We start from the raw sequence: 69,402 nt of genomic DNA on the forward strand, positions 1-69,402 counted from the left end.
CCAAAGAGCGTTTTTCACAAAACAAGTCACTGTGAGGACACATCAACTGTGTGGACACATAAACATGAACCTGGACTTAGGTACATCAAAACTACGGAAGCACACAGGACGCTGATGCCGGCTATGAAGACACGGGCACAGAATTGTGCAGATGGAAAAGCACAAAAGCAGGCCCTTCTACACCCACTCAAACAACCCGAGGACCAAAATTCTGACTAGCCGAATCAGGTCGCCTCTCAGGCACTCACGCCCCGGGAGGGGCTGCAGGGGGCGGGGCCTCACGGGTCGAGGCGGGGTCAAGGGTCAGAATGCGGAGGCGCGCCCAAGATGGCGGCCTCCATGTGCGACGTGTTCTCTTTCTGCGTGGGCGTGGCGGGCCAGGCCCGGAGCGCCGTGGAAGTCCGTTTTGTGAGCAGCGCCAAGGTGAGGTCGGAGAGGGTCCCGCCTGGAGCCCCAACCCCGTCCGGTCTTGGAGACAGCCTCGGGCACCCATGCTCAGAGCCTAGAGGCTCTTAATGTAGCATGGACACTGCAGCCCGGCCTCAGCTCGCGGCCCGGAGCTCCCTGTCTGTCCCCGTACCCAAGCTCGTGGAGCGTTCACATGATGGACCCCGGACTCTGGAGTCCCGGTGCGCGCCCTCCGCCTAGCGGAACCTGGTCCTTTACCCGGCGGCCCTGCTGAGGCTGCTCCGGGCAGGCCCACGGGGCGGTGGGGGGAAGGGGTGTGGGCTCTGGGACTCCTAGCTTAGGCAGGGAGCATTGCTGCCGGCGGTTGGCAGGGACGCGCTGGGCAGAGACAACTGAGAAATATAAAAACTTGGATCCTCTGGACCTTTCTGAGTGAAATATGGGTGGGAGAATAAGGAGAGAGGCCAGGACTCTTTACAGAGGGTCTTGGAGTGCTGGGAAACTTGGACCAAACCCAAAGGCCTTGGGATTATTTGATGAATTTAATCACGAATGACATGATGTGGTCGTTTTGGTTGTCATGTTTTAGAAGTTCGTTGTAGAAGAAAGAAAATAGAAGATGCATGTAAGGAAAGTAAAGACAATAATTATTCATAATCCAATACTTGTGCAAATATGTATATATTAAAACCACATTTTTAGAAACTGCTTTTATGATGCAGCAGTGACTCTTTTAACATCAATAAACCTATTTCTACATATTAATTTTTAAGAGTGGAGCCTGTTCCACTGTAAGGCCAAGTTCACTCAAACAAATCCTGATTTATGGGCACTTTATGTTGTATCTTATTCACCCTTGGGATCAAAGGTCTTGGAGTTAATTTCTGTGCAGACATCCTTTTATTCTCTCCAACACTATTTTCTTTCTCAGTTATCTTTGCCAGTTGATATGTACAAAATGGTATTGCTTTGTTCTCATTTACATTTCTTTGGGTAATACTGAGGTTGAATAATTAATAACATGTAGTGGCTGAATGTATCCTTGGCCCTTGCCCAAGATATTAGCCCTCTAGTCATCTGTCTCCTGCTGTCAGCGTCTTCATATTGATCCAGCTTCCCAGCCCAAGCTTCCCTTGACCTCATTCTGAAGCATCTGGAGCATTCTTTTTGGGAAATCAGCTCCCCTGCATCCTTAGTCTCCTTCATTGCTCACATCTTCTACTCCACCTGGAGCCTCTAGTGCTACTGGGTGGCCCACAGTTTAATGGCGTCTTAGTGTCTCATTGTATCACTCCTAGTTTACCACAGTTTAATGGCGTCTTAGTGTCTCATTGTATCACTCCTAGTTTACAGCAGTATTCACTCTGTGTGTGTGTGTGTGTGTATATGTACTGGGGAGTGAACCAAGCAGTGCTTTACCACTGAGCTACATCACCAGCCCTTCTTATTTTTTATGTTGAGACAAGATGTCCCTAAGTTTCTGAGTCTGGCCTTGAACTCAGAATCCTCTTGTCTCAACCTTTCAAGTTGCTGGGATTACAGGCATGTGCCACTATGCCCAGCTCACTATTATCTTCATTAGCCCTTCCCGCTGTTGCTCATCCTCCTCGTTTCTTCACTTCTTTCTTATTTAATCTCTTCAGCCACTTTTCTTGCCTAGTTGTCCTGTCCCAGCCTTTTATCAAGACCCCTTGCTGGTTACCCTCTCTAGGCCTTTACCTAATCTGCTGGAGAAAATCACATACCTACATACCTACTTGGATTTGATAACAAGATGGATTGTCCTGGGTTTTTGCATCTGTAATCATTAGTAGGATTGGTTTATGATTTTGTTCTTCTTGCCATCTTCCTCTGGTTACCACATGAGGGTTTTGCTTGGTTTAGGATAAGATGAGATTCCTTGTTCTTTGAAAGTTTCAGAGAACTGTTTAATGAAACCATGTATGTAGATGAGGGGGTCTGTTTGTGGGGGTAATTTTCTATTATTTTATTGCTTCTATAAATATTGGCAGGAATGATTGTCAAGAATGTACAAACTGTTATGCCAGGGACATGACCAGTTGGGACAGAAGCCTTATCAGGTCCAGGTGACGCCAACTGGAATGCCATGCTGGTGTACACTAGTAGGTCTCAGCACTGCTTGTTTATCTAGGCTTCCTTTTTTTTTTTTTTTTTAAATTCAGTTTTGGTCATTTGTATTTTTGTGGAAAATCATTTAATCAGGATTTTAAAATTTACTCTATGGTCTTAAGAATTTTACATAGTCTTTTCTTAAAACTTCTTTTTCAAATTACAAATCTGTTTGTATTATTTCTCCTCTTCAGGTTCATTGTTCTTCATACTCCTTCATATTATGAAGTAGAACTGTTTTTCTTGAGACACTTTCATCTGTTTTGGGAATGAGTAGCATTATAAAGGAACAACTTGATTCTTTTTCCTTTGTTTTGATTTCTAAATATCTTCTGCATTTGGTCCTCCAGACAAAAGGAAAGGGAGATCTGTATTTATCCAAAATTGAGATTTGAAATTGTCAGAGATAATGTTGTTCTTCTTTATCATCATCATCATCATTATGATTATCAGGCAGTGCTGGGGTTCATATCTAGGGCCTTGTGCTTACTAGACAAGTGCTTTGCCACTGAGCTGCATCCCCAGCCCCTGTTCATGTTGCTTTTCCCTGTAGATGAAGCTAAGTTTTCATTTTGCTAGATTGGGTGTCAGGCTATAAGGTATTGGGGTGGGGTTTCCAGGAAGACAGTCAAGCATGCATTCATGCTTTGTCCCTGGTTGTTTCACCTGTCCCAGTCTACCTTGAGAGCTCCCAATGGTGTTCCAAGGGTTGAGACTTGTGGCTCATGGGTTGCCCAGGGTCTGTCCTGTTCTACACATTTTTGCTGCTCTGAGTTTGGCGGAATCTCTGTCTTACCAGAACACCAGTGCTAAAAGGACATGGGAAACTATTCAAGAGGCCACAGTGACAGGATATCTTACTGCTGTGTCAAACACTTTTTCCCTTTCCCTTTGTGGTGGCAGTTCAGTGTTGGCAGAGTACCACTCTCTTCTCTTAGTGAATAGCCAGAGTAATACGGACCAGCATGACCACTAACTGTCTGGGTTCTGAAGCCACCTCCTGAGTCCTTGTACACATTTGGGAGATGGCAGTTCACAGGTTGCTTTCTTGTCTTCCATCATGAGTTATATAGTGTTGTATACCTAATGTATACAGTGTGACAGACCAGCACTTCTCAGACTTCAGCATCCTAGGAATCATCAGAACATCTTAAGATACAGATTCTGATTCAGTAGGTCGGGGTTGGGGCCTAGGATTCTGCATTTCTAACAGTGTCCCAGGCAGTGCTCATGGTGACAATCAAGCACCTCACATTGAAAAATAAGGAGTAATAGCTCATCAGGGACATTCCCCTTTGTTATATTATTGCGTCGTGGAAACCATATGGTAGATATTATTACAGTTACTTCTCGTGTGGGAAACAGATGCAAAGATGTGAAGCAATTGGCTCAAAAGTTCACATCAAATTAATACTAGAGCTGGTGCTAGGATTAGCTTATTGCTTTCAGTGTATTCCCTGAGCAGGTACCTGGCACTGTGCTAGATACCCTGGGTACCCAGCTGACTAAGGAAAAGAGCAGTTGTCTCTCAAACTGAGTTTCCTTCTTCTAGGATGTGAAGTTCTCTGTAATCCCAAGCAGCAGCACCTCTGCTGGGATCTGGAGGGATCTGGGAGACCAAGAAGCCTGCCTTGCCATTACCAGCTCCTAGTGTAGGAGGCTTCAACCTGCTAGAGCCTTGGCCTTGCTTTGGCAATTCTAAAAATTCTCCTGTCCTGAGTAGCCTAAGATGGCTGCTGTGGTGACTCCCTCTCAGGCAAGACCTTCTGCTCTAAATGGACTGAAAGAGGTGTAACTGAAAGTAGGTCCCAGCTGCCTTTCCAGAGGAAGCAGTTGTGGAGGCTATTGACCACTCTCCCTGAGGCTTCTGCCAAGAGGAGCATGTGAGGGTAGGGCCAGATGGCCTTCTGGGAGCCCTTGGAACTATGTCTCTTGTCTCTTCTAATGACCATCCTGTTTCTTCTCTGCGCTTTTAGGGAAAGGGACTGTTTGCTACACAGCTGATTCGGAAGGGAGAGACCGTCTTCGTAGAAAGGCCCCTGGTGGCTGCACAGTTTCTCTGGAATGCACTTTATCGGTACCGAGGTGAGCACATCTCAGCTATTCCTTATGGCTGTTGAACCTGGTCACTGTTATACATGGAAGAGCTCTGCATACATTCATACTGGCTGATGTCTCTGGGACTGTGGATGTTGGGAGAAAATGCTGTCTTCCTCTGGGGAACTGTACCTGACCAGAACCATACCTCTGCCCACTCTCAGGAGTTTGGGGCTGTGTACCAGCAGTAGCAGGCTCCTCAGCCCTGGGAGAGGGCTGTCACTTAGGCAGAAATCAGTCTGGACCCATTGTATAAGGGTCTGTATGTTATGCTGAAGGGCTCTATGCCAAAGTGGACCACCGACCAAGATGCAGCTGTATGACTCTTGTTCAACAGGCTGAATTAGAGGTCAGAGCAAGTAGGATGCCTTAGCTTTTCTGGCCACACACTTCACACTTTTCTTAAACTGAAAACAAGCATGAAAAGAGGGCCAGTTGGCTCCAGAGTGTAGGAAAAACCCAGCCTAGGGCTGGCAGGAGGAGCCCCACAGACTGAGTCTGATGGATAAGTTGGGAAAGTTGGAAGGAGGGGCTGGGGGGTTCTTGAGCGGGAAGAAGGGATCATCCACCTTTGGATACATGAAATTCATTCATTTTATTCATTCCATTCATTATTCACTAATTCATTCCCCAAACTTTATGGAGTACCTACTGTACGCCAGGCGCTCTTCTAGCCAGAGAATATTGCTGTACAAAGGACAGATGTGGCACCCTCCTCTTGGGATACTTACATTCCTATGTCTGGCTTTACCCCAGCCTGTGACCACTGCCTACGGGCACTGGAGAAGGCAGAGGAGAATGCCCAGAGGCTGACTGGGAAGCCAGGCCAGGTTCTGCCTCATCCAGAGCTATGCACTGTGCGCAAGGATCTCCACCAGAACTGTCCCCACTGCCAGGTAAGCCATCCCGAGGAGTGCACCTGAAGTGGGGGAGGGAGTGGGAGGCCTTAGTTGAAGTCCTCACTGGGGAGACAAAAGCCCAGATAGACCTGGTCATAGCCCTTGAGAACCACATGTAGGTTAAGACATTAGAACAGTTTGGTAATTATTTCAGTTTCATGCTCTTTGTTCCAATTTCATTGTCCAGAAAATGGACTTAATGGATGATTGCCTTTTTCTTGGGGGCCTCGCTCTTTCCATTCTGTGGTTTTACAAGCTTATGTTAGGTGCCCTCCTGCATGCCCTCAGAGCACCCTCTATATTTTTTCATCTTTTAATATCCTCTGAGCTCCTGCCCAGAGGCTGCTTGTGGAAGGAATGCAGTTGGAGGTGAGTACCCAAGGGGATGTCTGTGCCTCCATTCCTTACTCCACGGCCAGATCCTAGGGTGCTGACCTCCTCCCCACCTAATAGGTAATGTACTGCAGTGTGGAATGTCAGCTGGCAGCTGCGGAACAATACCACCGGGTCCTGTGCCCAGGTCCCTCCCAGGATGACCCCCTGCATCCTCTCAATAAGCTGCAGGAAGCATGGAGGTAGGCTTCTTCTTTCTTTCCTTTATCCCTCCCTTCTTACCTGCCTGCTTAGGTTCAGTAGATGTTGCCAGATTTCTTTAGTTACCATTCCCCAGATTCTTCCTCCACTTAGACAAAAGACATAGCACCCAACTCCCTGCCTTGAATCTTGCCTGCTAGTCCTGCCATTCTCAGCCTTTACATGCTCCCAGAAAGAGCCCCATTAATCCCATAGGGATGCAAAGTCTGCTTAATCCTGCCAATGACTTTCTCTCTTTGGTAATTGATGGAATCGATAGGGAGATTCCTCTGTAGTGGTCAGATTGAGTTTTGCAGAACTCAGTTACTGGAGAATAAGCTTCTTTTCCTCTTCTCTTTTCTTAAAATTAATTTTGAGACAGGATCTTGCTGAGTTGCCTAGGCTGTCCTTGAATTTGTTATCCTCCTGCCTCATTGTCCCAAGTTGCTGGAATTTTAGTATGTGCCATTGCACCTGACTTAAGGAGGAAATTTCTAGTCTGAACTTTTTTTTTTTTTTTTGGACTGAACCCAGGGGTGCTTAACCACAGAGCTACATCCCCAGCCCTATTTATTTATTTATTTATCTATCTATCTATCTATTTATTTATTTATTTATTTGTCTGGGAGGTACCAGGGATCGAACTAAGGGGCGCTCAACCACTGAGCCACATCCCCAGCTCTATTTTATATTTCATTTAGAAACAAGGTCTCACTGATTTGCTTAGCATCTTGCTTTTGCTGAGGTTGGATTTGAACTCACTATTCTCTTGCCTCACCCTCCCAAGCCGCTGGGATTATGGGTGTGCATCACCTTGCCTGGCTATTTATTTAATTTTAAATTTTGGCTTTGGAACTGGGGATTGAACCAGGGGTTTAACCACTGGGCCACATCTCTAGTCTTAGTTTTAAATTTTGAGACAGGGTCACACTAAGTTGCTTAGGGCCTCCCTCAATTGCTGAGGCTGGCCTCAGAATTGCAGTCCTCCTGCTTCAGTCTTCTGAGATGCTGGGATTATAGGTGTGCACTGCCACGTTCAGCTCTAGCCTGAACATTTTTTTCTCTTTCCCCAGGAGTATTCACTACCCCCCTGAAACTGCAAGCATCATGCTAATGGCCCGGATGGTGGCCACAGTAAAGCAGGTGAGCTCCCTGACCCTTCCAGGGAAACTGACTTGCCCCATTTCAACTCTGGGCCTCAGCCTTCCCATAACCTCAATATCCTAGCTTGATAGTTACTCCTGACCTCTTAAAGGAGAGCTGCTTGCTGTGTAAAGCTAGCTGTATGAGTATATTAAACATACATTGGGCATAGGGAGCTGGAGCTTGTTTTGCCTATTGTCTTTGACCTATGAGGAGATGGCTTGTGTGGTAACAATTCATGCATTGATTTATAAAGCATCACTTTTTTAGGATTGTGTCTCTTACATAAAGTGAGAGAAGCCACTCTAACTCCCTTCCGTGGATACCATCATTCTTCAGCATCATTCTCCTATTTTCCAAGTGTTTTGCACTGGCTGGCCTGGTTCCTGAAGGGGAGATAGCTGGGTGTGGGTAGGGTAGGGATGAAATTTCAAGCACAGGCAGGGACCCTAGAAGCCTATGCATGGTCATCATTCTCTGATGGCAAGTGTTTAAAAACATTGACTGTCCATTTCACATAGGCAGTAAGGAGGTGGGTATCTGTGACCATTCTATTTATATTTATAAAATATAAACATATTGGGGCTAGGGTTGAAGCTCAGTAGTAGAGCACTTGCCTAGCACACACGATGCACTGGCTTCAATCCTCAGCTCCACATAAAAAAATAAAATTATAAAAATATATTTAAAAAATATATATAAATGTATTTTATATTTATATAAAATATATAATTTCCAGGCAAGTTAAGCCCAGGCAGAAGGATTTCCCACCACCACCCCATTTCTTTCTTTAGGGTAGGGGCCCCATCTTCCCCAACAGATCAAGGCCCTCAGGTATATTTATCCACTGCAGGCAAAGGACAAGGACCGTTGGATCAGGCTCTTCTCCCAGTTCTGTAACAAAACAGCTAACGAGGAAGAAGAAATTGTCCACAAACTCCTGGGGGACAAATTCAAGGTTAGTCTTCTTTCATGACTTGTCTTCACCCCTCATCCTTCCGAGATAGCCCAGGGAGGAATTGCAGCTACCTGTGGGGAACTCCAGATTTGGTCTTTTTCCAGCTACAGGAAGGGGTTAAAACTTGGGCCTGAAAATCTCATTCAGAGGACTTAAGTTCCTACTGCTCTTTATCTTTGCGACCTAATGTGGACCTAAAATTTGAGAAGTGGGCAACTAGGGTGGTAACAGAGGAAGGAGGGGTTGGATGTCCTGTCCTGAGAATGATCAATATGGGAAAGTGAAAATGAGACCCCTGTCAGAGGTTAGCAGTGGGCAAATCAGGTGTAATGGAGAATATGGAGCTGGGGGTCCTCAAGGTCAGGGAGAACTGTGAAACTGCCAATGTGCTAAGTATCCATTCTCAATCAGAGCACAGATTCCTACTGAAGACAGCAGATTCCCACACAGAGTTGTGAGAGGGTAGAGGCAGCTGTGTGGAAGGGAGGTGCCTGGGGTGGGCCCTCCTACATTGAATTCAGAGGAAGGAAGAGGAGGACCAAGCTGGCCTGAAGGTCAGGTTGGGGGAGCAAAGGTAGATATTCTAAGCCAGGCTGCTTCCGCCTTGTTGGTGCAAGTACTAGAAAACAGTAAGTTTGAGTTCACCACCCTGGGTTGGAGCAGGCCAGTGGACTGCCAGAGCTCTTTGAAGATGAAAGCAGCCCCTTTTTCCTTCCCTCACGTGATCATCTGGGCCCTACCTGGGTGCTAAGGGGAAATCCCCAGAGATGCAAGTCTTTCCTTGCCTCCCCTAAACCAGGGCCAACTGGAATTTCTGCGGAAACTCTTCACAGAAGCCCTTTATGAGGAAGCACTTAGCCAGGTAAGTGTGGGGAGGATGGGACCAATGGCTTCCTGGTTGTTGCAGTTCTCCAAGAGCAACTGAATCAGCTTTTCCTAGAACAGCTGAGCCAAAGCCTACTTACTGGGTCTCCTGGAACCAGGATGGGACTGACTCTCAGAGTCTTTTTTTTTTTTTTTTTTTTTTTTTTGTGGTGCTGGGGATTGAACCCAGGGCCTTGTGCATGTGAGGCAAGCACTCTACCAACTGAGCTATATCCCCAGCCCTCAGAAGTCTTACTGAACAGAGTTCTATCAGGAAGAAAAACAAGTGGCTATAACCTGAGTGCTCATCTCCTCTCTCTCCCACAGTGGTTTACTCCAGATGGATTTCGGTCTCTCTTTGCTCTTGTTGGGACAAATGGCCAAGGAATTGGAACCAGGTTAGAAGAGATTGTCCTAGAGCTATTACATGTGGAAGACTGAGTGAGGAAAGTAGCTATAGCTTCTTTCAACATTGGAGTGGGGCAGGTTGTGACTCTGGCTAGAACATTGAACTGGATGTGGTGGGGGGGAGGGGGGAGAAATGAAGCAGTGGAGTCTGTCTTGGGGGCCTTGATATGTTGGGGAAGACGGGGCACCTACCCTAGAGAAAGAAATGGGATGGGAGATCCTTCTGCCTGGGCTTAACTCTCCTGGAGGTGGAGAGCCCTGTGACCTGGGCCTTCTCTCCAACCACGAGCTGCCTGGCACCCTCAGCTCCCTGAGCCAGTGGGTCCATGCCTGTGATGCTCTGGAGCTGAAGCCTCAGGACCGTGAGCAGCTGGACGCCTTCATTGACCAGCTGTACAAGGACATCGAGGCAGGTTGGTGAGATGGGGCCATGACCTTACCCAACCTTGGAGACCCCTCAGTGAGATGATAGATATAGTCGTTTCCCAGGGACCTCTGAGCTAATGGCAAGGGGTGGTTTATGGGATGCTTCAGAACTGTCCACAGGACATACAGGTGAGAAATGGCCCTGAGATCCATCCAGAGGCTCTTCTGGGAAGAGGGGGAGTGCCGGACAAATAGGGTGATGTTGCAGACAGAAGAGCAAGGCTTGAGCCTCAGAGAAGCAAGTTTAGGTAGGGCCCGGGTGCATTAGTGTGGTAGGTGGCAGGTCACTGGAGCTGGTGCCTGTCCTGTAAGCCTAGTTTTCTTCTCCCTCCTGTAAAATGGGTAGAACACCATCTGCATATTACTATCTTACAGCAACTGGCGAGTTCCTTAACTGTGAAGGATCTGGCCTCTTTGTGCTTCAGAGCTGCTGTGAGTCATGACATTGGAAGGGATGGGCCACCCATTTCTTTCTTTCTTCCTTCTTCCTTCCTTTTATTTTTTGTACTAGGGATTTAAATCCAGGGGTTCTCTACCACTGAGCTATATTCCTGGCCCTTTTTATTTTGAGACAGGGTGTCACTGAGTTGCTGAGGGTCTTGCTAAGTTGATGAGGCTGGCCTCGAACTTGCGATCCTCCTGCCTCAGCCTCCCAAGTGGCTGGGATTACAGGTGTGCGCCACTGTGCCCCACAAGCCCACCCATTTCTGCCAGGTGGTCTCACCACCACACTTTATCTTTCTCAATTGGTCCTTTTCTGGGCTGGTGGGGTTGAGTTTGGGAGTGGGGTTAAGGCTAAGCTTTGGGATTCCCTTGGGCCTTTTTACTCCATTATATTTTTTCAGTCATTTATTTAACTGTATGTTCTCTTTTTGTAAGGGAACTCGGTGCCTTGGGCATACTAATAAAGCACTCTACCACTGAGCTACATCCCCAATCCATTGCTCAAGTTAATAGATGCTAATATATAAAAATTTACAGTGGACCAGGCCATGCCTAAGGCAGGCACAGAGCTCTACTTCATGCAAGGGGAAGTGTGGGCTTTGTACTCTTCTGCCCTGTGGTATAGGGGAGTGTTGGAAGAGTCCAGGAGGTCCGCAAGATCCTAGGCAGAGAGAGGGAGCTCAGGCTAGAAGGCAAGTCTCCTCAGATATGTCGGGGAGGGCCAGGACCAGCTCCCACAACTGTCTTTTTTCTGATCTCAGGCCTCGACTTCCTGGTTTCCTCACAGCACGCCCCTCCTCCTAGACCTCAGGGCCACTCTGTGCCTCCCAAACTGATTATTCAGAGGGCCCAAGTCAGCTGGGACCATATCCAGTAGATGACAAAACTGAGTTAAGTGGTCTGGTGCAGGCATTCCTTCAGAGCCCTGTCCCTCCCCTAGTGAGACATGGGAACACAACTGAGATTGAAGTTGGCCAGTTTTGAGAGACTGGAGCTGGATTGATGGGGCAGTGCATTGTGCCTGTGCACCATGGTCTTCAGGGAAGAAGAGTGGATGTGGAGGCAGGAAACTTGGGGTCTGGTACCTGCTCAGATTGTCGGGGTTCAGAGAACAAGGAAATGCTCTGCAGAATTGAGAGACTTTTTTGTTATTGTTGTCATTAATCTTCATTACTCTCCTTTTGTGACCCAGGCAACCACAGCTGTGTCCCTAATGCAGAGACTTCCTTCCCAGAAAACAACTTCCTTTTGCATGTTACCGCCCTGGAGGATATTAAGCCAGGAGAGGTGAGGGAGGCCAGGGCCATAGGGGTCAGGGTGGGCAGTGGGTTTGGTAAGTTATCTTCAGGGATCTGGAACAGCAGTAACTAGAGCCCCTCAAAGTTCAGGCTGTTGGATGAATCAAGGCCTTACTCTTTTCACGTTATAACCCTACAACACTTCTTCAAAAAATAACTCTAGAGCAGTGTTTGAGGGACAGCTATGTTCCCAGGTTCCTGTCCCAGCCACCTTTTGATGGACAGATCCTAAGAAAGCAGGAGGTAGCTCTTTGTGCCTTGAGCTGTGGTGGCTAGTGTGGGTTTGGGGTCTTGGCTGTGAGCTCAGTGCACAGATCCTGATTGGAATCATCTTCCAGGCCATGTAGCCTCACATCAAGATAACCTCCAATTCCAGCCATAGATGTTGGCCATTTACTGAGTTTCACCATGGTCAGAGGCTAACTTCAGTTTCCTCTCAACCTCAAACATGGGTTGTTGAAATTTCAGAGCACCTGCCCACTGAAGGAATGGTGGAATGGATTAGGGCAGCCCATCCCTTCACTGAAGGGCAGCTCAGTTCTGGCTCCCTGGGATGGGCAGTGGTTGGAGATAGGACAGTTGTTGGGGAAGCCCTTATCCTATTGAATGCAGAGCACAGACCCTCAGACCCCATCTCTCCTCTGCCCCACAGGAAATCTGTATCAGCTATCTAGACTGCTGTCAGCGGGAGCGTAGCCGCCACAGCCGCCACAAGATCCTCAGGTGCCAGCTGGAGACATGGTTGGGTAGCTGGGCTGTGGGTTCCTCTATCCCAGTAGCTGCCTGACTTTTTGCCTTCACCATTCCCCCATCCCTGCAGGGAGAATTATCTGTTTGTCTGTTCCTGCCCCAAATGCCTGGCAGAGGCTGATGAACCCAACGTGACCTCAGAGGAGGAGGAAGAAGAGGAGGAGGAAGGAGAACCAGAAGATGCAGAGCTAGGGGATGAGATGACTGATGTGTGATTTGTTCTGTCCAGAAGTGGCCCTGCCCCAGATCCTGCTGGGATAGGAGGTCCTTCCCCAAGACAAGAGGCTTGGAAGGAACCCCCCCGACTCCCATTGCCTGCTTTCCCCCTTCCAGTGATCGCTGCCTGAGGGTAGGACAGAGACTGGACCCCAGGCCCCATGTCCCCCACTAGACCTCATGCCCTGAACACTGCTGCTGAGTTGGCTCAGGCCCCTTGCTGTCACTGAGCCTTCCAGAACCGGCCTCCCCCGAGGTCACTCCACTGTAGATGTGAGGGGCTGGAATCAGGGTCAGGCCCTAACAGCGTCTCTTCCCCTTGGCCCCTTGGCCTATACTCATCCACTCACCTGAGGCTTTTTCCCTCTCAATTGGCTATTATTTTGAGGGGGTAAAAAGTGGTAAATGAGCACAAATGATGTCACTGAAATGGAAAGGGGAGGTACCCCACTGTCCTTGCTCCACCTGCCACAGCTATAGTTGATAAGACAATGGTTTGCCCACTAGCCCAATAGGGAAAGGCAAGGGTCTGGACCTCTAGAGCATTTTCCCTGAGGCCCACTCCCAGGGAACACTGGGAATCTGCCACCCCTGCCCCTCACACACACATACCCTTCCCACTGTTTGGATATCAGGGGAAGTGGAGATTAACTCCTTTCCAGACCCTAGAATCTCTGTACCTCGTGCCTTTCCTCTCATGTCCTGGCACAGTGCTGGCCCCATGGGGTATGGGGAAAGCCTCTGCCTTCCTTAGGAGGGGTGCATGGATGATCATCACCCTTTCCTCCTGAGGACTCTAGCAGTATGGCTGACAGGTCTATGTTCCTTAATTTAGAATGTTCTAGTCTTCCCTGGGGCCAGTTAAAATGGGTCAGTGAAGGGCTCTCCTGGCCTCAGTCTCCATCTTTAGGGTCTCTACAGAAGAACATTGAAGTCTTCCAGAAATGTAGAGGAGCTAGGTTAGATGCTCAGAGATTAGCTGACTGTCCCCTCCTTTTCCCAAATGAGCACTCTCACTTTTGGGTAAGGTGCTGGAGGAATTACATCCATCATTCCCAATTCCTTCCTGCCTACCTTCTGTGAGGTCCTGTCATATCCCCCAGCTGAGGGATCTCAGGGAGGGCAGGTTCCACCCACAGGACATTTATTGATTGGATCATGGAGTTAGGTTGAACCTGCCTGTCTGGCCCCCTCACCTATTGGGTTCTTACTCCTTCACAGCAGCCAGCAACCCTTTCCCACCCTGCCTGCCCACTGTCCTCAATAAAACATGAGTGGTGACAGGCCTCTACAGGAATGCTTTGTAGATAATAGCTGAGAATAGCTTGCTGAATCCATGTAGATGGATGCCCAGAGGCTCAGGTTAAACTAGGTGGGGGCAGATAGGGAGCTGCATCTCTGGTCTCAGCAACCTGTTGTACAAATATTTCTAAAGTCAGAACATGGGACCCCTAAGGTCCAATCTTGATCCCTAGCACTAGGCTACAAGATGAGTCTTCTTCCCAGGGGGCTGAATTTCACCTCCCTGGGGTTTCTTGAGCTCTTGAACATAAAGCTGTGTTGGGATCCAAGACTAGCAGTCTGAGTGCTGGACCTTGGGCAAGTCCTTGTCTTCTCTGGGCCTTAATTGCATCCCCTCAAAATGATTGTATGGTCCAGTTGTGGTGGCACATGCCTATTATTCCAGCTACTCAGGAGGCTGAGGCAGAAGGATTGCAAGTTTGAGCCTTGGCAACTGTCTCCAAAAAAAAAAAAAAAAAAAAGACTGGGGATGTAGCTCAATGGTAGGATGTGCTCCTGATTTCTATCCCCAGTTCCACAATGAAACAAACAACAACAACAACAACAAAAAAACTGGGACCAGAGATGTGAGTCTGGAGGCCCCTCCCATCCGTGTGTTTTATTCTAGGACACAGGTGCAACCCTGATGAGAGGCTTTATTGCTAAAAAGTCAGTGATGGTTTATTGAGTCCCAAACACCAGTTCCTTAAATCACTCCAGCAACTGCTGTGAAGGTCACTGTGAGGAGACCCTGGGTGGGGGAGGCTGAACCAGGTGGGATGTGACAGGTCATAGCTCTCAGGCTGCCTGCCTTTGGCTTCTTTTGGTCCAGATTCTAGCCAGAAGCCCTGGGGGCTTGGCTCTTTCTTCTTCCTGTAGCATGAGATGTCCTTGGAGTCCTTGAGGATGAGAAAGCCAGTGGTGTGGCTTCCCTCCCTCAGCCTGCCTAAGGCCCAAGCCCTTTTTCTCTACCTGGCTCCACTTGTCCCCAGGTGCTATCCCCAAATTCCAAATAGTAGAATTCCTGGGTCTCCCCTTCCCAGCTCAGAGTTGCTTATGGCTGGAATGTGAGTCCAGCTCTTCTACCAGAAGGTCCAGGGAGGTTGCAGCAGCTCAAAGGTGGGCATACTGGTGACATTGACTGGGATGGAAATGATGGCCCATGGCAGCCCATGTTGTTCCAGGGAGCGACGGATCATGTAGCTAGGAGGGCATGAAGAGAGGAGGTAGTGATCACATTTTCTGAGCATCGCAACATGTCCCACTTTCCCCATCACTCTTGGTTTCTAAAGCCCAAGGAGTCTTTTTGCCCTCCAACTGAGGCACCCCAAGATGAGGTCTATGGGAAGGGGCTGGTAATTACCCTTCACCTCCCAAGTCATGTTACCCAGTTGCTGCTGACAGCCGAAGACAAGGACCCCTCACCCATCTCGGCCGAGTAGGAAGAGAGCAGGGATGTCCACTGTGCGCTGGGTACTGTCCTGGATCATCTCCACATAGAAGCTGTCATTGTCAACTGCATTGTCAGAGATGATCACGGCCCGCCCACCGTGCTCCTGTACCACCCGGGTCTTAGAGAGGAAGGAGCAGCCCCTGGAAGAGGTGAGGTCAGAGGAGAAAGAAGGATCATGTAGAACTTGTTATAAAGACTCCTAAATACAACAACAACAACAAAAAAAAGACTCCTAAATACAAAGCCAAAAGTATGGATAGCCTTGAGCCTTTAAAAGAATTCAAAACTAGCTATTACCACCACCGGCCATGATCTCAGAATCTGCCCTATGCCTGCCCCCTACTTGTGCCATGCCCCTTGACTCCTTACCCCCTCTCCACCAGAGCAATCTGGTCCTGGATGAAGAAGCCGTTGCTGAGTTCCCCACAAGCCTCTGGAGGTTCAGCAGGGACAAGATGAATCTGCTCATACCTTGTGTGCTAAAAAATGTTTAGGCATTTGAACAGGAGAAAGTATAAGAAGACCAGACACATCTGCTTTGGGATTGGGCTTGACGGGCCCATCTTACTGACCCTCATCATAAAGAGTGAAGGAAATGTGGAGTGGTTTCTGTGTTGCTGGGCACTCTAGCCTTGATTCTCACAAAGGCCTATCTGGTTGTCCAACCCCAACCCACCTTGCTTTGAGCTAGGTAGGTAAATTTGGTCATAGACTCAGGAAAGTAGGTGCCCAGAGGTAGAGCTGGCAGAGAAGCTCGGTGCCCTTGTTTTTTCACTATTTCATGACCCCCAAAGAGATGGTTTGTCCCTTCATGGAACCCAGTCTATTGTATGCTTGGGGAAGTAGTTGGAAGCGCTTCTTTTCTGTACTGCAGCTCCTCCAGAGCATAGCTGAACTCTCCTTCCCTGACTCAGTCACCAGAGCTCAGGGAGGCAAAGGGGCAGAGCTGAGGATCAGAGATCAGGTACATCCTTGGACTTACAAAGATACCACCGAAGTCCTTGGCAGGTGTGGCTGTGAAGATATATCGAATGTCCCCAGGACTCAGCACTTGGAAGTACAAATAATCATGGATGCGTAAGCCTAAAGGATAAAGAGTACAGGTGAAAAACCTCCCAGGAACAAGCCGGTTCAGGTTTAGATCACAGTCCCCATGTCTTCAACTGGGATAACTATAGTCTTGGGTCCTTTGGATGGGAGTGTGGGTCCTCACTCCTTAGGAAGAGAATCGATGTGGGGTTAGTAACCTCAGAGATTTATATTTCCTGCTGCTGCTTCTTTAAGTGAGCCAGGAAGACCGAGAGGTCTATGGTTAATTCGCCTTTGCTCTAAAGTGGACCTGGGAAATTCACAGTGGAAATACAGTGTCCTGAACACAAAAATATACCTAAGTGAAATTTGGAAGTTAACTCCAGTTCACTGTCATTCCCTTAGTCCAGTTATGATAGCTCTCCTGAGAGTTTTTTTTAATATTTATTTTTCAGTTTTAGGTGGACACAATATCATTATTTCATTTTTATGTGGTGCTGAGAATCGAACCCGGTGCCTCACGCACACCAGGTGAGCATGCTACCACTTGAGCCACATCCCCAGCCTCGAGAGTTTCTTTTTAAAAAAATATTTTTAGTTATAGATGATCACAATACCTTTATTTTATTTATTTATTTTTATGTGGTGGTGCTGAGGATCGAAAATTGTGCCTCTCACATGTGAGGCAAGTGCTCCACCACTGAACTACAACCCCAGTCTAGTTTCAGCGTTATTTATTTATTTATTGAGAGAGAGAGGGAATTTTTAATATTTTATTTTTTAGTTTTCGGTGGACACAACATCTTTATTTTATTTTTATGTGGTGCTGAGGATTGAACCCAGGCCGCACACGTGCTAGGCGAGCGTGCTACCACTTGAGCCACATCCCCAGCCCTAGTTTCAGTTTCTTAATGGTCTACTGCCTCCATTCTTTCCTTTTTCTTGTCTGAGGCAGGGTCTCACTATGTTGCCCAGGCTGGTTTTCAACTCCTGGGATCAAACCATCCTCCTGTCTCAGTATTCCATCTGCTTCTATTCTGGGTTGCCAAGGTCCATCCACCAAATAAACACCAGGGATTGGTTTGTTTTTTTGTTTTTTTTTTTTTTTTTGAAGGTAACTGGAGGTTGAATCTAGTGGTGCTTTGCCACTGAACTACATTCCTATCCCTTTTTATTTTTTGAGACAGAGTCTTGCTAAGTTACTGAGGGTTTCAATTGTCGAGGCTGGCCTCAAACTTGCCATTCTCCTTCCTTAAGGTCCTAAATCACTGGGATTACAGACATGCACCACCCCTCCTGGTAAAGCCAGGGATCTTAAAACATCTTAAGAATTATCATATCTTCACTCCCAGGGCTTCAGTGCTCTTCAGCAATTTCCTTTGCACTTAAAGTTGACACTGCACTATGGCCTAAAAGACCCTGTATGATCTGACTCTTGGCCACTGCTTCAACCTCATCTCCTTCCCACGCTACACTGGCCTCCTTTCAGTTTCTTCACTTCTTTGGGTCTTTCTGCAAGCTGTTCCCTCTACCTGGAATGCTTCCTATTCCCGTATCATCCCACTTCTTTACCTGACTCACTTCCAGTCATTTTTTTTAAGATACAGCCTAAATGTCACTTTCCCAGATCTAAGTTTTTGCCTTATGATTGCCCTGTCCTCCTAGTCAAAATGTACTTTTTCTGGGTATGGGAACTTCTTTTCAGCATCAGAGCCTAAGGATTTAGCTGGAGCTGAGTCCCTGGATTCCTTAGCAGGCAGAGACTGATAAATATTGAAGGAAGGAAGCTGCTGCCATAGGTCTGTTAATAAACAAACCAAGCTATCACCGTATGCCAGGGTTGAGATTGATTGTGGCTCTAGCTGTCCTTGTCTACTGTCCAAAACTCAGCCACCAGGTAGAGCTCCATGAGCTTGGCACTGGGGTATAATAGCCTTTTATTCCTGGGAGTGGGGATTCCCCATCAGATGCAATGACATCCCGGGGAAGCCATGCTGGATTAGCGTTAAAGATTCCCTCTTGCTCCCTCTCCTACACTCTTGCTTGACATTTGCATATGCTTTTCTATGTAAATTGTGGGTAGATATACCTCATGTACATGTATAATATATATATTTATGTGCTTGTGCAAGTGGGTTGTGTAGGTGAATGCTTGGGCGTATGAACCCACATGTAGGAATACGTGATCCTGTAGTATATATGTGAATGCTGACATATATATCTCTGGCTCGTGCCTCCATCTGTCCCTTGTGCTTCCTCCTGTTCGCACCTCAAGTCCCCGGGGTTGTCCTTATTGGGGGGGGGGTGGGGGCAGCTTCGACGTGGGTAACTGAGGATTCAGAATCCAGCTTGAAGCTGGGCCCAACTCACATCCCTATGGAACAGCACTCACCCACCCACTCTAGCCACCCGTCTCCAGACCTACCCGACTCATAACTCGCGGGGTCTCCAAGGTGACCCGTGGCCCCTGGCCCGAGACTCGCGCAAGCTGGACGGTCAGCCCCGCCCCACAGCCCCGCCCGTTGCCGCTTACCATGGGCCGCGACGCACGCGGGGAGCCACAGCGCGAGACAATACCAGCCCGCGGCGCCGGGGACCATCTCCAGGGCCCGGCCCGGCGCCGCGTTTTCTCCAGCCGTCCAGCAGCGCGTAGCTTGCCGGACTTTAGCCTGACAGCTGCTCCGGCCTCCCGCCCACAGACCCGCTCTCCTCGCGGGTTGGCAGACGGGAACGAGGTCCACGGCTGATTGGCTCTGACACCTGCTCGTTAGCCGCACTTTCCACCTCTGCGCCCTAGCCCACTTTCTATTGGTCGAGAGAAGTGGAGCTGATGTGTGATTGGCCTAAACTCTTTAACAGCAACTGCTGGCCCTAGACTCAGCTCCGCCCCCGCGTTTCTTGGTATAGATTCGACTGTCCAGTACCCTGCTGGCAGTAGGCGGGGCGAGGAGGATGGGGAACTGGTGGGTGGCTCGCAAGGATCTCTTCAGTTGCTGAAAGTTCTGGCCGTAGGCTTTTGTGGTCTCGGCCGGACCCTCTCCACTGATGCTTCGCTCGACGATTTGCCTTTCCCTATCTGTGTTTTCCTCCTCCTCCTCCCCTTCTCGGGAAAGCAATTGTCTAGCTGGTCCTTCGCGCAGTTACACCATCGCTTGCGGGCTCACTGTCGATAAGAGTTAGAGCCGCGACTTGACGCATCCCACCCGCGAGGAGGCGCTGGCCAGCGCGGAACCAGACTCCGGACATTGAGGCTAGTTTCTTATGCCCGCTTCGCTCCCACTTGCTGTGCATTTGTGATTGTGGACACTTTTCTCTACCTGTCCTCGTCTGTAAAGTGGGCACAATAATAGTATCAACACGATACGTGACACATTAGCACACATAGTCGGCGTTCAATAGATGTTTGCGTTTATTTCATTCCTTGTCCTGGCGTCCGGGAACGGAGGGGAGTGAAACCAATGTTAGTGGGTGACACAGGTCTACAAAGGATCTTACATCCTCTAAAAGAAGCATTTTCGAAGTCCAGCGACCCCTGAAGTAACGCCTCTAACTAGAGCGACCCAGAGACTCAGCCTCAGGAACTTCTAGCCACACCGACTCGGTGGTAGCAAACCATAGAGTGGCGGAAGTGGCCCATCCTCTTCCTCTACCGGCTCAACGGCTTGGCTAAGCTTCTGGGGACTTCTCCGGCGCAGGGCATTGTGGGCTTGCTGGGCGGCCCGACTGCGAGAACAGAGGACTAGCGGGCCACTGAACAAGCTTCCAAAATGATGGTGAGTGGTGTCTCGAGCATCCATCGCCATCCGCTGCCATCTGGTCGGTGGCTGTCGCCGCTCAGCCGGGGAAGCCTTGTAGGATCTTTTCCAGACTCGCCTCGGACCTCGTCTTGGCTCCCTGCCTGCGGGCGACTCCGGCTGGCCGCGGCCTGAGTCGATTCGGGCATGGAGCTAGAGCGGTTGGCTTGCGTTCTGTGGGGCTCAGGGTTCTGGTAGGGTCGGGGACTACAGATCCCAGGGTGCTTCGGGACCGCTAAGCCACGTTGGGAACCCCTTCTCGAGGCTCCCCGCAGTAGGGACCTGTGTGAAACGAGTGTGGGTCGGGCGTGTATACGCGGCCCGCAACTAGGCTTGAAAGCCCGGGCTGCCCTGGGAGATTGCTGGATTGAAAGAGTGTGTTTTTAGAACGGACACAGGCAGCGTTGGGAATCTTTTGTTGGGCCGCGCCCAGCGACCCGCAGCTCTTCGGCTGTTGCATATATGAAAACATATTACTCCACTCATACTTAGGTTCATTCATTTACTCGCCAGTCACCAAATTGGTACATATTAATGCTTACTGAATGTACCAGGCCCAGAGGATTACTGGGGATGCAGCCTTTCAGCTGGGAAAATGGGCAAGGCAGAGGGGGATACAGTAGCGGAGGTGGGACGACCTGCACTCTGTTTCCGGTGACATTAGACAAGATTTTCTAGTTGGCTACCAAACTCTGTCTAGTTTTCTTAGAAGTGGGTGTGTGTGTGCCCGCGCTTGCGCACATTGCTGCGTTATGAATGTTGGAGTGTCCCAAAGGTTTCCCTGTAGCTCTGCAACACGGCTCCCCATTTCTCCCTCTCAGAGTTTCAGATACCTTCCCTGTGTCTCAAGCGTTGGTGGTATAGTGGTATAATCTAGGTTGCTTTTGAGAGGGCTAACTTAGCTTCTGAGCAGGTGATGGCAATACCTTGTATCCTTCCTTGGCTCATTCATTTTCCAGTCTTCATCAGTACTATTCTCTTTATTAATTTTAATTTTTTTTCATTATTTGTTCTTGAAGATGTCTTGCTCTTTGTAGAGATAGCACACATAGTGCAATGTTTGAAAATAAGGTCTCTGGAACTACATTAGAGTCCTATGTGTATAACTTAGCTCTGCCACGGTTCAGCTGTGTGATTTTGAGAGTATATTTAATTTCTGGCTTTTAGTCTCTTAGAGGGAATAGCAATAGAATATTGGTGCACAGAATTAAATGAAATAAAACATGTAAAGTGCCTGGCGTGTAGTAAACACTTAGCAGATGTTAACTAAGCAGTTGCTTCCTTTCCTCCCTGTATTACTTCCTGCTGCCAAAGTTTCTGTGAGAGCTTTGGTTGGCTTTTAAAGAACGATGATCAGAACCACAGTCCTCCTGTGCTGTGATAAAACCCCTTACCAAAGGGCTACAAACTACCGCATTTGAGTTTCACTTGAATTGATTCTTCCTGCTGTGTCAGATTGACTATTTACTTCTTGGATGTCTCACCTCCTTTTGGAATATGAAACTTCTACCACCAGGAGTCCTCTATGCTGGCATAAAATTTGTCTTTGATGTTCTAGAAGCCTGTGATGGAAAGAGAGGTAAAAGAGTCCCCTGAAGCTTTAACCCCTCTCCCGCTTTGGCTTTGTTATTTTTGAGACAGCATTCACTGAGTTGCCCAAGCTGACCTCAAACTGGAGGTCTTTCTGCCTTAGCCTCCTGAGTAGTTGGGATTCAGGTGTGTGCCACCAAGCTCAGCTTCTGAAACCTCAGTTCTGTGACTTTGAGACAGTTTGAATAGAGTGTATGTCCCTGCCTTTGTGGTATTGAGCTCTGCGTGCTTTGTTTTATAGAACATCAAGCTTAATGTTTAATAAACATTTTTAAGGTGAAGAGGAAGATCATTAAGCTAAAATTCCAGCCTTTCGTGATTCCCTTGTCAGAGTACTGGAGGAATAAAAATACTTGACATTGAGGAGCTGGACTGTAGCTCAGTTGCAGAGTGCTTGCTTTCCACATGTGAGGCACTGGGTTCAATCTTCAGCACCCTATAAAAATAAACAAAATAAAGACATGTTGTCCATCTACAACTACAAAAAAAATTTTTTTAAAATGAGTGACATTGAAAGAACTTATGCTCTCCATAGCAGAGTCTGCTGCTGGGGAACTGATAGAAAATGACCCACCCTGCTTGGCCTGGCTTGGCTCACTCCAATTCTGCCACCCTTCCCTCCCTTTAGGATCTCTTCTCAGCCTACTATTTCTGTATGGCCTACAAGGATAGGTAACTTGGAATCTGTGATGAGCTTCTTCTTGATCCTTGCTTTGTACTTAAGAATTCTCAGTAAATTTAGTGCCATTTTATTTCCAAAAAAAAAGTTAAGAAGCCATTGCTATCTTACATCAAGCACGTTCACATAACAGTTGAATTTTCAGCTTGAAAAGCTGATGCATATTGTTTCATCTGTGGCCAGATCTTGGCCCTGCAAGTTTAGGATACTGTGTTCCTTACCTTTGGGAAACTCATACTTATTTAAGATGCATGGTGATATATAAATTTTGAGCAAGGGGGAATGAAGAGAAAGGAGATTCCTCTCTTCCAATTGTCCCATTTACTGCTCTAGAGGAAATTCGTGGAAGAATTGAGTCTCTTAGGAATTTGGTCTGGTGGTAGGAAAGTGGTTTTGGTAGAAAATGGTAGGGTGACTGTTGTAGATAAGGGTACAAGTTGGATGTGGAGTTGAGAAAACATCTATAAAAGCATCAGATAAAGTAGCCTTAGAGTCTGTTGGACATCTTTCCAACTCAAGAGGCTGTGGTAGGAGGATCGCAAGTTCAAGGCCAGCTTCAGCAACTTAGACTCTTTCTCAATATAAAATAATAAAGGGCTTGGGATGTACCTCAAAGGTAGAGATCCCCTAGATTCAATCCCTAGTACTGGTGTGTCTGTTAGGGGTTGGGGGGAAGACCAAGCTCTCTGTCTTCACAGAGTTTCTGAAGCAGATCTTCAAATGAAGCCCTTAAAGGAATAGTGGCCCTTTTGAGTCCAGTGTGACAAAGGAAGAAATAAACTTCTGGGGCACCTTCTTGGAAATTAGTCACATGGAAGCTTTATGGAGCCAGCATAAGATGGGAACATTGCTATGTGAATTAGATGTGTTGTCATTTTATGAAGCAAGACAAAGGTGCTGTTTCTCTGTCTTCTACACTCACTCCAGCTGGTAAAGCCCTGTGCCTCTCTAGGATACACCTCAAGCTGTCTGTGCCTTGCATACTGCACAGGTGCCCCATCTGTTTCTTTAAGATTGAGCTGTAACAGACCAGTGGATGTTTTGCTTTGGGGTTGAATCCTGACCAGGGCCTCCTTCTTCCTCTTGTTCTGTGATCTAATCCTTAGCACAAGAAATAATAAGGTCAAAAGTTGAAAAGGCCATGCTCATTCAACTGGGCACTTTAGAACATGTGATTTGTTCTTCTAGTCTAGGTCAGTGCTCCTCAAACCATTTTCCTGCCTTGCATGCCTGACAATGCCTCTGGAGGTAAATGGTTGGAGAATGTGGTTTAGAAAGGCCTTCAGATAATTGTATGAAGGAGTTGGGAGCATTTTTCCTGTCCCCTCCCCTCTTGAGTTTCGTTATAATAAATGATTATTAAAAGCAGGTAATTGTTCTTTCTTTACTAGCCCACACCAGTTATCCTGTTGAAAGAGGGTACTGATAGCTCCCAAGGCATCCCTCAGCTTGTGAGCAATATTAGTGCCTGCCAGGTGGTCGCCGAGGCTGTAAGAACTACCCTGGGTCCTCGTGGCATGGACAAACTTATTGTGGACGGCCGAGGTAAGTCTACTGGGTTCCTCAAGGCCTATTTTGCAGGAGAGGAGGGGCTTGGGTGGTATTTGGAACTAGTACAGGTTGGCACCAAAAATCCCACTGCTTATAAGATCTCTAAGGGATTGCTCAGATTAAAGTAGTTCCACTTCATACATTGTCCTGATTTTTGAGCACTTGTAGGAATATATGGGAGAACCTGGTCTCAAAAGCCATTGCCTTATAGGAAGACATGACCTAGAAAACTGAAATAAACCAATTGGAGTTCTCAGTGATCACTCCCACTGTATCATGTCAAGTCAAGGAGAAAATTCTCTTTATGTTTTAGTGTGTTAATTGACATGCAAAATACTAGGGTATCCACTGTGTATCTTCTCATTTAAAATATTTTTCTACATCAAATTGATCTGTATTGATTGCTGTTGAAAGAAAATTGGGAACCTGTGGTCTATAAAAATTTGTGCACGAGCTAATTACATAATTCCTTAATTCCTACTGTAATCCCCTCTTCCTCATCCCAAGAAAAAGTGTACATGGACCCCAGGTCCAAATAGAAGACAGAATTTAGGAAAGGAGCTTTAAGTTTTTGTTTGTTTCTCTTAAGGCAAAGCTACGATATCTAATGATGGGGCCACTATTCTGAAACTTCTTGATGTTGTCCATCCTGCAGCAAAGACTTTAGTGGACATTGCCAAGTCCCAAGATGCTGAGGTAGGAAAATTAATCATATGTTTTTAAGTGGAGATTGAAACTCATACCTGCTTGTTACTTTGTTTTTATCTCTTATAATTTTTTAGTTTTATGTCTAAAATTATACTTTTATAATATATGCTTACAAAAATAATCTTTTGAGAATTTATACTAGGGCTTAGGTTTTGGCTCAGTGGCAAAGCACCCACCTAGCATGTGTGAGGCACTGGATTTGATCCTCAGCATCACATTAAAAAATAAAATAAATAAAGGTATTGTGGCCATCTATAACTAAAAAAAGAATTTATATTGTTATATCCAGGAGCAGGGTGGTGCATGTCTATAATCTCAGTGGTTTGGGAGACTGAGACAGGAGGATTGTGAGTTCAAAGCCAGCCTCTGCAGTTTAGCAAGGCCCTAAGCATCTCAGTGAGACCCTGTGTCTGAATAAAATATAAAAAAGGACCGGGATATGGCTTAGTGATTAAGCACCTTTGGGTTCAGTCCACAGTACCAAAGGAAAAAGAAAAAAGAATTCATACTATTCTATTGCATGTAGCTTTCATATCTGTTAACACATTGTCAATGGCAATGATCTTTAGGTATGAGATCCTAAAGACTAAGTCTAAGCTCTTAGGAGCAGGCCCATGTACTGTTATCACATGAATTACTAAGTAGATAGTTTCACTTCTCATCTTTTAGTTACCTACAAAATGGGGCTGGAAACTCTTTCTGGTGTGCGTGTGTGTGTGTGTGTGTGTGTGTGTCACTGGGGATTGAACCCAGAAACTTGTGCATGCAAGGCAAGTACTCTACCAACTGAGCTATATCTCCAGCCCTTGGTGTACCTTTTTTAATGATAGTAAAATATAACAAAATTTATCCTTTTAGCCATTTTATGTATATAGTTCTGTAGCATTATCCTGTCTTTCCTAAATCAGTTCTAACACTGGAGTCTTGATGATAAACACTGAAAGAGATGGGTTTATGTTTTAGAATACTGTGGAATATGTATATTCCAGATATGTCCTGAAGTGTAAAGGTTTGTTAGGACCCAGTAGCTTATAAAACATTATGGTTTAAAGTTAAAAGTGAATATTGGATTATCTACAAGGAAATTATGCCTTTCTGTCCAGAAAGGGACTATCACAATGCCTTGACTACAGTTAATATGTTCTCAGTTAATTCATGTATCTGGTTTCATATACTGAGAAAATTTTTTTATGTAATTTTTTTAGTTGTGGATGAACACAATACCTTTATTTTTTTATTTTTTATGTGGTGCTAAGGATCAAACCCAGTGCCTCACACATGCTAGGCAAGTGCTCCACCACTGAACCATGACTCCAGCCCCACTGAGAAAATTGATTACCTAAATCAACCCTCTTTGGATAATGGGGTTATCTGGGAATTAATTTTTGTAGTCCAGAACCAATTGATAAGTAGTTAGGCTACTATCATGTTCTTTTTGTTGCAAAAACCTGTGTTTACAGAAAAAAAGCTTGACACTTATTTAAATAATGTCCAGTTTAAATGGGTAGGTTGCCTGAAAATGTAGTTTCAAGGTGCTTCCTGAACATCAGAGAATGTGTTTCCTGTCATTCTTTTCCAGGTTGGTGATGGTACCACTTCAGTGACCCTACTGGCTGCAGAGTTTCTGAAGCAAGTGAAACCGTATGTGGAGGAAGGTTTGCACCCCCAGATCATCATCCGAGCTTTCCGAACGGCCACTCAGTTGGTATGGGATCACTGGTTCACCTGACCTTGTACTTGGGCATCTTCACATTCCTCTTAGGATAATAATTTAACTGGAGTGACTGCAAGAATAGGGTTATTTGGGCATTTCCTGACTTCTTTCTAGGAACTTCCAGTAGCTGTTTGATGAGATAGATTAAACCTCTGGTTGGAGTCAGCCTGGTAGATTATGATATAGATATAGTCTCAGTAAGTGACAGCCTTTTTTTTTTTTTTTTTTTTTTTTTTGTCTTGCTATGATAGGTGAGCACGCTACCACTGAGCTACATCCCCAACCTTATTTCTATCAAGTACTTCTAGCTCATCTTAAGACCTAACTATTTTGTGACCTAGGACAAGATACTTAATCTTGCTAGGCTTTACTTTCTTCCTTTGCTGTCATCAGCAAGGGGAGAAGGTTTGGTGGTGACATTAAAATGAGATTATTATATCTCTTTGCTTTGGCAAAGATAAAGTACATATACACACGTATCTATACACATGCGTAAAATATATATATATATATATATATATATATATATATATATAATATATATGTATGTATGTATGTATACACATTGTATTTGGGGGGTGGGGATTGAACTCAGGGGTGCTTGACCAATGAGCCACATCTCTATCCCTTTTTTATTTTTTATTACGAGACAAGATTTCACTAAGTTACTTAGGGCTACAACTAATAAAGTGCTAGAAGTCAGAGGTGTTTTTAGTAAGCCAGAGGTCCTAATCTAGTGTCATGACTTGTTTTCATTCAGTTGTGTTCTTTTGTTTTGTTTTGTGGTGCTGATGATCAAACCCAAAGCTTTGGACATGCTAGGCAAGTGTTCTACAACTGAGCTGCATCCCTAACCCTCCTTCACTTACTTGTTTTAAATATATTACCTGATCCAGAGCTGAATCCTGGGAGTACCCTGATGATTCTTCTACTTACTCTACACTTTCAGAATTTTTTAAACTTACAGAGTTTTACATATTCATAGGCAGTTATAGGACCTAGGAATGTTGTTTGAGCTGTGGAGTAGAAATGCTTAAGGTTTGGAGTAAACAGACAAGGCACTAACGAGAAATTGTCCACTTTACCAGTTTGTAACATAAGAAACTCACTCAACTTCTGTTCTTGGCAGGCAGTTAACAAGATCAAAGAGATTGCTGTGACTGTGAAGAAGCAAGATAAAGTGTAAGTTTGCAGTGGGCTTTGTCAGAACCTTGACTTCCTGTCGCCAAATTGGATGCAGGGAAGCACTTGGCAAATCCCTATATGGGCCTGAGGCACTTTGGCTCTTGTTAGAACCTTGGCTGTGCCCCAGCCAGCACAGCAAAAAAGAAGCTATAGATCGTAGTTTGAAAGTTTTCACATGGGAGGTCTTTGACTACAGCCGCCCTCTGTCACTGATCATCTGTCCTAATGATACTGAAGGTGAAATTGAAGAGGGCTGAGACTAAAGGCTGGAAGGGAACAACCTCCACATCACAGTAGAATCAGGTAAGAAGGATTAAGTTTTCAAGACCTGATACAGATTCTGCCTTTGTGTCCCAGGGAGCAGAGGAAGCTGCTAGAAAAGTGTGCCATGACGGCTCTGAGCTCCAAGCTGATCTCTCAGCAGAAAGCCTTCTTTGCTAAGATGGTGGTTGATGCTGTGATGATGCTTGATGATTTGCTGCAGCTTAAAATGATTGGAATCAAGAAGGTACAGGGTGGAGCCCTAGAGGTAAGCCTGCTGTGGCCTCTGTAGATGGCTCCTGCTTTCACCTTGGCTCCTCTGAAAGTTTCATGTGGGAGTGGGGTACACAGTACAGATGGAGAGAGAACGCTTATTGGACCAGAAGTCAGACTTGGACTGTACTCCCATACTGCCACTACAGGATATAGATAAATTTTATAACCTCTGCAGAGCTTTGTGAGCAGAGTGGAAAACTGGAATAATTGATTTTCAGAATCTTGGTTTCCATCATTGTTCGGGGTATGGTAGGACTAATTCAGATATTATCTATGACCCTCCCAATTAATAAATCTAAGAGATACTTTCCATTTTTCACTCACCAATGATACTGTCAAGCTTTCCCTTTTATTCATTTATCTGGGATAAACAAACTGTAAAGGGGCCTAAAATTAAAAGTGCATGTTCCATATACCACCCCTGACCCATATATAGGCACTGTTACCATTTGTGTGTGTGTGTGTGTTGTGTCCTAGAATTACGTATGCAAATATACATATGCACATTTGTAAATACTGTTTTTTAAAACACAGATGATTGCTTATAATAGTGTACTGTAACTTGCTTTTTTATGTATGGTCAGGTACACTCCTTCACTGAGCTACATTCCCAGCCTTTTTTATTTTTTATTTTGAGACAAGATCTTGTTGAGTTGCTCAGGCTAACCCTGAACTTGTGGTCCTCTTGCCTCAGCCTCCCAAGTTGCTGGGGTTACAGACGTGGGCCACCATACCTGGAAAGATAAATTTTAAATCTAGTTTATTTTAAAAGGCACCATGTGGCTGATGCCTACTGTATTAGCATAACTATAACTTTTTTTTTTAATACAATATTATTTGTCTGGGGAAATGTTCTTTGATGTTAGTGGCTCCATGTTACTTTTTACCTTTTTAATCTCTGGGCTGCCATGCTTATTATTCTTCCTTGGTGATTTTTTTCTTTTTGATACTAGGGATTGAACCCAGGGGCACTTAACCATTGAGCCACATTGACAGCCCTTTTTGTTTTGGGGAGGTAGGGTTTTGCTAAGTTGCTCAAAAGCTTAAGTTGCTTAGGCTGCCTTTGAACTTAAGATCTTCCTGTGTCAGCCTCCCAAATTGTTGGGATTTCAGGCATGTGCCACTGCGCCTGGCCTTGTAAACTCTTATACATAAAACCTAACTCAGAATTCAGGTAGTGCTTCTTTACTTAGGATTAATAGAGAACCTTCTGATTTATATCTTTCATCCTCATTTCACCCCTGAGCCTCATGTTCCTGTATCTGTTAATTAAATTGTCCGGTTCTATAAACCAGTAGTATTTTGTATAATCCTTGTCATAGTTGGTTTATTCTGTTACACTAAAAATCTAGGGGCATCCTTGAAAACTTTACTGACTTCCCACTCCCTGTCAACCACTGTTTACCTACTAATTTACTAATTATTTCTTTTATCCATCACTTTTATTAGGACCATTGTCACCCTTCTCCAGTCTTGCATCCCCTAAATCATTCTTCATGTTACAGGGTGGAATTCCCTGCTTTACTACTCTGAGTAAAGCCTTCTGGGTCCACATTGCCTGTAGCCTAAGAGCTAGGCTTTCATGGGGCTTATAAGGTACTCCTGAATTGGCCCTTGCCCACCTCCCCCTATTCCTCTCTGGCTGGAATTGTCCTATCTTTTACATTCCAGCAGTTCAAAGGGCTATTCATTCCCTGGTTCCACAACACTGCCCCTCATCTCTTGTAAACACACTCTTTTCTTTTTTCTGTTTGACTAATTTCTGTTTGTCCATCATGATTCAGCTTAGGTGTCACTTTCTTTAGGAGGTCTTTGATTTGTTGCAGGAACTGGAGGCCATGGATTTGGAAGGCCATGGTTTTGATTCAGGAACCGGCGGTGTATACTACTCACTGATAGGCTATAGTATTATAGACTTATATGGGCAGAGAACCTAAAGATCATTGAACTGATTATCCTTTTTCACGGAATGAGGAAAGACTTGGTCATTCTGTGAGAATTGAGATTTGAACTGAAGTCTCAATGCCTAAGTCAGTCTGAAGGGCAACATGCTTTCTGTTATGTTCTGCTATTAAATCCAACCCACAGGAAGTTCTGTTAAGAAAAATGTGGTAGAGGGCTGGGGATGTGGCTCAAGCAGTAGCGTGCTTGCCTGGCATGCGTGCGGCCCGGCTTCGATCCTCAGCACCACATACAAACAAAGATGTTGTGTCCGCCGAAAACTAAAAAATAAATATTAAAATTCTTTCTCTCCTCCCTCCCTCCCTCCCCCGGCCCTCTCTCTCTCTTTAAAAAAAAAAGGATTTAAAAAAAAAAAAAGAAAAATGTGGTAGAAGCTCATGTCTGCAAGGGATCAATATGTGATGAGCCATAATGATAACTGATTTTTATTATCTTTTGTCTTTGCCTTCTAGACTATAGCATACACACTGTGATTGTGTGTGTGTGTGTGTGTGCATGCACAGTGGGTAGGGAATTAGGGGTAGACGAAGGCTGCATTGCTCAGCTCCTGCCCTAACATAACTGCCTGGCTCCTTTCCTGACACTGTATGTGAATATAGAGTTATTCATTGGCAGGTGCTTTAAAAGACAGTCCTAAATTTGTCTCTGCAAACTGAATGATTTCCCTCATACTAAAAGGATAACTAAAAATATGTTTTGTTTTTTTTAAATGGGTTGTTTCAAAATTTTTGTTAATGAGAAGGCAGTGAAATAAAGAAATGGTTAACTCTTTCAGGGTTACAGAAATGGACAAGTACTAACCCAGCAAAGTACAAACCTGATTTGTGTTGGTGGAGGGGGGTACCAGGGATTGAACCCAGAGGTGTAGAGACAGGGTCTCATTAAGTTACTGAGGCTGGCTTTGAACTTTCCATCCTCCTGCCTCAGTCTCCTTAGCCATTGGGATTACAGGCATGTGCTTCCGTGCCCAGCTTGTTTTTTATTTTATGCTGGTACCAAACCATTGAACTAACTGTCTGTTTCTAACTAGGAGTCTCAGCTGGTGGCTGGTGTTGCATTCAAGAAGACTTTCTCTTACGCTGGCTTTGAAATGCAACCCAAAAAGTACCATGACCCCACAATTGCCCTTTTAAATGTTGAGCTTGAGCTGAAAGCTGAGAAAGATAATGCTGAAATCAGAGTCCACACAGTGGAGGTAGGCCTTACCAGCTGGAGGCGGTGTGGGAGTGGGTACCTTTCTGGGCCAGGGCCTCAGGTCTTGACTGTCTCAGGTCTAGCACTGCTTCTCAGGCTTCTTATATTCCCCTTTTCCTCCCCCTACCCCAAGCATTAGTATTTGAATACCAGACACACTGCTTTTCTCACTCTATGCTTCTTCCCTAGTGATCTCAGCCTAGCATAATTTGGATACAGAAGAGTTGTTGAAATATTGTGCTCTGGCCCTGGGGGCGGCATTGACAGAGGCTTTCTAGCTATATATCTTGCCTGATATTTTGCTTCCCCCTAGTCAGCCTCCTCCCACTGCACTCCTGTCATTGCTGTTATCAATGCTGCTGCTGGAAACACCATTTCACCCAGTACAGGGTGGCCTTTGGTGGGGAGGAGGAGGTCTTATCATTGGGAAGCCCATGGTGCAGCACCTCAGTGCAGGTTAGGACTCCTATGGGGAACTATTTTTCATACCTTGGCTATGCCAACTATGGTGTAGCTCCCTGCCCTGGGGTTAATTTCTGCTTTTGTGTTTGAAAGTATTACATGGTTCCTAGTATCTTAAAAGGGCCTCATTTGTTTGGACTAAAGAGTAGCTATTTACCCCTGTTAATTACCAGATACAGCAGCATTCTTTATTTTAGCCTACCCTAAATGCCAATGTATCCTCATCATTTTCTGGGTCTTTTCAGGATTATCAGGCAATTGTTGATGCCGAATGGAACATTCTATATGACAAGTTAGAGAAGATCCATCGTTCTGGAGCCAAAGTCATCTTGTCCAAACTCCCCATTGGGGATGTGGCCACTCAGTACTTTGCTGATAGGGACATGTTTTGTGCTGGACGTGTACCTGAGGAGGATCTGAAGAGGACCATGATGGTAACCAAATGTTCACAGGCTGCTCTTTGGCCTTTGTGGCCCCAAGGGGATTTCGGCTACCGCTGGTATACCATATTTGGTTGGCCCTGTCTTTTTAACTCTTTCTGCCAAGAAATCCTTCATTCCCAGTGTTTCTGTGCCTAACAACCACAAACAGGTCAGGAAGTAAATATCTTTCATGAGATAACTAGCAGTAGCACTATGATTAACTGGACAATCTCATTGGGAGTGGGCTTCCTACCAGATGTTTTTCCTTTCTTAAACTGTATTGTTTTCTGCTTTCAGAGGCGTTTAAGGGTCCGCTGGAGGTTGGGGGAAAAGGGTAGATATATCTAGTACAGAGGGCTCTGGGCTGCTTTGGCAGAGTCCAATAAGGGAACTAGCTTGGAGACTGGGTGACAGGGAGCTGAGTAGCCTCATTGGGAGCCTTTGCTGCTAGATGATTTTGCCTTCTTTGCTCTTTAGGCCTGTGGAGGCTCTATCCAGACCAGTGTGAATGCTCTCTCAGCAGATGTGCTAGGCTACTGCCAGGTGTTTGAAGAGACCCAGATTGGAGGCGAGAGGTGAGTGGGTCTGGCTTTTTGCCATCTTCTGGGCATAGCTTGTACTGTTGTTCCTTTTTTGAGATGTTACCTTTGGGGGCATGAAGAATATTAGGGATGGGGAGAAGAGCCTGTTGGGTCTTAAGTCTGATTCCACAATCTTGATTCCCCCAAGGTTAGCACAGATCTTCCCAAGAAAGTGCCTTTAAGGTTGGGATTGGGTAGCCTCAATGAAAACGGAAGAGCAGCTCCTAAGTGTCGAGGGCTTGGTGGGGAGAACAGATCCAGCAAGATGGCAGCAGGAAATAGTTCACATGTGTGCGATTTCATCTTGAGCATAGGTATAACTTCTTCACTGGCTGCCCCAAGGCCAAGACTTGTACCTTCATCCTCCGTGGAGGCGCTGAGCAGTTTATGGAGGAAACAGAACGGTCCCTGCATGATGCCATCATGATTGTCAGGAGGGCCATCAAGGTACTGGCCTCCTCACACAGCCCTATCTCCCTACATGTTCAGACTCTGGATTTGTATGGTGATCCCTTACATGCGTGGTGGGCTCTCTTTGGCACCCGAAATCATAGAAAAACTCAGCTTTAGTCTCAAAAATAGGTTATGTTGTCTTAAACGTTAAGGCTAGTTCTTGTTAGCAAAGTGTGGAGTTGATGTAGTTGGGTATTCCAGTGATTATGTCACTGTCCTCAAATTGCATGTTTCTTGAAGGTTTACTAGGTTGGAGTTGGGGTGTGTTAGACGGGAACCATGTCTGGGCTATTTTAGGGCTTCGTTTGGGGTAAGGAAGGAAACACCATTTTCTGGGCCAGAGGACCTACCAGGTGTCCCAGCTTAGAGCTTGGACCATGATCTGCTTGCATTGAGAGGTGGTCTGGTTTCTGCAGAATGATTCAGTGGTGGCTGGTGGTGGAGCCATTGAAATGGAGCTCTCCAAGTACCTTCGGGATTACTCAAGGACTATTCCAGGAAAACAGCAGCTGTTGATTGGGGCATATGCCAAGGCCTTGGAGATTATCCCACGTCAGCTGTGTGACAATGCTGGCTTTGATGCCACAAACATCCTCAACAAGCTGCGGGCTCGGCATGCCCAGGTGGGTTCTTCTTCTCATCAGAATCCAGGGGTTGGGTGGGTGGGGCTAGATCATGAGTGTGTTGTGCTTATTACTCAAGTGCACATACTTGACCCCAGTGATGGGCTGGAACTAAACCTAGTGTGACTGGGTAACTGCCTCCTCTTCAGGCAAAGGCCACATTGCCTGCCATGGAAACAACAGCGTCCTGGGAGAGAGCTTGGAGCTGTGTGTAAGAAACTTAGGATCAGTGCCATATTGCCTCTCCTTTTTTCCTTATTCTTTCAGGGGGGCATGTGGTATGGGGTGGACATCAACAATGAGGACATTGCTGACAACTTCGATGCCTTTGTGTGGGAGCCGGCTATGGTGCGGATCAATGCCCTGACAGCAGCCTCTGAAGCTGCATGCCTTATCGTGTCCGTAGATGAGACCATCAAGAACCCTCGCTCCACTGTGGATGCTCCTCCAGCAGCTGGCCGGGGCCGAGGCCGCCTCCAGTGAGAGGTGCACACCCATCACACACTGACTGGCAGGCTGGCTGCAGGTGTGCTTGCCTTCTCTGGCTTGGTTAGCTGATGTTATGAGGAAGTGGTAGTAGTTGGCCCACTGTTTCCACTAGTGATTATTTAAATAAAATTTCAGACTTGGAATTAACCTTGTAAATTATTTGGGCATAGTTGTTTTACTCATATTGCAACTCAGAATTTGTGCTTTGCATGTACGTACTCAGAGATACAAAAAGGAGTTCTCTGAAGTTTCGCTGTGATTATGTTGATTCCAGAAGTGGCTAGATTGTGTGGAGTTACTTCCTTTTCTTTTTCTTTTTTTTAAATAGGTACATGTATTTTAACAGTCTTATGACATTTAAAAAAAAAAAAACATGTCTTACCACTTCTTTTGTGGAGAAAAAGAGGAAATAGTATCTTCTGTGAACATACACACAGAGGTTGGAAAGAATCAAGCTATGTATGCAATTTTGAAAACTCTTTAAGTTTCATGGGTGATAGTTGCTTGAGGGCTTTAAAAGTAGAACTTTTTGTGAATTAAACATTACAGTCTTTCTCACCTTGATAACATGGTGGGAAGGTTAAATATCATAATACTTTCCTTAGTTTTGTGAGTTCAAGGGGCGGCTTTTCTATGATTGTACATAGAATTCCTTTGTGGTCATACTTAATAATTATGCAATTTGTCTTTCTTCCTTTAACTCAAATGCATCATTCAGTCAAGTTACTTCCTTTTCTTGATAGCTTATTTCACCCTCCCTAGCCTGGACCCTGCTCTTGGGGATTCTCTGGTTTGAGTAGATGTTGTATTACCATGTCTGCCTCTCCATGTTCTCTGGGCTCAGACTTTTGTTTCCTCTTATTCAAGATCTTGAAGTTTGTCAGAGGTCACATCCTCTCATAACTCCGGTGACTTAAATCCATTGAGAAGGAAGCTGAGGGCTCCCACTTAGTATTTTTTGTTCAGCCACCAGTGATTTTATGAGTCCTTGTGTTTTCTTATGACCAGTGATAGTTTGGCAAGGCTGCCACAGAGCCTCCTGGAACTCCGACAGATCTAACAGTCATCTCAGTCAAACTGATCCTCATAGCTGGCCTACAGCTAGTGCTGTACTAAATAATTGTTAGAGCTAGAGGTAATGATTGTCACCTTGAGTTACTGAAGGCAGCTGCCTGAAACTAGTAAGTGATTTTAGAAAAATTTGGGCTCAGCTTTTGTGGTTAGATGGACTCAACAGCAGAATGGGCAGCAGGTATTCCTGCCAACTTGGTAGTCTTTAGATAAGTTATTATTCTGAGCCTCACCTGTTTCACAAGTACAACAAGGTAAGAACAGTTGGCTCACAAAGTTGGATTAAATGCCCATTCTAGATGCATTTGAAGCCTAAACACCTGTTCTTTTTTCCCATTTTAAATATTTTCAGACCCTAGTAATCAAATTAGTGAGGCAAGCCCATTTTGTAAGATGTATAATTCAAGGCAAGGCCATGGTAGCAACTTGGTATCCCCTAGATCAAAGCCTGATTGGTTGTTCAGAGCTTCCTAAGGAGGTGGCCACATACCAGTGTTGGTAGGGGACAATTCCTGCTACTTATCCTGAACTTTGTGCTGGGTTTGCCCTTGAAGATAGCTTCTCCAAGCTGACAATCAGAAGTGACTTGTTTCAAGTCCATCTGTTTGAATGCAGACACTGAAAGCAGGGTTGAGCTGTGATGGGGACAATAATGTGAATGGCATTCCTCCAACATGTTCTGCATCCCTGGGGTGACTCTTCCTGATCATTCACCCCATTAATGCTGATTGGGTTACCAGCCTCCTGCCCCAGTGCACTTTAGTTGTGCAAGGCTGTGGTAACATTAATGAATATGGTTGTGGGGTAGATACACCAGTTTCACCATCTTTTATTGGATACAGAGCCATAAATTCTCTGATGCCCATATGAGTCCTTTTAAATACATACACTCAGGTACATTCGGCAAAGGGCATTTATGGGTAACATGGAGCAAAGTGCTAGGATGGCAATGCCTGGATGGGGCAGAGAAGTGGGGCCAGGGAAGGCCCCCTGGGGGCTGGAGGTACAGGCACCACTTTAGAAACAAAAGTAAAACCAAAAGTTGCTCTCCACCCCTCTGCCTGGTGTGCTTGGGGTGGGGGAAGCTACCTCTCACACAGCTCAGGTCCTTGCAGCCTGGCTGTGTGGGGAAGGCGGGGCCTAGAGGCCAGTTGTGGAGGTCCCCACCAGCAGTGCCCCCTAGAGCCAAGCCTACTGGCACCATCCCAGGCCAAGCCTGAGTCACTTCAGGCCTCTGCCCCTAGGTATAAGACCACTGTGGGGGCAGAGCTTAGGCTGGTGGCCCCAGTCCAAGCCTCCCTGGGGCTGTGCTGTGGTGACAGGAGAGGCTTGGCCTTGTGGTGGGGGCCTGCCTGATTGTCAGGGCAGTCTTGGGACTGGCCAAAGTCCCAAGGAGTTGGGGAGGGAGGCCTGGTATTCTGATCTTCACCCAACCCTAAGCCTTATCCTCAGGCAAGGGCTGCAGATGAACACACTTGTCCAGGAATCGATACATACACACGATACACAGCAATATGTACAGGAAAGCAGGCCTGGAACAAGGCTGGGTGAGAAAGCATGGCCACCAGGGGTCAAGAGAAGTGCCAAGTCCCTGGAGGAGGGAAGTCAACACTCCTCAGGGATTGGCAGGCCAGGATAGATCCCATGGGTGGAAGTTAACTCCTCTGGACACTTCGACCATACCCCACTCACCTCCTGTTTCCACTCCAAATTCACCAGGAACTGGGTCTTTGGCACCAATAGTCACTCTGGGAGGGTCTCCTTCAACTTAGCGCCTTAGAGGGATTGGGGCCTTTGTGGCTCCCCCACCTGTTTCCAAAGGATTCGAGACCAGGGGGATAGGCAGGATCCAAAGGCAAAGGACAGAGCCACATGTTAGAGCAGCAGGCCTGGGGCAGGAGGTGTCTCTTTTTTTTTTTTTTTTTTTGAAGCAATTCCTGAGGGACTGATTCAACTTCTGCCATCAGGGCTAAGAAAACATTAGAGGTCATGCTCTCTGGGTGGTCTTTCCTGGCTAATGAAAAGCAGGGGTCTTGGGCAGCCCACTTTCCCCTGTAGGGGTATGTATTATGCATCTTTACTGTTTGCCAGTGCTGAGGGAAAGCAGCTGGAATAAAGCGTGAAGTACTCAGGCCAAATGTGCCCACCTTCCAGGTGTTGGCCAGGCTATATGTGTTGAAGTGCAAAGGACATTAGATGGCACCTTGGGATCTCTCCATTGACCTGGGGTCCTTGGAGCAGGGCCTGCCTTGGTAAGCAAAATGTCATTATTCCTTTTTTTGCATCCTATAAAGTATGAGATTAAGGGCTCCCTTTTAGGAGGTGAAGGTGGGATGAAACACTTCTGGAAGACAGGCCCTCTTGTTTCTCTCCTTGTCCCCAGCTGAATGGCTGCCATGGAAGTGAATAAATGGAGCACCCAAGCAAGTAGGTTTCCTGTCCAGCAGCATGGCTCATCCCCAGAGGAAATGAATAGCATCAAGGTAGGAGGCAGGAAGCTGCTGGTTCTCAGCATGCGCAAAGGCCAGGGCATACAAGGCTGCCAGTCCAGGGGTGGGTGTGCAAGGGACACACTGTGTCTTGTCATTTGCATTGACAAGGGCTTGGGCCTGTACCATATGTACTCCTACACAGTTCTTGAACTTGAACTTGGTGGGTTTCCTGGAAACAGACCTGTGAGAAGGCCAACTTTACCGGGCAGGAGAGGGGGCCTGTTCACCCTTCTGCCCCTAGTGCTGGTGGTATGCAGTGCTGTTATGTGAATAGCGCAGTGAAGGAGCCTGTGACTAGCATCAGCACCCTTCCACTGAGCTTACTGCTTATGCCACCTGACTTTTCCCAAGGCTGATGCCAGGTACTCCAGTGAATGCCACTCAGGGAGAAATTGCCTAGAGCCTTGTACTCAGTGATGGAGGCTCTCTGGGGCACAGAAAACCCTTATGTTGGGCAGGCTTAGACAAATCCCTTTGTGCTTTGTCCAGAAGACAGGGAGGGTGGCACTTTGGTCCTCGAGTCATAAGGAGCAAAGGCCACAGGGGTACAGTTGGTATGACAAGGCAGATGTACCCAGGGAAGCAAGGGCCTGAGTAGACCTTGACTTCCCTCCCAGGCCCTTGGAAGAGAGAAAGTTGTGCTGCTCTTTCCTGTATCTCTTAGGGACAGGACTGGGGAGACGGGAGCTAATGGAGGCAGCTGCAGGGACTAGGAGTGGCGTTGTGGTGCTACACACAGCCAAGGCTTTGTGCAGGACTGGACAGAGGGATGCTGACATGACACCCTTGGTAGCCCAGGTCTTCCAAGGGCAGGAACATAGCAGGCCACAGGAGGAAAAGTCAAAGCAATGATGAGAAGCCAGGACATCTGGGGCTGCTGGGAGTACTGCTGAGGCCAGGCATTGGGGTGCAGTTCTAGAGAACTTTTACAAGGTAACCCAGGGCTGGGCTAGATGTTCAAGCCAAGTGGCAGCAGAATTGGGTCCCTGGAAAAGCCTGGGAAATGAGAATCCCAGATCCAGTCAGGACCAACAGCCTAATGGCAAGGCTGAGAACTGACCTTATACAGGAGTGAAGAAAACTCTAAGATGGATTTAGGTCATGTTGGGAAGAACTGTCCAAATAGGTTGGCAGGACCTCCCAGCCTTTGAATCACTGGTAAATCTGAGGGGATAAACTGGGGTGAACTTGGTGCCAGAACCTGATCCTCTGGGGACTGTGCAAGGGCCAGTGAAAACCCCCAGTGGCATTCTGTGGCTTCTAAGCCCTGACGCAGAAGACCCCAGCTGCAGCCTTAGCCTGTGGCTGGTGGAGACTGAGGAAGGGGCAAGTCTATTAGGATGCTCTACCTCTTCCTTGGCCCTAGGTCTGTCCTTGCCAAGCCACATCCTCAAGCAAGCTAATTAGACAGGAAGCAAAGTCAACCACCCTCCTCTAGGACCCAGCACAGTGGGCAGCCCAGTGCCCCACTCCCAGACAGCCTAGATAGCATAGGGGACCCAAAGGCCATCAGATTCCTGCCCAAGCACCTGGATTAAAAGGAAATTCCTTCTCACTATAGGCAGGCCTCCCAGGGCTGGCACCTTCACCCTCCCTTCGATTTCTTGAGAGTGATTGGTAGGTATAGAAACATGCACCTTTTAGCTCTGAGTTTCACTCTGGAGTGTGTGTGTCTGGGTAGGGAGCCTTTCTTACAGGAAAAAGTAAGTTTTCTCCACCTCGAAGCCACCCCCATCCCCTTTTGTGCCCACCTTGGGAGGAGTGGTCTCATTCTTGGGAAAAGTTCTAGGTAACTTTTTTCCTTCCAATCCTGCCACTAGTTTTTTAATGACTGTACCTAGGTCCCTAGACCTGCCTGGGTTTTCCCTGGAGAGTGTAGACCCAGGGCCCAGACAAGTTGTGAGAATGGGTGGAAGGAACAGGTAGGAGAGAAGAGCCCTCCCTGCCAAGTCTGAGCTGCCTTGTGGGGTCCCCTGGAGACTGGGGCCTCAGGAAAGACAGGCCTGCCTGAGCAGCTGAGGAGCCACTGGTAGTTATTGCAGATCCTTCGAGTGAAGACACCAGTGCTGGTGGTGACAGCTCCTCGCTGGCTGTGCCAGAAGTCTGCTCCAGCGGGGATAGGGTGGGGGTCAGAGGGCAGCTTCTGTCCAAGCCCCTGCCTTGGGTCAGACCTGTTGCTCTGCTGTTCCAGTAGGACAGGATACTCAACCCCTCCCTGGAAGCTGGGATAACACTAGGCCTCCAAAGGTCTAGTCCAAACCAGGATCCCTCTGGAGGTACAAATAATGCCTTGGTGTGGGGCTGGCAGGTGCCCTGCCACCCCCTGCCCCCCGGGTTAGCAGCCGCCTTCCACCTTGATGTGCAGGATCTTAGAGAAGCCAGGCCTTCGTCGCAGGGCCTGTGAACCAAGCCCTGAGTTAGTTCTCTTGCAAAGCTGGTGGGGTCCTCCCTCCACACTCACCCAGGCCACCAGCCCCAGCCTAGGAATGTCACTTGGGGATCTTGGTTGGCCTCAGAGCCAACCTCTCACCTGGAGTTTTGTCACCATATCCTCAAATAGCTTCTGAGCCTCAGGGCTGCTGGGCTCCTTGAAATAATCAGCAATTCCAATTTGGACCACAATGGACTTGAGGTTCCGACAGATGCCTGGGGAAAGGTGGATAAGGAGGCCCCATGTTTGGCCTGCACAGTGGGGCTACCACCTCTCATTTCACTGATTAATGACATCAGATACCCCTTGAGGAACCATCATGTGGCAGCCACAGAAAACAAAAGTAGAGCAGGCCTACGATGGCCTGGGATGCACAACTGGACCAGGGAGAAGGTGGATGAAGGCACTCTGGGAAGACAAGTGGACAACAGCCAACTGCTCAGCAGTTCTAGCAAATTCCCTGGCAGAGGGGACAGTTTTATTTACCCTGGTCTGTACACTTGGAGGTGATTATGAGGAACAGAGTGGCTGAGAGGAAGCTTGAGCATGAGGGTGGAGGAGATGGGGACAAACCAGGCAGGCTGCACAGGGTTTACAGGATGGAATGTGGCTGCTCACTAAGGTCAAGGGCTGAGGAGCCTGGAGAGTATGAATTTGAGGCTGAGCAGTCTGTCCTGATGGTGTATCCAGGGTGTGGACATGGGGCTGAAGGGGAGGGGAGAGGAGGGTCCTGGAGGTGATAAGGTAAAGGAACCTTCAATCTGGGAACAGGGTCTTCCCAAGGGCCACAAAGTCCTGGATGATGGTCTCATTTGGGGGAAGCAGCCCAAGCTGGGTACCCTTGTCCTCAGTGAAGGCAGAGAAGTGACAGAGTAGAGAGTGGGTAGTATTAGGTGAAGGGCCAGAGGAGGCCTAAGAACTGTCCTAGGGAGCTTACACACATTACTGCCCACCTATTCTAAGAAAGTCAGTGGATGAGAATGTAAAACTCAGAGGGGTAGAGTAATTTGCATGAATTCACAGCTAAATGAGCAGTAGACCCAGAGCTGAAACCCAGATCAGTCTAGCTCCAGAAACTGCACTTTTAATCTGTCTGCTCTCCTGCCTCAGCCCTGGTGAAGACTTACACAGGGACAATTTCTGCATGGCTTCTGGCTCCAATGAGACTATGCCAAAGCACAACAGATATCTTTGGAACTGGACTATTAGGAGTGGATACTGGCAGGCTTGGAATGCCCACTGGCCTAAGAAGACACTGCTGGCAAAGCCAAGACCAGATATTGCTGTCTGCCCCCCACCCCCATGCTGGTGTTTGCTGATTAGAGCATCAGGGAATTGTTTATGCTACCTGCTGACAGGCCATGGTGACAGGTGAAAGCCATATCCTGCCCTGCATTCCCCCATTACTCACTGTTGAAATGCAGTAGGGCCTTAGGAGTGACAGGGGTGGCCGTGAGTACCAGCATCTCTAGTCCCTTCAGGCCTTCCCGGCAGACCTCAGCTGCCACCTCCTGGGTGATCTCTGACACATGGTCCAGCTCCAGGACCTGCAGCCGCATGCAGTTTCTTGCTAGGAAGAGGAAGAAGGCAAGCCCTGCTGACAAACTCCCTAGGTCACTTCTTGCCCAACACCCTTGGTCCCCTGCCACCACCCAAGATGCAGCCCCAATCCCCTGTAGAATTTTGCAGGATATTATTGCACCCTTACCAGCTTCTCACCTCTCCCCACCCCAGTCCCAAGGGACTCACCAAGTGATGCCAGGCCCTGCACCCCACAGCCGGCGCCCCCAACCCCCAGAGCCCGGAGGTGGGGCCAACAGCGACCGATCATCTGCAGGCAGCGGTTACTGAAGCGCGTGGGCTGCTGGCTGGAGAATGGGGAGGGGGCAGTCAGGGAAGCCTTTGGATGCCTGATGCCCCAAGCGAGTATATTCCTCTTGGGGGATCCCTCCCTGCCTCAGGCAAGTACCCCGACAACAACCCAGCTGGCCAAGTCAGAACACTGGCATCATCCCTGACTCGCCCCTCTCACCTCTTGCCATGTTCTGCAGTTTCAGATTCCTGAGTAACTCCTGTACCATAGTTTAGACCACCATTGGATTCAGCTAGATTACTACCAGTCTCCCTGCCAATCCATGCTCCACAATGCAGACAGTGCACCCCATTCATTCCTACAGCCACTCACTGTGTCATTCAGCAGATGGTTATCAAGTGTCTGCTACAGCCGAGAACAGGCCCTGGAGGTGCAGTGGTGACAATGCACACATGGTCCCTGCCCTCAAAGCATGGGCAGTCTATTTTACAGAACTTTGGCAGTCTGATCTCAGTACTTTACTTAAAACCTAAAATTCTCCAATAGTCTCCCAGTACTTTCTAGATAAAATGCAAAAACCTAAACCCCTTAACATGGCTCTGCCTGCCCTCTCCCAACCTGCTTGTCCACACCAGATTTGCCATTTCCCTGAACATCAGACTTGCCATCTCTCAACATTCACCTAAGCAACAGACATCTCTTTGGTATCTGCTACGCACTTGGTACCAGGGATACAGAAATGGACATTCACAGACTCTGCCCTGAGAACTACAAGTCTGATGTAGGAGACTGAAACAGAAATAATTGCAAAACCGGTAACAGCAGATGTCAGGACAAGATGCAATGGGAATCAAAGCAGGAGCACAATGACTGCTTCCACCAAGGTGTTAGGGAAGGTACACTGGATGGGCTGGGAGGGGCCAGCACATGGAGAAGGATTGGAGGGCAAGGAACAGGGAGGGTTAGAACTATAGGAACTATAGGTAGAGTGAGGGATGATTTCACACCCTGAATTCTCCAACGATCAGCTCTTATATGTTACATACTGACCCAGAATTGCCTGTCGTGTGTCAAACAAAACCCAGCTACTTTTAGCTGTGTTTACTGAACACTTACTGTGGGGCCCACAGGCTCTGTGGTATAATCTCACTGATGCCAGTAACAGCTCTAATAAGGTCAGTAGATTCCTAATATCACCTTCACTTTGCAAGTTGAGAAACTAACATGCTGTTAGGTTGCTCACAATGGCACTGCCACTAAGCCAAGACATGACTTCTAGGTCTAATTTTAAAGCTCTATTCTTAATGCCTCATTGTGCAGATTAATGTGTGTGAACCTGTCTCCTCAAGAGCTTATGGAGTGGGCTCAAATCTGTTCAGTCCTCAGCCCCAGACCAGATCCAACCCTTTCCCTTCCCCACCCACCCAGCCTGAGCTCACCAGGGGTGAAGAGGCGCCACCTGGAGGGAGACAATCTCTCTGCAGCCTGCACCTAGAGCCCAAATAACTTCGTGGCCCACTGGGTCTGTGGCACTCCTGTTGAAAAGACAAGGCTGGAGTGGCTCATCCTGGCGGTTTCTGCCCCTGTCAATCCTTCCTTCCCTTAGGTCACAGAGTTCTTGGGTGCCTTTGTATGAGGACCTGGGGAAAGGCCATGCAGTGTCTAGGGATCCTTGGGGTCCCAGGCCAATAGGGTATAGGCCTTGCTTCTGGTAAAAGGAACCCACCTGTAGGTGACAGCCTGCAGGGCACGACAGTAGCAGCTGGCCAGCCAGAGTGAACGGTCGGTGAGGATGTTGGGACAGTGGGAGATGCGCAGGATCAGCAGGTTCCCCCCGGCTGCCTTCAGCAGGGACTCCAGCCCTGCTTCAAGGCAGCCCCTGGGGATGACCAAGAGGTCACCTGCCTGTGGTCACCTCCTCCTCTGGAAAGCATCCCCACTTCATTCCAAGTCTGGCCCAGGAGCACCCGCCCACCCACCGCAGCCTCACCGGGTGCTCCGGGCGTACTCCTCCTTGCTCTCCTTCTTCCCCCGCTGTCGGGGCTTCAGGTTCTGCAGGGTCAGCGAGTGGGCCTGCGTGCACCACTGAGCCAGCATTGCCAGAAACTGCGTAGAGAGGGAGGGTACATGGAGAACAGGGGGTCTGCACTTGGCTGGCTGGAGAAAAGCCAGCCCCAGAAGAGGAGGCTCTGTGAGAGGATTTGGGGGAGCCAGGCTGAAGCCAGGGCTGCAAGGACCAGATTCTGCCAGGGGGAAAGGTGGGTTCCCAGCTGGGCAGAGGTAGGCACCTTGGAACACACTCTCGCATTCTCTAGCAGCACCCTTGTCCAGACAGCAGGGTGACGGGCCACGAAGCGCCAGTCCCGGCAGACCTCTGCAGCATGCAGCAGCGTGCGTGTGTCCAGGTAGGTGAAGATGCAGAACAAGGCAGCTCGCATCTTAAGGATCTCTGGGCTGATGACCTCATTGGAGCGTGAGGGGCTACCCCGCTCCCCTCGCCGGCCTCGTCCACTGCCTCCCTCGGGGCGGGCTGCAAACACAAGGAAGCAAAGGTGACAATAGAAGGTCAAAGGCCAGGGCAAGGATGTGGGTGAGGAGCTGGGGCAGGGTAGGAGCTGCAGGAGGAATGGGCATAAGACCCATGCTGGGGGAACCAGTGGCTTGGGAGGAAGGCCAATCTGCTTTCCCCTCCATTATGGTACAGCCACCCCTAATTTTACATATTAGCAAAGGTATTCCTTCCTCATATAAACTTTCTTTTTTAAGAGTCAACACTGGGTTGGGGTTGTGGCTCAGTGGTAGAGCACTCGCTTAGCACATGGGAGGCCCTGGGTTCGATCTTCAGCACCACTTAAAAAATAAATAAGCAAAGGTATTGTATCCAACTAAAAAATAAATATTTTTTTAAAAAGTCAACCCTTACCCTAACTCCTACCCTCCTGATGCCTCTGCATATGTGTGTGGCCTGTGTGCAGATGGGGCTCCCCACTGCACCAGGAGCTCCAGAGCCTGGAGTCAACACTCTCCTCTACATGTCACTGAGTTCCGCATGTATACAGACCCTGTCCCCCAATGTACCATCCTTGCACTGGCTACCCTGTCATTCAAGTCTCTGCACCAGGCTGGAAGGGCACTTCATAGGAGGGGTGGGCAGGTCTGGAGAAGAGGAAGGGAAGTGCAGGAGGTCAGAAGATTTGCCCTCTTAGCCCTTTTCCCCCCGGGAGGGCCCAGCACCCTGGGGAAGGCTGGCCTCTCTGCCATTCCTCTCAGGACTTACCTGAAAGTCGGCAGCTGCTCACTTGCCCAGCCATAGCAGGCCCAGGGCGGGGGACATCTGAGGGGCCCTCAGCCTCCGACTCCGTGGTTCGGGAGCCCACGTCTGAGACATCACCCTCCTCCCCCTCAGTGCTGTGTCTGCGAGGTCTGCGCTGCCAGTTCTGGATGGCCTGGCGCCGTAGGCCTGAGCTTCGAGGGGCCTGGGACCGCTCTGAGCCACCATTGGTAGCCTGGGCCCGTGTGCCCAAGCCCCCAGAGCCACTGTCTTCAGGTGCCCCCTCCTCTGGCCGGGGCAGCTCCAGGCTGTCACTATCATAGCAGCCTGAGCTCTGGGAGGCAGCTGGCACACGGCTGGAGGCCCTGGGGCAGGGTGGACCAGATGGTGAGGGGCGAGGGGCATCAAGTTGCCAGAATTCTCCACCCTCCCCTTACCACAGATCAAGGGCAACCCATCCGCCCTGCTTCCCAAAAGTTCCCTCTGAGTATGGAAAGACAGATAGGTGACCCAAGGAGAATGGGCCCAGGAGGAGAGAAGCCCCAGATGGCCAGCAGATCTTTCCAGGGAGAGGGTGGGCTGTGTAGGGCAGGGCAGGCCCCAGGCTTACCCTGTGCTGGGAGAAGAGCCATGCCGTGATACCGCGTATGTGCTAGGCACGGCCGGGCCCACGTGGTGCTCTCGCTGTGGGCCCCCAGGGCAGGAGGGAAAGGAAGAGAGGCAGAGGAGGCAAGAGGATGAGGAGACAATAACAGGAGAAAGAGGGTACAAGATGGAGAGAAGAAACGAAGGAGAGGAGAGAAAAGAAGAAAAAAAGTTGGGAAGGATGGACGAATGGACAGACAGATAGCCCCAACAGGGAGGCTCACCAGCCCCCTGGCCACACCCAACCCACACCCCAATTCAGGCTATGGCTCCTGGGTTCACATTTTCAGGGATAGGCAGAGATGGGCCCCTGAGGGCTGGGGCTGCTGGATCACACCTTGAGACAGCCTCAGGGGATGGCACTCCTGCCCAGAGGGGCCCCCTTGTTCCAGACCCACACTTCAGGCCTAGGCCTGTTCTTGGGGGGAGAATCAAAGAAGAGAAGCACAGCATTCTGGGGGATGTGAGGCTGTGTGTGAGGGGAGGTTGTGGGGACCAGGTAAGCAGGTAAAAGAGGGGACAAAGGGGCACTCACCATTCTGCCTGGGCCCCGGGGCCCTGGCCCTGCACCACTGCCCCCACCTCCACGCCCCAGGCTGGCACTGGGTGTGCTGCCACAGCTGCTGCTGATGACCTGCAGCTGACGTTCAGCTCGGTCGGCCCGCTCCAGGAGTTCCTCGATGAACTGCTGCAGGCGCAGCTTGGCACTGGCCTCCCGAGCTGCTGTCTCCTTCAGGAACTGGTCAATCTGTACCACCTCCCTGGGCCCAGAGCAGGCTTTTACCCTAGAGCCTCTGCCTGGTTGACCTGCCACCCTCCCTTGTGTGGAGACACTGGGCACAGCTGCCCATGATGTCTGCTTATGGCCCCACACACAGCCCCCCACATCTAACCCATAACCAGACACATCATCCTCACACAAAAACACAGATACCCAGTTACCTATGGCCTCAATATACAGCCTCCCCACAAAGGAACAGCGCTAGGCACACACTTTGAGCCACACAGCCATGTGCACATACCCGCTCAGTACACATTCATGAATGTGCCCTCATCATGTATCCATTCCAGGCACATACTCACAGTCTGAGACATGCAAAGCATCATGGAGGCACAGTCTCACTGACACACTCAAACACACACACACACTTTCTGAAAGATTGAAAAATGTATTCAGTCACTTCAATACATAGGGAAATACACTAAGATGCAGAAGCTTATTAGTGTTTGCATCAACCTCCAGGAGTTACACAAACACATGGCACACCTTACAGATTACCTGAGTCTATATTCCCCAAAGCATCCATGGTTGTTCATGCATCTGTTCAACATTTATTGAGTACCTTATAAGTGCTAGGCACTGTTCTAGATGTTGGGGAAGCATCCCTGAACAAAAGTAGAAACCCCCTGCCTTCATGGAGCTTATATTACAATGGGGACAGATAAATAACATCTGTAGCCAAGCACTGTGGCACATGCTTATAATCCTGTGACTTGGAAAATGGGAGGAATATCAGCCTATGCATTTTAAAATAAAAAATAAATTTAAAAGGCTGGCTCTTGTAGTTTTGTTGGTAAAGATGGAATCCTGGGTTCCATCACCAGTACCAGGAAAAAAACCAAAAAACTAAACCTAACATTTGAATAGTTCATAATCCTTCATTTAAAGACCAGAGAAGTGAGGCAAAGTCAGCAAAGAAGAATAAGAAGGAACAGACCAAAAAAAAAAAAAAAGGAGGGGGGGATCCTGGGAGAGCCAAGTGAAGAAAGTGTTTCAAGGATCTGCTGAGGATAGGCCAAGAAAGAGGGTGACTTGGCCTTAGCAACATGGTCAAAGACAGTGGTGGAACTGGAAACCTGATCAGAGTGGGTTCAAGAAAAAATGTGAGAAAATAATTTGGAGACCAGGAATACTTTCATGAAATTTTTTTCTGTATGAGGCAGCAGCTTAAGGGAAAGTAAAGTTAAATGGGAGACATGACATCATGTTTGCATCCTTTTAGGAATGATAGATAGATAGATAGATAGATAGATAGATTGATTGATTGATTGATTTTGATGATAGGAAAGGGAGAGGGGAGAATTGGGCCACACCTTTGAGTAGGACAAAGGGAAGAGGATCCAGTGCCAAAATGCCAGGCTGGTCCTGGCTGAGTCAGAGCAGGATCAGAAAAAGACACTGTCTTTTTAGATAAGCACATGCATGATCATGCTGTCATGTATGTACTGGTGGTCCTGCACACACACGATCATGACACTCTGGGACCCACACACACCAATATTACAAGTTCATGACCATAGACCCCCTATTACCTAGCCATGACTACATACAGACATGCATGTTCAGGGTGATTGTGATGGCACACGGGCACACCCACCAGCAGGGCCCTGAGGGCCTACTCACTGCTGCTTGCGGCTCAGCTCCTGTTCCTTGTGCACCAGGTCCTGCTTGAGAGAGGCCAGCAGCTCCACGCTCACATCCACCTGCCGCGAGAGCTCAGATGCTCGCTCCTCCAGCTCCTCCTTCTCGCGCCCCAGTCGAGCGCTCTCCTGCCTAGCAGTCTCCAGCTCTGCAGCTTTGCGCTCCAGCTCTGCCTGCAGCCGGCCCACTTGGCCCGCAATCTTCTGCTCCACCTCCTCGCTCAGCCTCTCCAACCGCCGGTCCACCTCCAACTTCTCCAGAGCGCGTATCTTGAGGCGCGCCAGGCCCTCCTCGTAAGCCACATCGGCTGGCGAGGGGGAGGCGGGCGAGGCCGAAGCCGGGCCTGGGCCGGGCCCTGGCGGCGGCGTCGAGCACGCAGAGGATGCCACGGACTTGCGGGCGAACAGCTCTCCCAGCGGGATCTCTATCTCACGCAGCGCATAGCGTGCGGCAGCGGTGGGCACGAGACCCGGCTCACCCAGCTCCTCGCAGGGCAGGCTGGCGGGCACCAAGTCGCCCGGGAAATGGGCGAGGGGTGCGTGGTGGTGGTGGTGGTGCAGCAGGTGCGGCGTTGCAGGCGACGGCCCAGCGGCCTGCTCCTTGCCCTGAAAGGACGTGCTCTCAAAGACCTCGCGCCGGGCTCCGGGCACAGCCAGCAGGGCGGCGGGCTCGGGCGCCAGCGGGAAGCCCGAGGCTGCGGCTGCAGCAGCTGCTGCAGCCGCGGCGCCGTCGCAAATGCTGTTGGTCTTGGAGAGGATGTATAGAGTCTCATAGGTGTGGCTGTACTCTAGGTGGGCGCGCAGGGACGACAGGCTCCGGAAGCGCTTGTGCTCCCCGCAGCGGGGGCAGCGGTATGGCAGGTCCAGCGAGGCCATGGCCCCGCCGCCCCCGCGGCGTGCTGGCTCCACCGCGGCCGCCCAGCCGGTCAGCCGGGCGCGCTCATGGGGGGCCGCGGGCGAGCCCCCCTGCAGAATCAGTAAGGCTCAGGGTGCCCGCGACCAGGGTCGAGGAGGCTACGAGAGAGGGAATAAGTCTTAAGAGGATGATTCTCCTGTCCCAGCGACACCTCCCAGGCCCTGGGCCGGAATCCCCAATCAAGTGTAAAGTGACTTTCCCAGGAAACACGTGCCTGGAATGGAGGGGCCTTGGGAGACCTATGGCAGAACTCTCAGAGGGGAGTGTACTGCTGTGGCACCTGTGCAGGGCCTGTACATAGGTGGATGGGGGGGGGAAGGAAGGAGGGGGAGAGGGTGCAGGGAGGGGGAGAGGGTGCAGGGAGGGGGAGAGGGTGCAGGGAGGGGGAGAAGGAGAAAGAATTCTTTTTAAAAATACAGATTTTTTTTTTTAAAAAAAGAATCAGTTTTATGTTTAATGGCTCTGTTCTGGAAACAACCCATGTGCTCATAAACAACAGAAGGGATAAACTGTGGTATATTCATAATGGAATGCTACCCAGTAATAAAAGGAACTACAGATATGCACAACAATATGGATGAATCCACTTAGTATTATTTTGCAGGAAAGAAGCCAGACCAGAGTGCAAACGACAAGATTCCACAGAGATGGGAGTTCAAGAATAGACAAAATTGATAATGACAGAAATCAGAACAGAGGTTATCCCTGGGGCTCTGCGGCTTTGCATTCCAGCTCTGTAAGGACTAGGAAGGGGTTAGGAGAGAATCTTAGGTGATACTGAAAATGTTCTATATCTTGATCTGAGCAGTGTATACAGGTGTAGATAATCATCAAGCTGTACACAAAATATCACTGCCTTATATGTACTTTAGTGTATGTTAAATCTAAAAATATCCTTAAAAGAAGATGCTTAAGCAATTGCGGTGGCACATGCCTGTAATGCCAGAGATTTGAGAGGCTGAGTGGGAGGACCAAAAGTTTGAGGCCAGCCTCTGCAAGTTAGCCTTACCCTGTCTCCCAAAAAAGTGGGGCTGGGCTGGGCTGGGGAAGTGGCTCAGTGGTAGAACATCCTTGGGTTCAGTCCCCAGCACAGGAAAAAAAAAATGCTTATTTCTATCTCATGCAAACCGCATCCATTACACAAGCTGTATTATTGGTACTATGTTGCAGTGACAAAGATGTCTCTCCACTTGGGTATCATTAATGATACCTGTGTGTGTCACTGTTCCCATCCCTGCTACTCCAGGCACATAGGTCCTTTTCTCAAACCTAGAAAAAGCTAGATAGGCCTCCAATAAGTGTACCTGCCCTGCCCTTCACTCTAAGGGTCCTATTTATCTGTTCTCCTCACACCCTTTCTGGCACAATCCCCTCCTCACCCTCAGCCCCTCCTGCCCCACCCCACCCCCACACACTTCTGGCTCCCCTGGATTGTGGATTTTCCGCTCCCTCACTGCTGGTTTTTCCTAAGTGCTTGCATTTGGGCTCGAACACCTTCTGCTGTCCCCATGATCCTCAGAGTCATGGATTACCCATTAATGGAATAATCTAGTTGTCCTCAAGGGTCTTCACCCACTTGGTCTCTTGGTGGATACTTTTGGTCCCTGCATCTTCACAGGCTGCCAGGATGATGCCCTGTTTGGAGTTTCCTCCTGGTTCTATGACTTTCTGTTTTTGCTACCTCCCTACATTTCCTGTCTCTTCCTGAGGTGTCCCATTCAGCCTCTATCCTTCTCCCAGGCAATCTGGTTCACTCACAGATTCATTCACACCTTGAAGCTGCGGACTCACAGATCTGCCTCTTCATCCTGACCAGTTCCTGAGTTCTGTTTGCCTTTTCCCATTTCCACATGGCTGTATGAGTAGATGTCTGTTCCCTTTGACACCCAGCACCCAGTCCTCCTGTTGGCACCAGCACTCTTCTTTAACCCTGGGGAGCCAGCCTTCCTTTGCCACATTCTCAGTCCATCCATATGGCCTGAAGGATGTGACATGAGCCCAGCCAATCAGAGTCCTAGGATGAGCAGGGCACCCAATTTGAGCCAGTGAACCTCAAAATGTTCTGGAACTACTGGGAAGAGGCAGTAATTCCAGTAAAAACCCAATCCTTTTTGGGTTTGGATTTTTAAGTTGATGGAGAGGGCCAGAGCTACTAGGCCATCTTTGTTTCCTTTGGGAAGGAACCACCTAGGAATGAAGCCAATCCAGAAAAGCAGAACTAAGACGGGGAGAGAAATTCTTCAGAGACACTGCAAGATCCTGGCCTGCTCAATTACATGAACCAATCAACTCCTTTTTTTTTTTTTTTTTTAAGTTAGTTACAGTTGGGTCTATGTTCTTGATCAGGGAAAAATCCTGATCAAGAAATTGGAAACAGGGTTTGGGGTAGAGCACTTGCATAGCACATGTGAGGCATTGGGTTCGATCCCCAGCACCACATAAAACTAAATAAACAAAATAAAGGTATTTTTTATATTTAAAATATTTTGGGAAAAAAAAGAAGAAATTGGATCAGTCAGGTGTGATGGCACACACCTATAATTCTGGTGACTCAGGAGGCTGGGGCAGGAGGATCCCAAGTTCAAATCCCACCCTCAGCAACTTAGCGAGGCCCTAAGCAACTTAGCAAGACCCTGTCTCAAAATTAAAATAATAATAATAATAATAAAGGGCTGGGAATGTGGCTTAGTGGTTAAGCACCCTGAGTTCAATGCTTGGTACTAAAAGAAAAGAAATTAGAATCAGAGTTAGAATTTTTTTTTTTTTCAAATAATAAACCCCAAGAAGGAATTAGCTTAACTAAGGGGAGAAGCCTAAGTTAGGACTGCTTCTTGCACCCTACTTAGAAGTTGTTGAGCCTTGTCATGCAGTAGCAAAGCAGCTGATTAAATGATCTCCTACTGCCCCTGAAACTTTAAGGGAGTTGCAGAAAAATGTCAAAATATTGGCAGTGAGGCCTTTGTGGTAGCCTGAGTCAGGTCCAATAAGAAAGAGACACTCTGGCTGAAAGGAGCCCATCTAAAAGCAGAGGAAGAAAATGGCTTGCCCAAAGAGGCCCTTTCTACCTGGGGCCAGTAATCCAATGTGGCTGAGAGTAAGATAATTAAGAGCCAGTTCTCTGCTTCCAACTAAAGTCAGCTCAAGCAAGGAGAGAGAGGCTGGAAACTCAGAGGGAGATCAGCCTGGGGCCTGAAAAGCTCTAGACTCCTCAGGTCCTGCTGTGCCCTCCCAGCACCACAGAAACTTCCATTATGAGCAGGTTTTTGTTGGAAAGCAGCTTGAGTAGAAAGGGAAAAGATTTCTGCCTCCCACCAGGGGTTTATACTGCCCTGAGGGAGAGGCCCAGCTAGAGGCCCCCAAACCCAAGGCTATTGGGATGGCCAAGCACCTAGGCCTGTTGCTAAGAGACAACCCTTCTCCTCCCTCATCACTAACACCAGGGACTCCATTCAAGAATTATAACTTTCAATGAAGGTCTCTAGCTTTGACTAATAGCTCTGGGGTTGATGGAAGGCAAACTGACTGAAAAGCCTTCTAATGATTAAGGGAATTACACTGCCAGAAAAATCTAGCAAACCTAGAAAACAAAGGCCAGGATTACTTAGTCCTAAGGTCTCCCCTGCTACCTTTCCCTCCCTCACCAACCCTGTACCCCTCAGTCCCCCTCTCCCATGTGACTACAGAGCACCAAGTTTGAAGACAGCAGAATCAAAGCAACAGGCTGGTGGGACAGGGAACCTCTTCCTTACCATCTAAGTTAACCTTGTGGGCCACGAAGCAGGTGTTTTTCCTTCCCTTCAGGTTTGCCTCCATCGTAGTAGTGTGACCACAAACTGAAAGACTCTGAGAGCCTCCCTCAGTACCTCATCAGACAAGGCATCACCAGATCTTGAATTGGGGCTGGACGTAGTAATGGAAAGAGAAGATGAAACCACTCCTTCTAGAGATGGGAGACCAGGTTGAAAGTTTTGTAAGGGATAGATGCATTATGATAAACAAGGAAATTCTTAAAAAATTATTTAGGAGAGGGGTAAGGGTCTTAATTAGCCAAGAAGTAGAATTTAATATTTTTTAAACATTTATTGCTTTTGCTGCTCGGCTTTACCCTTCTTTGTGGACTGACACCCCATTTTCCTTTAGAGAATCATTTCCTCCACTTTGAATGAGTTTGGGTAGAGCTGACCCCAACCCCTGGCCCAAAAGAGCACATATGACCTCAGTCTGCTTCATTAGAGCACCAGAGATCAGGTCAGTAATGCTCATGTTTCTCAATCTGGATTAATTCAGGCACTCTAGGACTGTGCTCAGCTGGCAGGACATGAACCTGGAACTGCTTGTGGGCATTTCTGTGATATCACTTGAACTTTTCACCTAGGACTTGTCAATTACATGGGGCAGCAAAGGCTTTTGTAATTTGCATCATTTAAGTCAATTGAGTAATGAGGTTCCAGAGGCAAACAATGATCCATAGTGTCAAAAACACAACCCAGGCTTTCCCTCACTCCTCCCTCCCCTGCATCAGTTTCCTTCAACAGTGCCTCTGTCCTTCCAGCCACACCACTGGCCATCCTGATTTCTCCCTCCCTGCTAACCATCAAGACCTGCTGGTTTTTCCTTCTGGATGCATTTTAATCCAATTGTTCTTTTCTTGTCACATGCTTTGTGCTCTGATGGGTCACATCTCCTTGCACCTGGACTGCTGGCCCAGCCTGCCTCACAGTTCTTTTCTATCCTATATAAGGCACCATACCCACTTTCTGCAGATGGCTCCTGCTTAGACACCTTCAATGGCTCCCCATGGTCTACCAAATGGAGCCACACTCTTTAGCTCCATGGTTTGGCCTCATTGTACTCTTGCCAATTTCAAAGTGAAAAAATGGTGTTTCACTTGCATTTCTTTCAAAGAAATGGTTGGACATTTTCCCACACATTTGTCAATCATTGTAGCTACAAATGACTTTTTGCCTTTACACTACTTTGCTCATTTTTATATTGTACATTCATATTTTCTTATCGATTTGCAAAAGCTTTTGTAATATTGATCCTTATATACTGCAAATATTTTTCTCAAGTATGTTGATTGGCTTTTACTTTTGTTTATGGTTTTTATTGATAGACTTTGAATTTTAAAGAATGCTTCAGCAAAATCTTTGATTTCTGTTTTTTGTTGATTTAGGAAGTCTGTCCCTACATGAAGATGATAAAAACAGTTACATATGTTTTCTTTTAGTTTTTTCATTTTTAAAAAATTCCAGGACATTTATTTAAATTAGGATTTTAAAACAAATCGCCATGATACCAAAAGCTGACAATTACTTGGTAACATGCAAACACTTGAGGCTGTATGAGTTCCATTTTTACATTAGGATTTTTAACCAATTTAGAAATGCACACAGTGAGATGGGAAATAATAAAACAACTTTTCATTATAGTTATTTTCACAAATATTCAGAAATAGAATATTATGTTGAACTCCTATGTACCCATCATCTGGATTCAACAATTATCAACTAGGTGGCCAGCTCTGTTTCATCTACACATTACTCCCTGCTTCCCACTTGCCCCACCCTGACACTGGATCATTTTTAGCGAATTCTAGGTATATTATTTCATTCCTAAATATCTTAGCAGATATAAGACAGGACTTTTATTTAAAATAAATACATAATAACTGTTCCAATATCACTACCCTTTAGGTATATTAAAACCCAAAAAATAACCTTGAAAAGTAAACCTCTGGGGCTGGGGTTGTGGCTCAGTGGTAAAGCATTTGCCTAGCACATGTGAGACACTGGGTTTGATCCTCAGCACCACATAAAAATAAATATATAAAATAGCTGGGTGCGGTGGCATATGCCTGTAATCCCAGTGGCAAGGGAGGCTGAGGCAAGAGGTTCGCAAGTTCAAAGTTAGCCTCAGCAAAAGTGAGAACCTGTCTCTAAAAAAATACAAAACAGGTCTGGGGATGTGGCTCAGTGGTTGAGTGCCCCTGAGTTCAATCCCTGGTACCAATAAATAAATAAATAAATAAATAAATAAATAAATATAGGCATGGTCTCCATCTACAACTAAAAGATAAATAAACAAACAGTAAACCTCCAAGATAATTCTCTAAAAATAGAAAATAAAAAGCCATTTGGAAAATCTATCCAAAGAGAGAGAAAAAGAAAGAATACACGTATATAATAATATGAATAAGAAAGGGGATAATGGCCACTGGCACAAAGAAGATATTTTTAATATTAAAAGGCTACCAGGTACAACTCTTGGCCCTAATACTTGAAAATACAGAGGAACTAAATGCTTTTCTAGGAAAATATAAATTATAAAAATTGACTCAAGAAGAAGTAGAAAACCTGAATAGACTGTTTATTATAAACAAAACTGATGAAGTTGGCAGAGTGGCCATGGGTAGTAAGGAGTTCAGTTCATGCACACATAGCTATTCAAGAACAAGGCTATTGTTTAATGTATGGTCAGCATAGTGTCAGGGCATCTGTGTGTGCAGGTACATTTCAGGGCCTGGCAGTAGCTAGCCTTCTCCCTCCCTGCACCCTTTATGTCTGCACCACACCCCTGCTAGCCAGGCTCCCAAAGAACAGGGGGAAGGATAAAAGTCTGGGCATACAGGCCTGTGGATAGATGTAGAGAGGAGAGGATTCTGAGGTGCAGGTGGTTCTTTTCCCCAGCCCAGCACACCCCACAGTTTCCCTCCATCTGCTGGTACTGAGGAATGACTATGAATCATAGAAACATTTTTGTCTGAATTTACACACTCCTTAGCATAAGCATGAACCTTTGCTTGAATGCAAGCAAGAAGGTGATGCGGGGGCTGGGGTTGTAGCTCAGAGGTAAAGCACTTGCCTAGCATGGGTTAGGTCCTGGGTTCAGTCCTTAGCACCACATAAAAACAAATAAATCAAACAAAGGTTAAATTAAAAAAAAAAAAAAAGAAGAAGAAGGTGATGGGGGAAGAGGGTTAGGGTGGGAAGGAGAGGAAGAAAAAGAAAAATACAGGGCTGTGTTGCCTATTCAAATTCCAACACAGCCCTGTACTATGGCAGAATAGTTGGATATCTTCCTTTGCATTCTACTTTTCCCATATCAGCAGCCTCTGCCGCCCCAAGACCTGCCTCCTTTCTGTGCCTGGCCCTGCCTCCTTGCCATCCCGGACCTATTATGCCCCTTCTCCCATCTGAAATGCCTACCTCAAGCCTGCTTTCTTTCAGTACAAAGTTTTCTTTGGATAGTATCATACAGGCTGAACTAATCAGAGGCACTATCTTTATTTTTAGGTTTTCAGATGTGTGAGTCTCACCTCTTTAAACAAGACCAACCATCTCAAGATGTGTGCCAACTCTCTAGCTCCTGTCTGCTGTCACATTCTCACATGTTGATGCTGTCAGAAACACACCTTCCATTTCTATGGTTTCTACTACCTTGTGGTCAGGGATAACTTCTATAATGGACATCATTAGTTTTATCTGCTCAGCAAGTCTTTCTTGCTTTCTAGTAATAGCAATATCTCATCCTTTCTTAGGTGAGCTGCCCTTCCCTACTCCATGTGCTTCAGGCAGGGCCACTGTTCTTAAAGGGTGAATACATGACCCATGCCTGGCTGAGCCCAGTTCCAGCACTTCCTTGGCTACAACAATTGACCCAGGATTGGACACATTCCTCAAGAAGAACCAACAGAGTCCCTCCTTAGCAGTTAATATGAAATATCAAGGGGTCATCTTTTCCTTCTGGAATCACATGTTGGGATGATGAAGCTGTCTATGGCCTTGTGCAATCCATAACCCCCACATGGAGAAAGGCCATGGATGGTGGGACAGGAAATATACAAAGACTCAGAATGAAGCTGAGCCAAGAGAGAGTTCTCACCACATTGTTGAGAACCTGGGTTCAGTATGCCTGAGACTTACCATGTCTCTTCTTCTCATTTATATGAATTGGTAAAGATCCCTTTTTGCTTCAAATATTTTGAGTTGGATTTCTGTCACTTACAATCAAGAGTCCTAACCAAGACTCTCTCAGATTTATATTTCTAGCATAGACTTCTCACCTAAGCTCTATTCAAATATGAATTCATTTTACTTACATTTGCCAAGTACCTGTGTCATGAACTACACCAAGTCCTTTCCTAGGTAAGTTAAGAACACAGAGATAGACAAGATTCAGTCCTTGCCTTTGAGCAGCTTGTGTTCTCCTGGGCCAGATTGAGATATTAGATGATATGGTAATAAGATAAATATTATTGTTTTTTTATTGGTTGTTCAAAACATTACAAAGCTCATGACATATCATCTTTCATACATTTGACTCAAGTGGGTTATGAACTCCCATTTTTACCCCAAATACAAATTGCAGAATCACATCGGTTACACATTCACATTTTTCCATAATGGCATATTAGTGACTGTTGTATTCTGCTACCTTTCCTATCCCCTACTATCCCCCCTCCCAAGATAAATATTATGCAAGAGGCTGGCACAAGATCCTCAATTTAACCTAGCATGAAGAATTGAAGTGGTTGGTGGGTGGTGGTTGACTCTTGCAGAGCAAAGTAAAACTTCCAGATGAAGAAGGGCAATTATAAAGTCAGGGAAGGAAAAGAGAGGGATTCTGAGCTGAAGAAAGAGCATGCATAGAGACAAGGAAATGAAAAAGAGTATGTCCCCTTCAAGAAACTAAAATGTAAGCTCCATGAGTATAGAGATGTCCTATGTCCCAATCACTGCCCTCTCCCCAACACTTATACCAGAAACTGACATAAAGTAGGTGCTCCGTAAATGTGGAATGATTGGTTGGTGAGACCCTGATAATATATACAATTTATATTGGAATTCAGAGGGCCAAGGTCAGGAATAAGGCTGTTGGAACATTAGAGATTGAAATAATAATAATAATAGTAATAATAATAATATATTTTTAAATTTTGACACTTTTAAAAAATTTTGAACCCAAATTCTCACACATGCTGAGCACTCTACCAGTAAGCTGCACTCCCAGACTTAGGTGTGGAAATTATTAACCAAGGTAGTAGGAGTGCAACTGGGGAGAAGGATGCATGTGGGAGCAATTAAAGAGAGTTGAGAAAGTCTGGTGACAGAATGGCTTTAGCAGGTAAGAAAGGCAAGAGTAAAGGAGGAGTCTCAGGTTCTTATTTGTTTTTCAGGTTTGGATTTTGAGCAACTGGGTAGATAAGGTTACAGCTCAGTAAGGAGAAAACATGGAAAGAGGCAGGTTTGGAGAGCCATATGAGTTTAGTTGTGGATTCCTTGAGTTTGAGGCTCTAGTGAACCTTGGAAATAAAGCTATTTGGTACATGCTTTGCAACATGGAGCCAAAAATACAGTCTTGACAACTTAAGCATAAAAATGCAAATGCAAATAGATGATCAGGCCCAGGGATAGGGTTCAGAGAAGCGAGAGCAGAAGAAAAAGATGGACCCTCAGAGAGGCAGAGGAGAGACAAGAACCAAGAAATTCCCAAGAACCAACAGCAGAGATGGGAGTTATAGCTGGAAACTAAGGGAGGAGAGGATGTCAAGGAGGAGAGGAGTGGGCAATAGTGGCCAACTCCTGTAAGAGCATAGGTAGGAAGGGCCTAGAGGGACTTACAAGAGAGCTGCTTTGATGAGTCTGGCTGATGTGGGCTAAGCAGGCAGGGAGGGAGAGCAGTGAGTGGACATGAGGAGCTCAACTCTGGAGAGGGAGAGGCAATATGGGAGAATACAGAAGCACTATTTTTTTAAGACAGGAGAGGCCTGAACATACTAAGTGCCTCTGAGAGATAGCCCAGTTCTACTCTATACCATCACTTTCACTAATCTGAGACACAGATAACTCAATGTTTTACACCTGAAACTGATATAAATTCTTTTTTAAAAAAAAGTTCTTTTAGAAACAGCCAGTAGAGAGGGAGAGAATGAAATGGGCGATTTTCAATGTTGGTAGCTCAAAGTTAATATGGCTAATGCTGAACTCACAGGGTACGCATCCTCAAACCTGCTTCTTGTTTCCCTCTCAACTAGCAATCTTATTATCTACTCAGCACCCTGGATAGCAACCTCCCTAAGCATTTTCTGAATTCTCAGAGAATTCAGAGAATGAGGTTCATCAATTACTCATTGTTGAGCTATCTTCTAAATATTTGTTGCTATTTCTTTCTTATAGACATGTCCCAGTTCAGACCTATATCCTCTCCTACCTGGACCATGGATTCTCTAACACCTGTAGTACTGAATTGCTTTCAAAGTTCTCTGCAAATACTGATTTATTCTAAAACAATCTCTGAAGGCTGGCCATCTTCTGAGAAGTAAAGTCCACCTGCCATGCCTGCCTCAAGGATGGTTCCAATCTGATCATCACTTATTTTTGCCAGCTCTAGATTTCATCTTGCTTCCCTCCTACATGCATCCTGTGAGCCTTGTGGGGCTTTGGTCCACTGGAAAGCACCAGGTGCTCTCATATCCTCAAAGCTCATGCTGGTCCCTTTTCATGGATTCCCTTCTCCAATTGGTGAGTTCTGCAGACCCAGCTCAAATACTACCTACCCAGGAAGCTATCCCTGACCCCCTGCTCCAGCTCAAATCTCACTACTGTATAAGTCACTCCTTCCATAGCTTTAAGGATAATAGGTATCATCACACGCTGGTGGTCATGGACCGGTTTGCATATCAGTTATCTCCTTATACATACACTGGAGGCAGAGACAATGCAACTGACTCATCCTCACCCCTTCCTCACATATAGTAGCTATCATTATGTTGTTGGAGGAATCAAGCTGAATAATGGATAAATTGATTGATTTCATATAACCCAAGCAATTTCCATGGAACTGGATGAACTGGTACAACTAATTGCAACTTGAATGACAGGTTTTACTAATAACATAATGGGAGATTAGAACTTGTGTCTTTTCAACATTGTTTCTGCTTCATTTTATTGTATTCATCCAGCCAAAGATGTCAAGTACAAGACCCAGGCCAGGCACTGGGTGCATAAAAATGAATGACAATTGTGCCCTTAGAGTGCTTGCAGTCTAATAATCAGTACAGTGAAAATCTGTCTACTGATTATTTGGTCAGACACCATGCTACTTATTTAGTCCTATTGACAATACTGCCAAGCAGTGGGATTGTCTCCATCCTAGGATGAAGAACTGAGGCTCAGAGTAGTCAAACTATTTGTCCAAGGACAGGAAGGACTGAAAAAGATTGTTGCTTTGGGGCCCCCAATGAACCATGTAGCCTAGTATTCTTCCCTTTATGTATCCCCTTCCACATTGATTTAGGGCTTGACCATGTCTTTCTTTGGCCAGAGGGACATTATCAGGCCCAATGCAGACAGACACTTAATAAGCAATTGTACCTTAGGGCTTGTCCTCTTGGAATACTCCCTCTTGGGATCCAGTTGCCAAGATAAACCTGGGCTAGTTAAACCTGAGTAATTAGAGGCTATCTGTAGGATAGTGCTGGAGGATAAGGTCATCTTCTTTTTCCCTATTGGTACTAGGGATTAAACCTGGGGGCACTTTTTCATGGAGCTACATTTCCAGACCTTTTTAATTTTTATTTTGAAAGGGGATCTTGCTAAGACTGGCCTTCGACCTGTGATCCTCCTGCCTTAACTTCCTGAGTAGCTGGGATGTCAGATATGTACCACTGTGTTCAGGTTGAAAGGCCATCTTGATATTCCTGTCCTGTTAGTCCCTCAGCTGACTATGGCTGTGTAAGAAATTTCAAGTGAGACCAGTACAGACCACAGTCACAGTCATGACCAACTCATGGACCATGAAAAATAATAAATCATTGTTTAAAGTCTCTAAATTTTGAGGTGATTTGTTATACACCAGTGAATCACTGAAACCATGACAAACTGGGATTTGAACCCAATACTACCTGACCAACTCATGCTCTTAGTCTCAATACTAACTTCTGGTTGGAAGTGGAATGTCACACCAACCCCAATATGTTTGCAGGAGGGCCCATAGTAACACTCAAATACTATAAGTTGAATGAGAATCTTTTTGATTCAGAGAGTTATGAAGTTCTAGGGAATTCAAAGGCAGGATGAAAATTACCTTTCAATAACCATTACCCCCCTGCCATTACAAGTATTCCTCAAACAAAAACAAGCTAGGCATTCCTAAATCAAGAAACAACTGTGTGACTATCACAAATCTCCCTTCCACCTCCCTCTTCCTCAGTTAAATTCAAATCAGGGAAAATTAAAAAGTTAGCAGAGTTGAGTTTTTTTAACGGTCTTCCCCCATCTCAGCCCCAACTCCCCACCATGCCAATGGCATCTTCTCTCCCACTTGACCTTCAGGCCCAATAGCTCCTACCCTCTCTTTCCATATAAAATACACATGCAAGGCTGTAGTTGTAGCTCAGTGGTGGAGCGCTTGCCTTGCACGCATGAGGCCCTGGGTTCAATCCTCAGCACCACATAAACATAAATTTTTAAAAAATGGAAATAAAGATATTGTATCCATCTACAACTAAAAAAATATTTTTAAAAAATCCCACATGCAGAAAAAGATCAGAGAAGGTGACTATTACAGAAATGGGGGAAGAAGGTTTGGATGTTATTAGATGAATTTAGAAGCCAAAGAAATGGAGCTCTAAACTGGGTGCTTTCAGGAGGAATCTTCCAGCAGGTGGAGGCATTCTAAGAATGGGGAGGCAGCTAGAGGTGTCTGCATTATACCCCCATTATGCCCCTGAGTGTGGAGAATAAAAGAATGCTCCCTGCTTCTGTAAATCCCTCTGAAGCCCCCAAGAAGGCTGGGCTCTATCCCTGAGGCTGTGACCCCAACATGTGTACCTGCAGAACAGTTATTCCAGCCTGGAGAAGACCCACAGGGGTCAGTGCAGCCAGTCCTCTGCTTCCTGGCAGTCCTGACACTGCCTATTCTCTTCTAAACTCCCTCTCCCCTGCTCCTGCAAACATGCACACACCTCCCAAGGTCACAAATACACAGATTCCAGCACCTGGATTCCACACCCAGAAAACCATCTGGGCCCCTGGCTGCAGACTCAACCTAAAGGAGAGAGCAGGCCCCATTCAGTACTCAAAGGCACACTGAGCAGTGTACACTTGTACTGTGTCACACACTCACATGCAAAGCAATGCGGTGGGGCCCACACATCCCAACGCACGGGGATGTGAGGAGAGCCAAACATGCATAGACACACATGCACATCTCCAGATGATCACACGTGCACACCAGCACGCAGGGACACTGGCACAGGTGCCCAGGCAGGCCTCAGAACCAAGTACCTTCCCCACCCCCTCAGGAGCAGGTAGGGAGGGCTAGGGTTTGAGGGCGCTTCTCCTCCTACCTCCCTCTGGCCCCAGCCCTCCAAGGTCCTGGGTCCCAATAGGGTTTTGGAACCCGCCCCCGCCCCCCACCCCCAACTAGACTCGGGGAACGACAGGCGGGAGCGGTGAAGCGGGGGAGGGGAAGCCTGGTGTCAAATCGTTCTGATTTTAATTCCTTACATTAACTCCTTCCTGCCTTTGGCTTGGCCTCCCTTGAATCCCTCCCAGTTGGGCGGCCTCACCGGCCTCCGGAGGGCAGTGGGGGAGAAGGAAGGGGAGGAGGAGGCAGAGGCTAGGATCCTCCCTACCTTGCCTCTCCGGGAGCAGTCCCGCAGCACGCCGCGACTCGCCCTTACCTCCACCGCCCCGCCGCTAGGCCAGGCCCCGCGGCCCTGGGCTGGGGGTGCAGAGGCAGCCCCCGCGTGCCTGGTCCAGACGCAGGGCCGCCTCGGGGCCTCGGATCTCGATCCCCTCCGCAGCCTGGGGTGGCCGCCGCGGCTGGCGCCCCCGCCTCCCTCTCGGGGCGGGGGCGGTCGAGCCTCCCAGCCAGTCGCAGCGGGAGGGGCGCACAAACCGGGTGGGGGAAGGATGGAGGAGGAGGGGAGCGAGAGGGAGGAGGGGGCGCGCGGCCCGAGGAAAGCAAGGGAAGGGGGAGGAAGGCGGCGAGGAGGTGGGGCGGAGCCGGTCCCTCCTCCGGGGCGGGCTCTCCTGCGAGCTGGGGAGCGGCAGTTGCGGCCAGAAGCGGCTGCGCCGGGGACCCCACGTTTTCCGCTGGAGGTGGCTTTGATGGGGGAGGGGTCCGCGGCGCCGCCCTTGGGGTGCTGGGACTACGGGGCTTCCAGTCTTCCCAGCTCCCGGTACCGCCCAGTGCATTCCTTTGCCCCGGGCACTTCCAGAGGTGGCCTCCGCTGCCCACCTTTAATCCGGGCCTCTGTCTAACCGTACCACCCTGGCTTGGGCCTACATTCACCTGGGGGCAAGTCCTGGGGTGGGTGGTTCTGTAGACCTGAAAAGGGGCGAGGGCGGGCGCGGGCCCTACTCCGGGGTTATGCGCCAAGTTCCCTAATCGGCCTCTGGGGCTTCGAGAGCCTGGGTCGTGCACTCGGCGACCTCGGGTCAGCTGCGTAGTCTTTGTGGACCTCTTAGGACTATCTCCTCTGAGGGTTCACAGGGAAATAGCTGAGCTGGGAGTGACCGTGGCCAGGCCGGGTCTTGTTCGGGGACCCAATCCTGCGCTTAGGGTGTAGCCTAGGAGCACGTGTCACTGTGTCACAAATCCCCTCCCAGACCTAAAAGGAGGAAAGAGGGAATAGAGTCCTGGTTCTCCCCCAGCCAAATCCATCACTTGGCTAGGATAGCAGCCAGGAGTCCCAGGATGGGAGCACCTAGAACCCCAGCCCCCACTCTGTTTAAGGCCTATCTAGCTGGTGAGGCAGACACAATCCGGCTGTCCTAGGCTTGGGGATAGTTCCCAGGGATGCAGAGGGGGTCTGAGGGGGAAAAAAGGGCGGGGGAGGTCTGAAGGTTCTAAGGAGGGCTGAGCTGAGCCTTGGATGAGGAAGAGGAAGGATGGTATTTCCGCCTGAGGTGGTGTTTGGGCAGTGTTGCACAGGAGGACTTGTGGGGCAGTGGGCCTGCGGTGGAGCAGAAATCCAACGATTGTCTAGTAGATTTGAGGCTGTTGGGGACTTCCATTGACCCCATTCCACTCCTATGAAGGCATAAGCATTTGTGGCATTCAGTACGTTCAGGAAGGACAATTTGTAGACTTGTTGTCAGGTGACTTTTGGGGAAAGGGAAACTTAAAAGGACTAGAGGCTGTACAAGAGTCAAGCTCCCCCTATCCTAGTCAGTCTTCTCTTCCTTTCTTCTTTCCCCCTCCAGAAAGTCTTCTTAGATTGAGCAAATAAGAAATCACTTCTAAGACCTAAATTACAACAGCTCCTATTAACCAAGTGCCAAGCATCATGCTGATCATTTTATGCATATCATTTAATCTTCCTAGTACATGTATCAAGTAGACATTATTATTATCCTGCTTTGCAGGTGGAGATGCTGAAGTTCAGAACTCAGCAGATCACATGACTAGGATTTGAAAGCAAGTTATTCATCTTCAGTCTATGCTCACCCACAGGGCCCTCTTGCCATGTCTTTGCTATAATAAAGTCATCTAAGCCTTCTGTTGTCAAAATACAGACTTCTTAAATCCACCTGCTTTTGTAGATAGCCAAAAATACCTATGTATTGTTGTGGCTCCACCTTTGTTGTTGACATTTATCTTTACTCTGTGTTTCCTGTGAATATATGGAAACAATTTGGTACATGCTATATATGAGTTAGTGTGCTTTTGTGAATGTGTGTATATGTATGATGCATATGTATGTATGTGCATGTGAATATATGTCTGTATGTGGGTGTCTTTTTATAAGTGCATATATACAAGCCTGTGTATGCTTATGGATGTGTGTAAGGGCATATGAGTATGTGCATGTGTGGTATGTGTATTTGAGTAAGTACAAGCACATGTATTTGTGGGCATGTGTGAAGGCATATGCATGTGTGCATGTATGTGTATATATGCGCATGTGTGACCATGCTACATTTCACAGACAACAGTTCCTGCTTGGTTGTTATGGGAACCACTGTTCTAAAAATGTTAAACTGATTCCCACTCCATGTGGGCCAGAGAAACCAAAAGAGAGAGCTCAGTGACAGATACATCTGGAGTCCCAAAGCTGAGATACAGAATCACGGGCTTATCAATAATTGGACGGGCCTGGACTAGCCAGAGATGTGGTCCCACTCATGGGACCCCCCACAGTTGGATGAAGGCCTCTGTTCTGCTTCTTCCTGTCTCTCCTTCTTGACCCTTCATCCTCCTTCTCTTTTTCAGCTTCATGCTCTCCAAGTTGCCTTCCTTCCTTCTTCTCTTTTCTCTTTCCTTCCTTCTGTTTTTTGGGTTTTTTTAAATCTGTTTTCACAGGTAAGAGCATTTGGATAACAGGTGGAGAGAGAGGGAGAGATGAGAGGACAAAGAACAAAGGGGAAAATGATGATGGAGGTTGGAAGATGAATTTGAGTCAGATATGGGGGGATTTGATGGCAGGGATGTATTTATCTTTGTAGGAGGGTGGAAGTCTTGGTCTATCATGCCATGAATGGTGCTTCAAGGATTTTTATTATAGTGCCATTCTGTGTGGGATGCAAGGAGAGAAAATGAGGCAGAGGGACAATGGAAGCACTTTGGAATAGTCCAAACTGGCTATATCTGGCTTGTCTCAAATAAGGCATGGAGGTTGGAGTGAAGGGGGAGGAAACAGCAGACATTCTGGTTGCTTTTTTAAACTCTTTCCCATACCTCGATCATAAAGATGCTTATTATTCTTCCCCATCTCTATAGTATGGGAATCCAGACTTGAGTGAGCTTATTACTGATGTGTATGGTGTGTGTGTGTGTGTGTGTGTGTGTGTGTGTGTGTGTTGAATTCCTCAGGTGAACTGGAAAGTAAAGGAGTTGGGAACCAATGACCCAGCATATAGCAGTCACTCAATAATATTGAGGAATGTGTGGACATAAGGATATGCACTGGTCTTGCAATGGGAAAACCCACTTTAGTCTCTGTGTGCCCTTAAGAAAACCCCCAAACCTCTTGGGCCTCAATTTTTCTTCTATACAGTGAGGGTTGGACAACATGTACTTCTAAGCTCCTTCCAAGTACAGTGTTATTATGGTATGTTATGTGATTGACATAGCCAAGTTGTGTGTGTAATGTGGAAAAGGTAGCTTGAACTCAGATATTGGTGATAGATACATAGAGGATAAATGTGGGGAATACTTTAGTAAAAGATTCAACATTTTCTGTCTTCAGTTTTCAACAGTATTGTCAGCCAGATAACCCAAAGATCCTTCTGCTATACAATATGTGGACCGCTTCGCAAAAAGTAACAGACAATTCCTAAAGTGTTTAACTGAGCTTGCAAGAAAAGAAAGAAAATCTACATGGATCAAAACAAGGGAATTGAGATCAAGAAATGTTAAGTTTGAGGTGTGTTAAGACAAGCCCTGGAAGGTATGGGGAGGGAGTTTATTTCTTGTTTGTCCTGACCTGGCTCCTGACTGGAATAGGAGGAACTGCCTCTGAAAAATTATAACTACTTGAGCTGGAATTTGAACTCATAACACCTGCATGGTACAGGAGCCCGTAAGTCAAGAGCTTAACAAAAAATCTATGGCCATCAGGTGATACTCTTAGAGTGCCTGACAAAAGCAAATATAAAACTGCTCAGGAGAATATTGGCCAAACTATATTGTATATTGGGCATGTGCAAATATGTAAAACAAATCCCACCATTATGTACAAGAATAATGTACCCATAAAAATATGTAAAAAAAAATAAGAAATCCTGAAAATGAATAAAAGCCTTAAAAAATAACACTCAGGAGAAATATGCCTTCAACCTCGACACAATGTATTGCTGACCAGGGAATCCCCAGCAAAGATTAGCTCAAGGCTAATAAAAATCACAAAACATAACAGAAAACAATGTGCCATGAATGAGAGTAGATAAGACCCTGAAAAAATATCCGTAAGTTCCATCAGGTCTAAATGATAGCCTGGATATGTGGGGGAAAGGAGGGAACAAAGGGAATTCTTACAGAATTGTAGTTATTTAGGCAAATCTAGGGAACTAAAGACATTGTCACTATTAATAAGAATTGGGTATATGGAAGAATGATTTGATTTTAGATTGTGTTTAAAATAGTAGTGGGATATTCATACTGAGATGGTCCTTGGGGGCCTTAGAGTTGACTGATTTAGAAGTCATGTATGTATGGGTGACAGCAATGAATGTGCTCTCCAAGAACATGGTTGAAATAGGAAAGCAGCAGCTAAGAACTGAGTCTGGGGAAATGCCCACATTTTGAGGATCACATGAAAAAGAGGAGTAAGTAAGGAAGATGAGCTCTCTGGCAGTACCTAATTCTGCTTGGATCTTGGGTTTGGGGTGATTTTTTGATTGTTTGATTTTAATTCTCTCCCTTTTGGCCTAACATTCTCTTCCCTCAAAATCCTTAGGGGAAGTTTCAATAAATGAGGACACATGAGGGATTTCTTGTCTCTTGAGTTCTAGAACCAGGATGGGCTCTGGTACCAGAACTACTAAGTCACTTGTTTGGAGTTCCATTTTTTTTTCTCATTAGGCCTAATATTAGAGTATGAGGATAAGATCAGGCACACTTGGGTCAGCCCTTGATGGAATAAAGCTGCAGGGAGCATGGGTGGTAATTAGAAGCCAGCCACCCATGGTCAGTCTGCACTTCCTCCTTTGTTCAGGTTGTGTGCTTTGGGGTCATTTACTTAAAATATGGGCCTTTATGCTCTTCCTTACCCTACTCTGAATGTAAAGATGAATTCAGGTGGTCCATGCCTAAGAATGAAAGTTGTGGTCATTTAGATAGTAAAATAATAAGGGTCACAACTACCTTATGTCTCCAGAATCTACCACTTCTCTAGCAGTGCCTGACAGCCCATCATCTGAACCTCTCCATAAGGTTAAACATTGCCCTCTGCACACTACTCTTCTAGAGTGTCAATTCCCCTAGAAGAGGTAAAATCAAATTCTTTAGCACAAATTAGTTTCTTAGATACAAGGTATTCAGCCTTTAAGTGAAAGCACTTAATACTTGGGGGAAAGAAAAGGAATCCTCTGGATTATTTTATTTCTCTGGTCAACTAATCTGCAGGAGTGGAGGGGTGAAGAAGCCAAAGGATCAGGAGTTGTGTTAGTCTGGCATCAGAGAGCTGTGGGCTAGCCTAATTCAAAGCAGCTCAGAAGGGAAAAGAATGAAGACTGCAGATACAGGTCTTCTCCCTGCCTTGGCAAAGAGGAGTCACCTGGGAGGGGAGATGGGGTGCATGGCAGGCTTTTTGTACTCCAACTTCTGCTCAAGGTGACCAAAAAGGAGAGTAAAATTTTTGGGTAGGGAGTTCAAAGAGTAAAGGAGGGAGGCCTACTTTTCCCATTACAGAGTTACACTTTCTTCCCCACCCTCCTGCCTGCCACTCAAAAACATGAAGGTTCACTTGGAGGGAAAGCTTGGGAAGGGCAGTGGCAGTGGATGGTTGGACAACAAGTAGCCTTCTGCTTCCTGGAGAAGGTTCTTTATGGAAAGAATAAGGTGACCGCAATCCTTGGGGTAAGTAAGACCTGCTCCTTGCTAGACTCAGGTGTAGTCCAGCTGAATGCTGAGACCCTTTGCCCTGACAATATGTGACTTTTGAACAGATGCGTAGGCTCAGGCTGGAATCTCTTAGGGTATGAGGACAAGATTGGGTATACTTGGGTCAGCACTTGATGGAATAAAGCTGGAGAGAGCATGGGTGGTTGATTAGAAGCCAGACACTCAGGGCCAGTCTGCACTTCCTCCTTTGTTCAGGTTGTGTGCTTTGGAATAATTTACTTAAAAAATGGGCCTTTATGCTGTTCCTTACCCTACTCTGTATGTAAAAGTGAATTCAGTTGGTCATGGAACACTGGGTATTCACAAATAGCACTGAAATACTGCAGCCTTTTGCGGCTTTGGCTACTGCCTAGCGCTCCCTCTAGTGGCGAATTCTGTTTCTTTTTCTCACTTCCCAGTAGGAAACCTTTCCTAACAGGTCAGGTACCTCCAATCCAGGGTTGGAA

General features: G+C 47.1%; 4 protein-coding genes across 5 annotated transcripts; 2 read left to right on the forward strand and 2 right to left on the reverse strand.

Annotated features, from left to right (window-relative positions):
• The first annotated feature begins 318 nt into the window (after positions 1–318).
• Positions 319–15,040, forward strand: Smyd5 (SMYD family member 5). Of its 2 annotated transcripts, XM_026411732.2 has the most exons (13): positions 319–423; positions 4,515–4,623; positions 5,392–5,531; positions 5,988–6,109; positions 7,181–7,250; positions 8,104–8,208; positions 9,008–9,070; positions 9,400–9,470; positions 9,787–9,893; positions 10,282–10,338; positions 11,543–11,637; positions 12,301–12,371; positions 12,469–15,040. In XM_026411732.2, exons 1-13 carry the CDS (start codon positions 328–330, stop codon positions 12,611–12,613), a joined length of 1,251 nt encoding a protein of 416 aa, XP_026267517.1. In that variant the 5' UTR covers positions 319–327; the 3' UTR covers positions 12,614–15,040. The 2 variants fall into 2 exon arrangements, with proteins under 2 accessions (XP_026267517.1, XP_026267518.1); XM_026411733.2 differs by lacking the exon at positions 10,282–10,338.
• On the reverse strand, positions 14,482–19,066 carry Pradc1 (protease associated domain containing 1). Its single transcript, XM_026411737.2, has 5 exons — positions 18,911–19,066; positions 16,331–16,431; positions 15,718–15,827; positions 15,321–15,488; positions 14,482–15,098 (listed from the first exon to the last, which is right to left on the reverse strand). Exons 1-5 carry the CDS (start codon positions 18,975–18,977, stop codon positions 14,978–14,980), a joined length of 567 nt encoding a protein of 188 aa, XP_026267522.1. The 5' UTR covers positions 18,978–19,066; the 3' UTR covers positions 14,482–14,977.
• A 260-nt stretch (positions 19,067–19,326) lies between these two features.
• Cct7 (chaperonin containing TCP1 subunit 7) lies at positions 19,327–34,464 on the forward strand. The gene is made up of 12 exons (XM_026411736.2): positions 19,327–20,150; positions 23,832–23,985; positions 24,581–24,687; positions 26,279–26,404; positions 27,543–27,595; positions 27,956–28,127; positions 31,128–31,292; positions 31,999–32,187; positions 32,653–32,750; positions 33,071–33,203; positions 33,626–33,832; positions 34,100–34,464. The coding sequence occupies exons 1-12, from the start codon at positions 20,145–20,147 to the stop codon at positions 34,313–34,315; spliced, it is 1,626 nt and encodes a 541-aa protein (XP_026267521.1). The 5' UTR covers positions 19,327–20,144; the 3' UTR covers positions 34,316–34,464.
• A 5,755-nt stretch (positions 34,465–40,219) lies between these two features.
• Positions 40,220–49,341, reverse strand: Fbxo41 (F-box protein 41). Its single transcript, XM_026411743.2, has 12 exons — positions 48,449–49,341; positions 46,580–46,805; positions 46,010–46,083; positions 45,406–45,764; positions 44,417–44,658; positions 44,119–44,234; positions 43,855–44,007; positions 43,568–43,663; positions 42,065–42,183; positions 41,727–41,885; positions 40,415–40,530; positions 40,220–40,282 (listed from the first exon to the last, which is right to left on the reverse strand). Exons 1-12 carry the CDS (start codon positions 49,339–49,341, stop codon positions 40,220–40,222), a joined length of 2,616 nt encoding a protein of 871 aa, XP_026267528.2.
• Between the last annotated feature and the right edge of the window lie 20,061 nt (positions 49,342–69,402).

This window comes from Urocitellus parryii, chromosome 12, assembly GCF_045843805.1.
Source record: "Urocitellus parryii isolate mUroPar1 chromosome 12, mUroPar1.hap1, whole genome shotgun sequence".
NCBI classification, from domain to species: Eukaryota; Metazoa; Chordata; class Mammalia; order Rodentia; family Sciuridae; genus Urocitellus; species Urocitellus parryii.

Bases quoted from the DNA above. Each gene is read 5' to 3' on its own strand.
- Smyd5 (XM_026411732.2), top strand. From the start codon at position 328: ATGGCGGCCTCCATGTGCGACGTGTTCTCTTTCTGCGTGGGCGTGGCG. The intron at 9,071-9,399 runs GTAAGTGTGGGG...TCTCTCCCACAG, and splicing joins ATGAGGAAGCACTTAGCCAG to TGGTTTACTCCAGATGGATT. The intron at 12,372-12,468 runs GTGCCAGCTGGA...CCATCCCTGCAG, and splicing joins AGCCGCCACAAGATCCTCAG to GGAGAATTATCTGTTTGTCT.
- Pradc1 (XM_026411737.2), bottom strand. From the start codon at position 18,977: ATGGTCCCCGGCGCCGCGGGCTGGTATTGTCTCGCGCTGTGGCTCCCC. The intron at 15,828-16,330 runs GTAAGTCCAAGG...AACATTTTTTAG, and splicing joins AGGACTTCGGTGGTATCTTT to CACACAAGGTATGAGCAGAT. The intron at 15,099-15,320 runs GTGAGGGGTCCT...ATGCCCTCCTAG, and splicing joins TTCCTACTCGGCCGAGATGG to CTACATGATCCGTCGCTCCC.
- Cct7 (XM_026411736.2), top strand. The intron at 32,188-32,652 runs GTAACCAAATGT...TTTGCTCTTTAG, and splicing joins ATCTGAAGAGGACCATGATG to GCCTGTGGAGGCTCTATCCA. The intron at 33,833-34,099 runs GTGGGTTCTTCT...TTATTCTTTCAG, and splicing joins TGCGGGCTCGGCATGCCCAG to GGGGGCATGTGGTATGGGGT.
- Fbxo41 (XM_026411743.2), bottom strand. From the start codon at position 49,341: ATGGCCTCGCTGGACCTGCCATACCGCTGCCCCCGCTGCGGGGAGCAC. The intron at 45,765-46,009 runs GTAAGCCTGGGG...ACCCTGCCCCAG, and splicing joins GGCTCTTCTCCCAGCACAGG to GGCCTCCAGCCGTGTGCCAG. The intron at 41,886-42,064 runs GTGAGTCCCTTG...TCCTCTTCCTAG, and splicing joins GCAGGGCCTGGCATCACTTG to CAAGAAACTGCATGCGGCTG.